At 35.5% G+C, this 63,525-nt stretch overlaps 7 protein-coding genes, 1 long non-coding RNA gene and 2 pseudogenes across 8 annotated transcripts; 5 read left to right on the top strand and 5 right to left on the bottom strand.

Annotated features, from left to right (window-relative positions):
- Window positions 1-3,582: 3,582 nt before the first annotated feature.
- LOC129306430 (60S ribosomal protein L23-like) lies at window positions 3,583-5,436 on the bottom strand. Its single transcript, XM_054947042.1, has 4 exons — window positions 5,297-5,436; window positions 4,925-5,209; window positions 3,901-3,942; window positions 3,583-3,801 (listed from the first exon to the last, which is right to left on the bottom strand). Exons 1-4 carry the CDS (start codon window positions 5,307-5,309, stop codon window positions 3,719-3,721), a joined length of 423 nt encoding a protein of 140 aa, XP_054803017.1. The 5' UTR covers window positions 5,310-5,436; the 3' UTR covers window positions 3,583-3,718.
- A 6,377-nt stretch (window positions 5,437-11,813) lies between these two features.
- Window positions 11,814-19,210, top strand: LOC129306132 (nuclear transport factor 2-like; annotated as a pseudogene).
- Window positions 19,211-20,440: 1,230 nt separating this feature from the next.
- Window positions 20,441-23,122, top strand: LOC129306843 (uncharacterized). The gene is made up of 4 exons (XM_054947604.1): window positions 20,441-20,669; window positions 21,398-21,532; window positions 22,111-22,298; window positions 22,474-23,122. Exons 1-4 carry the CDS (start codon window positions 20,611-20,613, stop codon window positions 22,680-22,682), a joined length of 591 nt encoding a protein of 196 aa, XP_054803579.1. The 5' UTR covers window positions 20,441-20,610; the 3' UTR covers window positions 22,683-23,122.
- Window positions 23,123-25,081: 1,959 nt separating this feature from the next.
- LOC129305302 (auxin-responsive protein IAA11-like) lies at window positions 25,082-27,965 on the top strand. The gene is made up of 4 exons (XM_054945339.1): window positions 25,082-25,687; window positions 26,867-27,177; window positions 27,307-27,438; window positions 27,904-27,965. Exons 1-3 carry the CDS (start codon window positions 25,389-25,391, stop codon window positions 27,351-27,353), a joined length of 657 nt encoding a protein of 218 aa, XP_054801314.1. The 5' UTR covers window positions 25,082-25,388; the 3' UTR covers window positions 27,354-27,438; window positions 27,904-27,965.
- A 149-nt stretch (window positions 27,966-28,114) lies between these two features.
- Window positions 28,115-31,176, top strand: LOC129305305 (uncharacterized). The gene is made up of 3 exons (XR_008591975.1): window positions 28,115-28,618; window positions 30,420-30,518; window positions 30,726-31,176. It is a non-coding gene; the product is annotated as an uncharacterized LOC129305305 (long non-coding RNA).
- A 338-nt stretch (window positions 31,177-31,514) lies between these two features.
- LOC129305304 (photosystem II reaction center PSB28 protein, chloroplastic) lies at window positions 31,515-33,734 on the top strand. The gene is given in 3 exon segments (XM_054945340.1): window positions 31,515-31,674; window positions 33,111-33,245; window positions 33,248-33,734. Coding segments are annotated over 3 exon segments (537 nt in total). The 5' UTR covers window positions 31,515-31,601; the 3' UTR covers window positions 33,577-33,734.
- Window positions 33,735-34,079: 345 nt separating this feature from the next.
- On the bottom strand, window positions 34,080-36,607 carry LOC129305301 (subtilisin-like protease SBT1.2). Its single transcript, XM_054945338.1, has one exon. The coding sequence runs from the start codon at window positions 36,592-36,594 to the stop codon at window positions 34,267-34,269; it is 2,328 nt and encodes a 775-aa protein (XP_054801313.1). The 5' UTR covers window positions 36,595-36,607; the 3' UTR covers window positions 34,080-34,266.
- A 2,677-nt stretch (window positions 36,608-39,284) lies between these two features.
- On the bottom strand, window positions 39,285-42,046 carry LOC129306865 (xyloglucan galactosyltransferase MUR3-like). The gene has a single exon (XM_054947635.1). The coding sequence runs from the start codon at window positions 41,468-41,470 to the stop codon at window positions 39,710-39,712; it is 1,761 nt and encodes a 586-aa protein (XP_054803610.1). The 5' UTR covers window positions 41,471-42,046; the 3' UTR covers window positions 39,285-39,709.
- Window positions 42,047-45,336: 3,290 nt separating this feature from the next.
- LOC129306263 (NADH dehydrogenase [ubiquinone] 1 alpha subcomplex subunit 9, mitochondrial) lies at window positions 45,337-49,816 on the bottom strand. The gene is made up of 12 exons (XM_054946748.1): window positions 49,654-49,816; window positions 49,459-49,555; window positions 49,226-49,290; window positions 48,928-49,013; window positions 48,714-48,798; window positions 48,541-48,611; window positions 47,757-47,888; window positions 46,936-47,051; window positions 46,669-46,792; window positions 46,469-46,537; window positions 45,753-45,873; window positions 45,337-45,647 (listed from the first exon to the last, which is right to left on the bottom strand). Exons 1-12 carry the CDS (start codon window positions 49,745-49,747, stop codon window positions 45,508-45,510), a joined length of 1,200 nt encoding a protein of 399 aa, XP_054802723.1. The 5' UTR covers window positions 49,748-49,816; the 3' UTR covers window positions 45,337-45,507.
- A 2,183-nt stretch (window positions 49,817-51,999) lies between these two features.
- Window positions 52,000-60,233, bottom strand: LOC129306078 (ABC transporter C family member 5-like; annotated as a pseudogene).
- Window positions 60,234-63,525: the final 3,292 nt, after the last annotated feature.

The raw sequence follows: 63,525 nt of genomic DNA, 5'->3' as shown, positions 1-63,525 counted from the left end.
ACTCTGGTTTTTCTCTGAAACTTCAACAGCTGAACTGATCTGTGAAAGCTATAATAAAGCCTCGAGATCTTCATTTTCTTCTCTCCTGCTTCTGCTTGACGACTTCAGAATTCAGATGGATCTTTGAAAGCTCAGCTTTTCAAGTGTTTATGATCTTTCTGATCGGGTGGTAGATGAAAAGCATTGTCATGAATAGTGCAGTGAATGATTTGATTCTCTTGCACAGTGATAATGGTCCCAGCAAGGACGGAGGGATTGAGTGGTGTGTTGTCAAAGGGGATGTTTAAGCCTTTTTTTTGCTGAGAGACAATCTTCATAGAGATTTGTTGGGGAGTGATCATTCTGTGATTTGCTTGTTCTTTACTCTAAGATTTGAGCACCTTTTTTAGGATGTTTCAAATCAGGAATATCAGTGGAATGAGGTCCTCACGACATTAGGAAAGTACGGTTCTGTTCATACAAGATAGATAATGGGTATAACATGAAAGTAATTATATCCAAATTCACGAGATTCTGTTTTCCAAAGTGTGATCACACTCAATAAAGTCCCAACGATTTCAAAATAACATAACAGATAGAATGGTGCTTCTGTAGCTCTAGAGATAGAGGGAGGAAAATAAGTGGACATGGTTTTCCATAAACAAGGGGGAAAAAGAGAGTTTTCTTACAGCATCGCCTTTATGACACGACAACTTATCGAGACTATAGCATAGACTGTATATTAATTTGTCTAGTTAAGCAGTAAGTGACCTTGATTCCTGAAGAGGAAATAGCAAATAAAAAAGAATGTACTGTTAACTTCTAAAACCCATTTAAGAAATGAATGGAAGAGATAAAGTCAACCGCTGCACAGCATAGAACACATATATCCTGGAGGCATGACAGAGCCTATATAACAGAGGTGGATTCTGAAGAATCATAAAAATTAAGGTTAGTTTAGTGGTTGAAGATTATGCTAGTGCGTGGAAGGTCTTCATTCAAACGTGTAGGTAATTATGTCAACGTCGCAACAAAAATAATGAGAAGGTTTCAGAATTAGTTACAGCAGTTATGCGTGTCGCCACCAGAGAAGAAACCTGTGGAAATAAATGAAAGGAAAGCATGAGATTGTTGGCAAAATTAGGGAGCAATGCAATGAGAATGAAATGAGAGCTGAAGGTATGTTGATAGAGAAAGAAGCACCATGTCATAACCTCCCTCTTTCGTGTCTTCACCTTTACGCTTTGCCACCTTCAGAAGCAAGAAAGGGGTCACCAAATCCAGCCTTTCCATGCAATTTCAGAAAATGATTTGCATCTCATACAAGCCAAATCGGCACTACTTACTGACTTAGTACTTAATATAAGGAATAAAATCATCGAAACTTTCCCATTCCATCCAACGGTTTTCATTTTCCGGCAATGGAAGAGAGATGTGTTCAAGAAAAACTCAACCCAAGAAAGAAAACAGTGTTTGTTTATTTAAATACTAATAATATATGCAGACCTGCATGTTCATGCCAGCTCCTGCCCATCAAGTTTCATCAGTAGCATTTTTCACGCATCACGTCTTCACCCAATGCTGCTATTCTATAATATAGCAAGGGTTCCCATTGACAAAAAAAAAAGGTAAAAAGCCAAAAATATTCACAAAATAATCAGTCAAGGGTACTCAGTATCCTAAAATAAAGAAAAGGATAAAAATACTCATAACGTTAGATAGGTGAGTGCAAAAGTGATCAAACCATTAACTTTAATTGAAAGTTGTTAACATTGATTATTAAATGCTGACTGTACATGTCACGTGTCAATCTTTGCTGAAATAGACTAACAAAAGGGCAAAAATATCCACGAAATTATTAGACAATAGCAAAAATACCCATAAAGTCATTAATCAAGAGCAAAAATACTAATAACATTGCCAAAGTTAGTCCAAAAGTGATTAATCCATCAAATTCCTTAAATGTTGACCCTTTAGCTTACATCAAAATAAAAGTTGATCATTTTTTCGTTAATATAGATAAAAAATATTCTCAAATAAAATTCTCTAGAGATTAATCAATCATTATATAAATATCATGAGAGAAAATGTCATTTTCACCAAATATCAAATTAAATCGCTTATTTCTTTGCAACAATGGCAAAAACCATTTAAAAATTTTGAACATATCATGAATAAAATTGCTTGAGGCTATGACAATATTCTTAAGGTATGGCGGCAAAAGAGGTGTGCTTAGTTTCAATCTTCGATTATACATAACCTATCTCACTATGTTAAATCTTAGGTTTTACAGACAAGAAAAGTGAAGAGGAAGGAAAGAAGGGGGCAAGATACGTGACGATAGAAAGAAACTATGTAACATGAATTTTGACAAATTAGTTATTATTGCACCTACTAAAGTAACATTATGGATACTTATATGATGATCGATCAACATCCGTAAAAATTCATTTAGGGATATTTTTTATCTACATTAGCAAAAAACAGTTAAATTTTACTTAAGTGTCAACTAAACGATAACATTTAGGAGATTTTATGAATTAGTCACTTTGGCACAAACTCTAAAAACATTATGGCTATTTTTGCTTCATCTAGAAATATTTTTTATCTTTATTAGCAAAAAAATAGTCAATTTCTACTTAGGTGTCAACTAAATAGTCAACATTTAAAAAATTTGATGAATTGATCACTTTTACACTAACTTTAAAAACATTATGAGTATTTTTGCTACTGGCCAACGATTTCATAAATATTTTTGCTCTTGGCCAATGACTTTATGAGTATTTTTACCCTTTCATTAGGCCACGTCAGCAAAAACTGACACATAACATGCACAATCAACAATTAACGATCAAAATTAATAGTGTTAAATCAAATTTAATAATTTAATTACTTTTATACCTATCCATATAACGTTATAATTATTTTTACTATTTCCCTCACTTTAAAATATTAAATACCTTTAACTAACCACTTTGTGAGTATTTTTATTAAAAAAAACAAGTCTGCCTAAAATTACAGGAACCTGAATCCAATCCACTTTTAACAATGTTGCAGGGAAGGTTATCAGTTCCTTTGACCATGTTAACGCAGGCTCCAAAATCCCTTCCAAACAAACATGCATTTTTCCGGAAGCCACTTTCTCGCCCTTTCATGAGAACGTTGACCCGAGCAAAAATTAGAGCACATACGGCTTTATTCTTTTTTCTTGAAAACGTGTTAACATAACGCTTGAACCCTATATTTCCACTGATAGCTGACTTTACTTTTACCACTAAGTTAGACTAAATCAACTACATTACACTTCTATCACATAATAGTTCTTAAGCCTGATAGCCTCTACAAATCCTTTGTCAGGTTTGCTCTTTTCCAAAGAGTCAATCATAGATCAAAAACTATAACAGTGCGGTCAATGAATCTACCAAGGCCTTGCTACTTCTGATTTGTTTGTGAATACTTGCTGCCAGGTTGAACCATGATCGCAGAATGCTCTCACCAGCAAGCCACAAACTCACTTGCCTAATCGAAACAAAACCCGAATGATTGAGTGACCCTAAGGTATTGCTAACTTCTGATTTCGGCTCATTATATTGAACAAACAAATAAAGAAAAATAATAAAATAACAAATCCTTAAAATCGATTCTCATAAATGTTTGGAAATATAAACTCTAAGGCAGTTGGAGAAATATTCAAGTAAAACAAAAACTGATAACTTCAGGTGCTGCGGACAAATCCCTCTCAAACAATTGCGTTGGCTGCACTTGCAATCCTTGGCCACAAATCTGCGCACTCCTTACCGATAGGACCGGTGATTGCAGAACCTAAATTAACAAAAGTGAAATAAAAATTAATGACGTTAAGGAGCTACATGTAAATAAGGATCTTGTCACAAATTTCTACATCCTAGCAAAAGATATTACCTTTCATTTCTCCTTTGGGATTCACAATGACACCAGCATTATCTGCAGAACGTAAAACATGTCAAAAAGTGTTCACCGGCAAAGAACTTGAGCAAAGATAAAACAAGAACCAAAACACCAGTCAGTACAAAGAGGCAGAAGAGCAAGGTTAAGCACATATTGTCAACAGTTCATACGATTGGTCAAAGCACTCGTGTCATAGGAGCAATTAAGAATCTGAATGCCAAACCTTTCAGTAAATATTATGATATGTTGATTCAGTCATTATTTACTTGATTTTTAATAATGTAATGATGACATAAACAATTTCAGGAAGATCAGGTGAGATCCTTGTCGTCAGGGAAGAACTTTAATAAGAACAATCATACAGTTCATGGAAAATCACCCGGCCATTGTACAAATTATAAAAGTATTTAGACTTGCAATGGGAAAGATCACCATCCTGCGAGCGGATCTTAGCCAAAAGCTAGAGTAAACATTCAATGAGAGGGAGTAAGACCTGTCAATGGTCAACAAAACAAAGGGATTGACTGCATCTAATCAGTGTTCATGATAACAGGACTTGAGTTTTGCTCATACTCATGCATCCAGGGAAGCTAAATGTATGGCCTTACAGTACTTAGAAACTAAATTACATCAAAAATCAAAAACGAATAAAAGCTACCCTGTCCTGATACGATGATTAGCAGATGCAAACCACCGTCAAAAAACATAACGTCAAATCAGGGTTCAGAAATTCCAGAAAACAATTATGTAGAAGTAAAGTCCGCAATATGAAGTAAAATATGTGATAATTCGTAAGCATGGATTAACCGAAAAACGCAGCGAGACTAACCAAAAGTTCTACAAGAACAAACAGCTCAATCGTAATGCAATAAACAAACACGAATAAATTATAAAGAACGGAGAAATCAGGATGTAAAGAACAATAGTCAACCAACCACAACCACATAATATCTGAAGAAAAATATAGAGTCTCAAACAAACAGAATCGCATTTTGACAATCTAGAGAGAGGGAATAACCTTCAAAGTACATGTAAACACCGTCCTTTCTGCGCCATGGCTTACGCTGGCGTACGATCACGGCGGGCAAGACCTTCTTCCGGAGATCAGGCTTCCCTTTCTTCACAGTGGCCATGACCATGTCCCCGACGCAAGCAGACGGCAAACGATTAAGGCGACCCTTGATCCCCTTCACCGAAATAATATACAGATTCTTAGCTCCAGTGTTATCGGCGCAGTTCACTGTCGCCGCCACCGGAAGACCCAGTGACATCCGGAACTTGTTTCCGGCCGAACCACCGCGACCTGATCAAATTAACCTAACTGTTAGATGAAAAAGTAACAAGAAATCCATGTATCTGAGGCAAGCTGGCCCGTCACAGGGTACCGTACCTCTCTTCGACATTGTTGATCACTGACCTCTTCCCTCCCGCTCTCCTTCCGGCGAAGAGAAAATACAAGAAATAGGTCGGCTCTCCGGCCGCTCATATGCTAGGGTTTAACTAATGGGCTTATACACCAACACTGGATCCTTAAACAATTGTAATGGGCTCACATTGGGCTTCTTCTGTTTAGCGGTCTCGTATTAGTTCTCAATAAAACTCAGGCGCAAGTTTTTTATTTTTTATTTTTGGGATAAATTCACTCTGACCCAACTTTTTCCTTTTATCAGTAAGGCCTCGTTTGGTATGATGAAAGAGTTTTTGATAGAATCAGAATCAAAATCAGAATCAAAATTAAAATTAGAATTAGAATAGAATTGGATTACATATGTGTGTTTGGTATGTATATGGAATCCTTATATTATTTAATATTTAATCTGCATATCTACATATTAAAAGACTAAAATATCCTTGAATAAAAAAAAACTCCCCCTGCATCGCTTTTTTTGCCAGATCAGACCCCACCAACTTTGTCTTCCTCGTCCACCGTATACACTGCCAGATTCACACCTAGACGAAGAAGCGGTGCTCAACGACATAGCTCATACAATATCCATTGCTAGATATTCATGCCTAGACCAGGAACACCTACAAACACACACGCACAGAGAAAGAGGGGGGGTCGTGGGAGGTGGGTCGTCGACCTGTGATAGTGGTGTAAGTCTCCTTAAGTCGACGGAGATTTAGAACGAGGGTCATCGCCAGCTATAGAGTCATTGACTTGTGTACAATGGAGAGAGAGAGAGAGGTCATCGGAGGTAGGTCGTCCATGGATGATGGAGTCGTCGATGTGTGATGGTGGTGTGAAGCTCCTTGGGTCGATGGAGAGCAAAGGTGGCTCATCGTTGGTGATGGAGCTGTCAACCTGTGTGCAGTAGAGAGAGAAAGAAAAGGAGCATCAAAACGAACCTACTGCGGTTCATGCTGAGCCTGTTGTAGAGAAGGACGTTGTCGTCCAATGCCGGTGAAAGGTAGTCATCACTGGTGGTCGCCTTATCGTCGCCATTGCTGGAAGTGTCATCCTTTTCCTAGTTATTGATTCTGGCAACCCATGATAGAAAAAATAGAAGGGGAAGAAGACAGTGGAGAGGGAGCTGCAGATCAAGAAAACAAACCTATTACACTCATAAAATGGCATGTCGATGGCATAAAAAAGTTGGAAGCGATGGTGATGGTGAGTGGCAAAGGTGGAGGCGATGGTCGCGGGTCATGATGGTGCTTCCATCATTTACCATTGCCAACAATAAAGAGATGATGTTCAGGCAGATTCGACGGGATGAGTTGAAGGGTAGAAGAGAGAAAAGATTAAATTCCAGGGAGTTTGCTCAATTCCATAGATAGAATGATGGAATCTGATTCTGCCTTTTTTCATTGAATCAGGATTCCCGAGAATCCTGATTCATGTATACCAAACGCTACTCTGTCCGGATTCCTGCCCAAATTCCATTTCCATGCTAAGTATTCTGTATTACCAAACAGGGCCTAAGTTATTTGAAGAAAAGGAAAAATGATTCGACCCGAAAAACATTTGGCATACTATTGTAATAATCTTTTTTTTTTGGCAAGTCTATTGTAATAATCTTGGTCATGTTAAGGTCATATATTATTTTTTAAATGAAAATATTAGTTATTAAATTAAATTTATAAAAAGTTGTACAGTTAGTATGGGCATTAACATCGTCTAAATATTTTCTAAAAAAAAGCATCATCAAAATATTTGTCGTTATTAATTATTAACAGGTTACAATATACTTTTTATATAACGTTTAATTTTATAGAGTATTTTTTTTTCAGTCATTTAATTTTAATATTGTTAGTTTTAAATTATTTTTATCTCAATTATTGTTATTTTAAAAAATTAAACTTAATATATTAACATTTAATTTTTTTTCAATATTGAAACCTTTAGTATATGAATTGTTTTAGCAATTCTACTGAAGTTGTTATAATTAAATAATTAAAAAATACTTTATAAAATTAAGATGACAAAATATTGTATCTCATTTTTGTGTGTTTTAGATTTTATGATATTTTCTGTTCATAAAAAATGATTTATTATTTGATTATTTTAAAATTTTCATAATAATTTTTATCCTCTAATGTATGTACTAGATAATTTTTAAAATCCATTCAAAGTACTTGTGTTGCCAAGGTGATCCGCATTATACATCAATAACTATTAAGAGCACATTGCATTTAGCCTAATGTCATTATGTGAGCTGTCATCCTGGAGAATATTTTATTTGTAGAAAAGAGTGGAGACATAAATACTTGTCCCCAACATACAGTGGTGAGATGTAGTCCCCCGCAATTAGAGGTTAAGTTATTCTCTAAGCGTAACTTTTAGGCTTAATTAATGGGAGAATCACATTAAGGTCCTTTTAATTCAAGTTAGATTTCAAGTGTCAAATTTTAAAAATTTGAAATTTAATTTTTTAATTTTTAACTCCATTATGATGAATTTGCAACTTATATATCAAGTTTTAACGGAGAAACTATTTTTTAATTCTTTAATCATGTTAAAATTTAGAAAATAAGTTATAAATTTATCATAATGTAAGTGCAACATTGAGAAATTGAGTTAAATTTTTTTAAAGTTTGGCACTTGAGACCTAATTTAAATTAATTAATCATTTTGGGATGTCTTTATTATTCTTTCTTAATTAATTGTTGTTGATAAAGAGAAAAATATTGAAGTTTATGATACATAACTTGACTTGCTCAGAAATACTACTAAAAAGCAAGAGACAACTTGGTGAGTTGGGAGAGAGTACGAGAATAAATGCTCGGCTTAGTCCTATTCCTATTCCATACCCATAAGCTGTCTTATCTAGCCCTAATAATTCTTAGATTATTGTTATTGCTTGTATCAATAATGAATAAATTGGCCTCCCCCCATGGTTAAGTAGGAATTTATTTTTATTAGGGTGCCTCTCTCCTATTTTATTTGTGTGTGTGTTCTCATATATCAATTTTGGCTTTTATTTGAGCACTGGATCTAACACCAGTCTTGGCTCTGCACCTTGGATTTGGGCTTTAAAGCTCTTTCATCTTGACTTGCTTTCAAAAAGATTAACAATAACAATGAAGGGATGATTTACTGAACTCTTATTTCAATATAATAATTTTAATGTACGACTATCGATTACGTGGTGTGGAATTAGAAAGGCACGTGTTTGTTATGCTTTAATTACAGCATCTATACTCAAAATATGAAAATCAAAGCACGTACTTAGAAATGAATCTCACAAAAATAAACTTGTTTGTGATGATTAAATGTTCAAACAAAACTCTTGCACTTTATGACAAAATTGTCCCCCCTTCTAAATTTAGTTCTCAAATACAAGTAGTATTCCACTGAAAATGCATTGAACAAGAGGTTTCACTGTGGCTCTCAGGAAGTGATGAAATAGTCAGAACAAGAGGTTTTTAGAGCACAAAAAAGCATCAACTTGAAAGAGAGAGGGGCAGAGTAGAGAAGGCTTGGAGAGTTGAATGTCACTGGGCCATTATTCTTTCCCCGAAAAGCTAGCTCATTAAGATGTGTAGCACACCCGCTTATATAGTTAGGACCTTTCTCAAGTCCTTTCGATATAAGATTTGACAGCTCCCTCGACTAACTCGCGACATCCCTATCACCAACTAGGCAAACTTAAGTTTGGTTCTGATATCACTTTGTTACAGGGCCATTACTCTCTTTCCAAAAAGCTAGCTCATTGGGGTATGCAACATACTTACTTATATAGTCAGGATCCTTCTCAAGTCTCTCCGATGTGGGACTTGACATGAAGCCAAGATTTTATGGAACAGTGTAGGACCCAATCCTCTAAAAACTAAGACTAGTCCAATAAAATTAATGCATCATATTCTTTAAAAAAATTAGTGCATTATGAGTTGTTGATAGATATTGTAGTCAGGTATGGGCTTAATCCATGCCCGCCATTTTCCTCTTAACATGATTGTTTGGAAATAGGATGTTTTAATGTAATCTTATCCGATCAAATCAAAATGATTCACCTATCATAACATCTCTCCGTCTCAGTCTCAAAACACTAGCATAAAATCCTTGCTATTCTTCCTATGGGTTTAGGGAATTTATCTCTAACTTAGTCTTGTTTTTATAATAAAGGAGATTGATTCTTCTCAACACTGATAATAACTAAAAAAACTCTTGACTAGTCCTACACATGCTTGTCATTTTTAATTATTTCATTGAAATTAAGAAGAGAGAATTATATCACTACTAACACTGTCCTTGAAAAAATAATTTTCTTAATTTATTGATTTACTTTATTAAATATAGCATATTTGATAATATCATATCTCTCATGTACAACTTCTTGCTGTGCTCATCAAAAATTATCAAATGATAAAATTGGAAGAAGATAATTAATAGTTATCTTTTCATATAAAATAACTTATAAAAAATCACTTTTTTTTTTTTATAGAAGGCAACTTATATGTAAATAAGAGGGAGTGTAATGAAACATAATTTTTTTAAATATCTCGCATTTAAAAGGGAGGGAATAAGAATTAAAAGAAATCATCATTTAATTAGTTATTTTAACATTAATCTATAACACGATAATTATTACATAAATAGCCATTGGTGTACTTCATAATTACTGCTTTTTTAGGGCAAAATCCATAATTACCACATTGATTCATTTCATGATCGTAGGCAAGACAAGTCAGAGCGCGCGGCGGGCTCTTCTCGCCAATCCGTGATCGTGTTATAATTAATAATTTAGAAATGAAAAAATATAACTTTTAATTTTTACACTTTATATTTATTTTGTTATAAGTTTTATATTTTTTTTTGATATTTTGAATTCTTACACTTTTATTTTCAGTATTTTATGTTCATTTAAGGCCACTACACTTCAATCATTTCAGTTATTTAGGGGCCTAGAATATTAAAAAAATAAAATTATAAATATCCAAAATATTGAAAAAAATTATGTTTTTCCTTTCAAAATTTATGAACGGTAACTGATAACCATTCATTTGATGAATAAAACAAAATTTACAAAAAAAAAGAGGCTCCGATTATCAATAACATGGGATTAAAGTCTCATCACCTATTTGAGGTTGCTTTTATTTTATTATTTTAAAAATTGATATTTTGTAAAACACAAAAAATAAAAAAATGAGTGTTTTTTATTCTCTCTTATTATTTAAAATAATAGGGTATGTTTAACAATATGTTTTGAGAATATATTTTTTTGTTCACCAAAACAAAAACAATCTATTTAATAACATGTTTTTAAAAAATATTTTGAAGAAAAAAACAAAATATTATTTTAAAGAATAGAAAAATAGAAACATCCTTTAAATATTTTGAGATTATTATTCTAAAAAATAAAGGATAATAAGAACAACACTTATTTTAATTTTTTTATTTTCAGAATATGTTTTACAAAACATCAATTCTCGTAACAATAAAATAAAAACAGGTTCAAATAGGTCCATAATCTTAAAACACCTAAAAAATATTGATCTTTTTGAGAATAATATTTTATCTCCTAAAATATGTTTTGAAAACATGTTGTGAAATAATTTTTTTATTATGAAAAATCAAAAATTATTTTCAAAATTGATTACCAAACACGCCGTTATAGTCTATGGGTGACTCATTTTCCCCCGGGGATCCTCCAGCGTTATTCAAAAAGTACATTTTGCAAGACGGTATGGACGCTCTTGGCCGCATGCGGTATGCCCCAGGCTTTGTTTACACACAAGATTTCTATAAAAAAAATTAAATTAAATTAAATTACATTATATTTCATTTTTTATATGAAACGCGAGGTAAGCTGTGCTAGTAATTGTTTGTGAATAACAAAATGTAATTGTATTATAGTTTTTCATATATAAGTAGATTATATATATAAATAGAATTTAGATTTAAATTTTTCTACCACATATTGTGATTAACATATACTTCATCTGTTAAAAAATGTAAAGCATTTTTTTAAAAATTAAATATTTAAAAATATAAAATATTTTTAATTTTTTAAGGTGTAATCATTATATTTTTTTTAAAGTACTCCTATTGATAATGATTTTATATTTATTGTAGAGTGTTTAATAAGGATAAGTATGAAAAGATATATTTTAATTTAAAAGCAGGTAATTTTTTTATTAAGGTGAGATTTAATTAAAAATATTTTATATTTTTAAATAAAAAGAGTATGAAACTTTTATTTTAAATTATATATTTTTCTAACAACATAAAATAATCGACATACTTTTAATATTCATGGATATAATTGTTTTTCCTCCATTTAATCATTACCGTAGATCTAATACGAAAAGTTTCAATTGAACCGGATCCATCTCACCGCTGATTAGAGCTTCACGCGAACGGGCATATTCGGAGCCCCGATAGGTTCACGCAATCCAAGGGCTGAGATCTCCTGCGGTAAGCCCTTGGGCGATACACTATAAAACAGCGGCGAATCGGAAACCCGCCCCACCATAGACCTCCATCTGCAGCAGAATCCTCCCTCACTCCTCCACTTTCACTTTGCCTCCATCTCTTATCCCCGCGCTGATCTATTTGAGATTTGCTCATTTGCTTTCCGTGGTTCCTAGATTCCTCCCTCTCTAGCGCATCTTTAGTTACTTAGAAAAATTTAATTTCAAGCTATTGTTCGAGGAAGAGTTTTTCTTTTGTTGATTCGAAGCCCTAGTCTTCCTTGGACATTTAGGGTTTCAAATACTGAGACTTTTTCTGGATCTGCTACCGGGTTCAGAGGCACAAGAGTTCTATTTACACTTCATGCTAAACTAGAAAGACGCATCAAACTAGATACTCAAAGGGAAGTGAAGATGGCGTACCCGGGTTCTGTTAGTGCTGCCCAGGTATTATAGCTTGCAGCCGTATTAAATATCGTGCATGAATTTCTGATTTGATTTTAACGGGCATTTATATGGGTGTTTTCAGGTTGGGTCGTACTTTGTTGGACAGTATTATCAAGTTCTCAGGCAACAGCCCAACCTTGTTCATCAGTTCTATTCTGAAACTAGCTCTATGATTCGGGTTGATGGAGATTCCAGTGAAACAGCCTCCGATTTGCTGGTAGATATTTCGGGAGCATAAATTTTTTTAATTTATGTTTAATTTTCAGTTTTGGTTAATGACTCTCTATTTCAATTCAGTTGAATTTGCTTTGCTTAGATTTTCTTCTATTGTATGACCCGAAGTAAATTAGTCCTAAAACTATAACTGGGGAAAAACCCACAAGAACTCGAACGGATTAAGTCACTATCCGTTAACTGATATCTCATATACTATATCATTAAAGTCAGTTGCAACATTTTTTTTTTCCACGCGTGAAATCTCGGAAATCTAAATTATGATATTATTCTCCATATCGAATTTAGCTGGTCAGTTTTAATTTCATTTGGGCTACCCTTTTTCTTCATCAGAAGTGCAAGGGAACAAATTGAAACCTTGTATTATAGAGGCACATTCAATAGGAGGTATTTATTTAATGGGGCACGATTTCAGAACTTTTCACATTATTTATTTTAATTATTGTGAATTGGATCTTCTTCCCGTTTGAATATCAGCCATCTATTGAAGAGGAATGATGAGGGATATTGAAAATCATTTTTGTTGAACGTGGTGGGCTGATGTGGATGGCACCAGTTTTGGTTATTTGTTGCCTAAAGTGTGACAATGTAGCCCATACACTTCGGAATGATGCTGCAAAGGGAGGGAATGAGGTGTTCACAGACGTGTGGTGGGGTAATGTGGATAATGCCTGTTCTGGATGATATGTTGCCTAAAGTGCAAAATGTTGCTTATACACCTGGGATGATGATGAAAAAGAAAGGGGTGGGGTGTTTACTGGTATGTTTCTTTGACAAGGGAGGTAAAGCTGCTATCAGACATTGTTGTATCTTGTATTTGTTTGGCTCACGTGGATGTCACCAGTTTTGGGTTATATGTTGCCTAAAATTCAGCATCATAGCTTATACACTTGGGATGATGATGAAAAAAGAGGGAATGGGCCTGTTTATAGGCATATTTCTGTGATGGTTGATAAGCTGTAATCAAATTGGGGAGTCAATTTTTTTTTTAAATTAAACTAATTGAGATTTGGGAGGCCAGAAACCCCACATATCTACATTCATTTACTATCCCTGCTCTGTGTTGCAGTCATACCGTTTTTTTTTTTTTTTTTTGCTGAAGGGACTTTCATCCAAACATATGTAGAGGAATTTGTGGAAAGGTGTGTATTTGAGAAAAGCAGGGTCTTCGTGTATTAATGAAAATAAAGGACATGTTGCTTCAAGAACAAAGAGCTGGTTGTGTCCTCAAGCTCCAAAGTTCCCTAGGTCTTGGAGTGCCAATTTCATTTGATCTGAGGCCTCCTTTTTCTATCTTCTATTGACATGGCTGATGTTAGGTTCACAACCTCTGGCATGGGAATATTGCAGCGCTTTTTTCTAGTAGGTGGTGGCAACAATGCTGTTTTAAGTACAAATTTCTAGTTAGCCAAATACACTGATAAGTAGACGTTATTAATTCAATGTCATGTCATTTGTGAATGTATTATGGCCACTTTATTCTTTTGCTCTTAATTGGCATTCAAATTATGCTGTTTTATATTTTACTGTTAAGTTCACCAATAAATGACCGGCTTCTTCTCTTCTGCGTAGGAAATTCATGCGCTTCTCATGTCATTGAATTTTAGTTCAATTGAGATCAAGACAATCAATTCTCTCGATTCATGGGATGGAGGGTTGCTTGTAATGGTCTCAGGTTTCATCAAGATCAAGGATATTAGCGGGAGGAGGAAGTTTGTTCAATCCTTCTTTCTTGCTCCTCAAGAGAAGGGTTACTTTGTACTGAATGATATTTTTCATTTTATTGATGATGGAATGGCGTACCCAAATCTGGTATCAGCAGTATCAGAAAAGAGAGACAAGCAACTGAATGTATCAAATTCTCTCGTAGAACCATCAGGTAGTTGAATGCTGAAAGTGTTGCACAAATAATTTCTTTTCTGAAGTAGTTTTGCTTTAAAATGTGCTCATTCAGGTTCATAATTCACGGATCATTTGGAACTTGTATTTATTTGAATGGTTTTCTCAACTACTGAGCATAGCATAACAGTTTTGCTAGTTTAGTGGTTAATCTTATCCATACTACAATTTTTAGATTATCGATCTTGTCCAACAAATTTTTTTAACATGCAAAGCATCCATTTTTTATATATGGAAGTTTTTTTTTTTATATCTTTTATTTTAACAGCTTCAGACTATGATTTGGAAGAGGAAGCTCAGGAATATGTTGACTCAGTTCATATTGAAGATGATCCTGTGGACAAGTATAGTATTCCAGAGCAACAGCAACAGCAGCTTCAAGAAGATCTAGAAACTGAAATTGTGGTGGATGAAACTCCTATAGAGGAGGCATCTCCATCAATACAAAATGTGGGGCAAGCCATCCGTGAACCTCCTGCCGCTCATGTGGAGGAACCCTTGGAGGAGCCTCCAAGAGAACTTATGCATCTATAGTATGTACTTTTTTTAGTATTTGGCTGCTAGTATGATCGTTTTTTGCTTAGTTTGCTGCTGTTTTTGATCTATTCTCCCCCCACTTCTTGTATAACTTCTTTTAACATATTTGTATGGTAATTAAGGAAATGGCTGTAGCAATCATTTGAGGGTCTGGTTTTAGTTGGATGAAAATGTTTGTTTGAATTAGAAATCATGTCTGGGCAAGCACTGTGCCTTTGTTGGCTTTTTGTAATGGAATCTTGGATCACATTCGTTGTTCAAAATTTCAGTTTAGTTCATTGCTTTTAAGTTGTCTGGGCAAGCACTTGTCTATTGTTGGCATCTTTCTGTGTCTTCACTTTATTACCTTTTAAGTTTCTTGGATGTGCTTTATTTTATATTTCTTGCTAACAATTTCTGTGTCTTAATTTTTTTAGTTTTTTTGGTGCTTTGTTTTAATTTCAATATGTTCTGATGGGATTGCAGTTACAAACTAAAGGACAAGCTGTGTCATCAGCCACTCTGCAACAATCCTTTAAAACAGCCCCGAGTGTCTCAGAGTCAAATCATGTAGCACAGCCTGCCGTTCAGCAGTCTAGCTCTGCATCCCTTAATGTTCCTGAGTCAGGGGTTGAGGCAGCAGAGGAAGGCTATGGACTAGAGGAAGAAGGTTTAATTATTGATTTCTGCTTCCTTAATTCTTCTCTTGCTTACCTTTTCTTGGCAGATGATTGATATATTAGTTCACTGATATGCATTTCCCCTTGGAAATTGTTGAATCTGTGCATGAGTATATTACTGAAGATGTTCTGTATAAATGATGATGATGATGCATTCTCCCCCCCCTCCCCATATATTCTTAGGTGAGGTCCTTATGGTTGAAGATTTTACTATTGGAGTCAGTTTGTTAGTGTTCTAATATAAATGATATACTTTTATAGTGATTTTTTAGGTTTGGATTCTCTAGTCTTAAACATGATAGGTTATTTGGCACAAATATCTTGATCTTAAAGAGTGTCAGGTTCTACATTCTAGTATCTTTCATTGTAAATGGAACTTTTATGCTTCATTTCCCTAAAGACTCATTTGGTTGGAAGATTGGAAAGGAAAGGAGAAATCATAGCGCATAAAACAGGATCACTTTGTTATATGCGATGTTAATGTTAATATGCTCTCGATATCATTGCTCAACTGTTTTTGTCTTTATTTATTACTTTTTTTAGTAGGGAAGTGAGGCCATTTCCAGTCACTTCATTCCTTTTCCATGCCATATGTAACAATTCTGTAACAGTTACATCAGTGAGATTTGACATTTGTGATGTTTAAGTGTTCATTAATCTTGAAATGTGAAATTGATTCGTGATCTATGACCCCTCTAGGTGAAGTAAAATCTGTCTATGTGAGAAACCTGCCTGCTACTGTTACTGAAGCTGAGGTCGAACAGGAGTTTAAGAATTTTGGCAGAATTAAGCCAGATGGAATATTCATTAGAGTTCGAAAGGTGAGTTTCATTTACTCATGAAGCTGATTGCCTTTATGCCTAACCATGAAAAGAAGCTGAAATGAAAATTGTGTTCGCAGGAAATTGGAGTTTGCTATGCGTTTGTGGAGTTTGAAGACATTTTTGGTGTTCAAACTGCACTCCAGGTTTGAACTTATATTTCCCCATTACACTTTCTGTTTTTATTTGATAGCCTAATTTAACCAAAAAGGCTCCAGAAAATTAGATGTTATATCTGTTGGTGATTTGCTTGAATCTGTCATCTCTGTGACAACTACACTGCAACATATATCATACTTTCTATTCCATCCCTTTCTTCTAATCATCTTTCTGGTAACCGAATTGGCCCTAAAGCATGTTCTTAAATTAAATAATGATGAAGCTACTGCTTGTCTTCTGCTAAATGGGAAATTCACGCACCTCATTGGATTGTGTTTTGGAGGGAAATTCCAGATTTCTTATCCTTTTTCTTTGCATCATTTTTTTTTTCCCTTTTCCAATTTTAAGGGTACCTGCATGATTTAGCATCTCTAACATTCCAGCTTGTGTTGCAATATTGGCGTTTCTATAGTAACTCAGTTTGGACTTTTTGTGGGCTATATATTTGTATTAATGTAAGTACCTTGTCACTGTAGGCTTCTCCCATACTGTTAGCTGGAAGACAAGTATACATTGAGGAGCGGAGGCCAAACAGTGGCACTACTGCTCGCGGAGGAAGTAATGTCCTACTTTCATTCAGTAGCTTCTTTTCTAGCTCATTCTAAAGCCTCGTTAATCTTGTAGTTTTTGGAGTTGTGGGTTTTAGCTAATAAATAATAATTTGTTTGAAAGCATTGGATGCTAAGTACATTGATGTGCCTAGAATTGATTCTTAATTTCTTGATTATGGTGCTTTGTTTGAATTTACAAGCTCTACGACAATCTTCTTGTTTGATTTGTCTTGGCATGTTTAGCTAACAATCAACACTGGATTTGTGAGGGTTTTGTCTGCAGTATCTAGCACTGTGCTATCTGAATTTTGGGTTATGAGTGCAATGCATCAAGTTTTTTAGTTTAGTCTTGGGTTCTTTATCATTAATGCATACTCTTTGATGAAACTTGAAAGCTTATCGGCAAACTTTCTTTATGATGAACTCGTATTTGATTGGTGAATCTGGTATTCAATACAGTGGACCTCATTGAGCCATGTGAAGATCAAAACATTGCAAGTTGCTACCTATTTTAATTACCTCTAAAATGGATATAGCAGTAATTTTTTTTTTTTAATGTTGGGCGAGTGGGTTTTGAGGATGGCCATGTTTTGGTGCAGCCAGTGGAAGTTATGGAAAAGATACCTGTCTAAATGTACTAAATGACTCCTATATGTTGTGATTATACTGATGGCAATAGGAAGAAAGGGGAATGGGGAGAGTGAGTTGGCAATCGATATGTTGTGTGTTTTCTGTAAGTCTAAAATTTGGCATGCTTTCTGACCTTTGACAGAACCCCTTTTTTTTAAAAAAATTAAAATAATAAATAAAAATTTCCTATCCTTATACCTTATGTAATGTTTAGTGGGTAGAAAAATGCTTCTATTAAGGAAATGAGAAATGCACATATCTCATTTTCTTTCTAGAAACTGCTTTTCCTTATAGTAAATGTTGCTTATATTCTTACCATTTTGGTGTCAGCTCTGGTAGAGCCTCTATTTTCAGCACCTTTGTTAATGATTACAATTTGACACAACTTTACTAAGTAAGGCGGATAATGTGCTGCTGTAGCATTCTTGGACATGTTAGTGTTTTCAGAGACTTACAAGTTGTGCCTGCTTGTTTGGCAGTGCCTTTGCATATCCCAGAAATATTGTATTTTTGCTCATTGTCGGATGCAAGGATGCCCAAAATGGTGTTGATTATAATCTAGATAATTTATGGTTGCTGTAACTGGAATTTCATCTTATATAGGTATGTGTTGGTATTTGAGGGTGTGTAAACCTGATGTGGATTATTGATGTGGGATTGGGTTTGTTTTCTTCTGTCCTCATGGTCCCTTTGAGAGGGAGCTTTGCTGTCAAATATGGAAAGAGATTGCAGAGCGATTGTATCATGATCTTGTTTGTTATACGGTGAACTGTCTATCGTTTTGGTAGAAACGTCAGATAGGGCTGGACTGTCTACCATGAGTCGTATGAGTGCATACGACTAGTGGTTATTGGGAAATAGGGAAAAGCTCGAATAGTGGTTATATTGATAAGAAGCTTCTTTATTGAGCAGGAAGGGGAAGAGGCAGAGGCAATTATCAAACAGATGCTCCAAGGGGGCGTTTTGGTGGCCGGAACCCGAGCAGAGGAGGTTTTCTGGATGCTGGTGACTATAGCAGACCTAGAGGCGATGGTTATCTGCAACGTGGTTCACGATAAGGAAACTGCTGTGAAGAGAAACAACCATCCATGAAGAACCTATTCAAAGGATCCTTACAGTTGCTGAAATCTGAGCTTGAGTCGCCATATTTAAAGCTCAGTTTTTTCTTTGGGGGTTTTATGAAAAAGAATTTGACATTTGGGCATGTCATTTTGAAGTCAGAGAGCATTTGAGACTTGATATTAGCTTGTTTTGCGAGTTAGTTCAGTTAAGTCCCCTTGAATGCTTTTTTATAATGCCATTCGGGTGGGAAATTTTGTGCTTTTGTAGCCCAATGTGAGGGATCATGAAGCTTTTCCGACGGCAGAGAAAGGTATTTATCACCAAAAACTTCGTTTGGACATATATCCCCCCTTTTTTTAAAACCAAAGGTGTGATGATAAGTCGAGTGTCATAACTTAATGTATCGTTTCTTTTTAGCAAATTTGAAGATGACTTGCAATTTGTTTTATTGGTTGCTAGGGAATATTATAATTAAATAGTTTTTCTAAGATGCCGTTTGGACATATAAATTTGAATTTGGATTTGAATTCTACATTTAAAATTTTTATATTTTAAATTGTCTGGGTAGTGTAAAAATTCACACTAAATAAAGTGTGTTCTTCCATGTTTGAAATAATTAGTATAGAGTATTTGATGTTTTTAAAGAAAATTACTTGATTTCGGATCAAGTTTTTTTATTCAAATGATGAATTTGATCAAATCTAAATTCATAACAGTCGAAAATTAATATGATATTCTTTTGCTGTGATGAATGCGGCCCAACGTTATTTCATAGATTATATTTCTAATTTTGTAAAATATATAGAATATTTCTTTTAAAGAGCATGGCAATAAACTTTTTTTAAATTATAAAAATGAAATTTAATCTTTTAAAATATTCTAATTTTATTAAAATTTTAAAAGATTTTTTATTAATAAATTTTAAATTAAAAATATTATTTTTACTAGCATTTACAAGTTATAACTTTTTATTTAATTTTTATAATTTTTTAAATAAAAATTATGATTAAATTTTATTATTTTAAAAATTTATATTTCAATAATTTAAATTAAACTTAATAAATTGTAATTTTTTATTTAATTTTTATAATTTATAGAATAAAAGTTATTATTTATTAAATAAAAATTATAATTAGAGTTTGTTTTTTAATATTAAAAATTATATTTGTTAAATAATTTTTTATTCAACTATTACAATAAAAAAATTATTGTTGTTTAAGTAAAAATTATAATGAAATTTATTAAAAATAAAATTTAATAAATTTTATTAAAAATTACATTTGGAAATCAAATTTTGATCTATATAATTTAAACAAATTTTATTATCATTTTTATTTTATTTTTAGTTTGTGACGATATTTTTGTTGTATAAAAAACTACTTATTGTATTAAAAAATGTGAATGCACTTTTTAATTTTTAATATCGTTATCATTTACACTTTTATAGATTTACACTTTTATAGATATATTGTGATATGGTGATCCAATTCAATTAATCTGAAACACAAAAAAATTTGTTAAAATAAAAAGTAGAATTATAATTATAATTAGAATTTAAATAAAAATTAATTATTTTATAAATTAATTTTTAATATTTATATGTTAAATTTCGATATTTACCAGTAATCACTATAATTTTTATTTATTGAAGCTCACATCTAATTTTCTTTAAAAAAGGAAAGGGGTTCGTAGAACATGGGAAGTACTGCGAAAAGCCCTAAAAAATTGATCTGAGAGACGGAGAAAATCGATTTTGTCCAGTGCCTGTCGTGTCGCTCTTATAATCCGCAAACAGCAAGAAAATCTCTAGTGTAAGAGACAGATTTCAACGAAGACCGAAGCTGTGAAATGTTGGCTACGAAGTTGAGTTCTTTCCTCAGAAGCTTTTCAAAACCTCAGATTTCCAGGTTATTTCCCTGTTGATTTGATTCTTGCAGCATTTCAATGTGCAAGTGCCTCCGGTTTTTATTCGTAAATATTGATTTTTTGTGACTGGTTCTAGCTCTCTCTTCTTTTGTATTGTAATTTGTGACGTTGAGACGTGCAAATTGATGATTTGGAGTGTCATAGGATAGGCAGATACCTCAAATTATCTTAAACATAACCTCTACCGCTCTACGCTTGAATCCTGGGTATCAGAGCTCTATAAAATTATCGAACTCTCGAACTTTGTGCCAAACAACGAGTTAGGGTATTGTATCATCTGGTTTTTAGGGCAGTGGAGCGAGTTCCGACGGCCCCTGATGTCAGCAAGACAAGAGCCATGCCCATGGGGCTGCGAGCTCAAGAAAATTTGGACTCGCTAATTTTTTGCCCAAAACGTATGGTTTTATTGCTTGTAGACAACAAATAGGTAAATTTAGGTAGTTATACTGCATACGCAAACACCCCATAGCAGTTGTTTTGGGCAAGGTGAAATCCAAAATTGTGAAAGCTGTTTAATTAAATTCACAAGGAAAGTAACATATCAGTTATCTTTTACTGTAAAATCTCCCTCGGATGAAATCAACTAAACAAACAAATTGAAATTTTTTGTGAGAGAAGACTTGTCAACAATCCCTTATTGTTACTTTTTCAAAATTTGGTGATCAATATATGAACGGAATGGTCCTTGATTGTGACAATGACTTTGCAGGTCCATAAAAAATGTAGAAGAAGAGGAGGGTAAATCCTACGTCCGTAAGGCAGTTTCATTTGTTTTGATTACCATTACTGGTGGAGTTGCTCTTAGTGCGCTGGATGACCTTGCTATCTATCAAGCCTGCAGTAGGTATTTGTTGTTGTTATTATTATTATTTTTGTCCAAATGCAGCTATTTGTTATTTTTCAAATGAATGTAATTTTCTGTGTTCAAGAGTTCAATAAAAGCTACTTTAATCTTATCCATAAGCATCTGGCTGACATGATATGGGTAATAAGAACCGTGTTTCTATTTTGTGTAGTTTACAGTTCACATCTAAGTACAAAATTGGCCTAATAATTCAGCGCACATAATGATGGCTATCCTACCTCTATTACATTTGGAGAAGGTTGGTTGCTGTAGATTTTAACTGGAAACTGAAGCTAGGCCAGTTTACTTTTGCCTCCTGTAAACAATACTAGTAATATTAATGGTGATGACTTTTGTAAAGGCAGCATGTAAATTCACAACCATCTCTTGTTAAAACTAAAAACTAAGTGAAGGAATTCTACTGGGTAAAAATTTCTGTCTTATATAATTTTTCTCTAGTTTTTTTCCGTCTTTAGATATTGGATGCTTAACCTACGTCAATACTGTTCTGTGTGTCTGTGTCCCTGAAATTCTGTGTGCCTTATCAACTTCTAAAGTTTTGAGGGGAAACTTTGCAGCAACGCTATGGAGAAAGTGAGCAAGAACCAGGCGATGATAGAGGCTCTTGGGGAGCCAATTGTTAAAGGACCATGGTACAATGCATCTCTTGCAGTAGCTCATAAGAGGCATTCTGTGTCATGCTCATTTCCTGTTTCGGGCCCACAAGGTACAGGGATGTTGCAGCTGAAGGCAGTTCGTAATGGAGGTTAGCAAATTAAACGCTTGTTTTTATTACTTGTTAGGGTAAGATGGTTTCACGGAGAGATAAAAGACTTGATAATCAAACAAAGTGAATAAGTTAAATGTGTGCTATTGCTTTGGTTGCCAGTGGCAAGCATGAGAAGTTCTGTTTTGACCATTTAATGGTTTTGTTTGAGCAGATGATACCTGGTCTTCCTTTTTCCTTCCTCGTGATTGGGAGATTTTAATCATGGATGCTCTTCTGTATGTACCCGGAAACGAGGAGAAGCATCAAACTTTGCGGATCGATCTCTCTGACAAGCTTCCAACTTCACGCACTGCATATACCGAGTGCAAAACTCATACCACGCGCAACGCGGAGACAAATATGAGCATTAAACGACAATAATAGTGACCGAATGTGGTAATCAACTAAGTCGGTTAATATACAATTGTCTGAACCCAGGGGATATCAATATTTGTTTTTTTTTATAGGAATAAGTTTCCAAATTTTCGTATCGGTGCGAAACGTTTTGTTTTGATGTCGTTTCGCAATCAAGATTCAAGTAGAAGTGCAATGCGCGTCGCCGGTATGGCTGATTTGAATGGTTTGGAGTTATAGGCTATGTTTGGATAACATCTTAACAGAGGTTTGGGCTACCCAAACCTCTGTGACGATGTTAAAAGCTCTTCGGAAAGAAAAAAATCATGTTTGGATAGAAAATTCTAATGGACTTAAGGACTAAACGTGGCGTTGGCTGTGAAGCTACTTTTTTGGGCTACTACTGTTGGGTTTTTGTGATCAGTGGAGGTATTGAATATTTAAATAACAATTATTTTTTGTTATCCTTTTTCTCTCCTCCATTTGGTGCTTGCACAAACTAGACTTAGACACGTGCATAAGGTTCAATGATTTATATGGTCTCTTAGGTTCTCAACTCCCAGGATTAAAAAAAAAAAATAAGAAGAAAAATACATATGAAAAACTTTCTAATTTACGGCTGGAGAAAAATGCGTTGACGAATATTAATATTAAATTATATTATTTTTAATTTAAATTTAAAGTTTGCGAAAAACACATATAATAAAAATTCAATTGCATTATTTTTAATTTAATAATATTCAAATTTTACTAATTTTATATTCAATGCATTTTATATTTGTAATTACTTTTTTTAAAATTGTTATTTAAGTTCAATATTTTTTTTTAAATATTAAATTTGTCACAAAAATATATGCAAGAAAGTTCATACTCCCTCCGTTCAAAAAAAATTAGTATTTTTTAGGGAGTTGGATGTAAAAAAATGTAAAATATTTTTAATCTTTCGAGGTGTAATAATTGTATTTTTTTTTAAGTGTCTTTATTGATGATGATTTTATATTTACTATACGGTATTTAATAGGGATAAATATAAAAGATAGGGTTAGTTTGAAAGTAGATAATTACTTTATTAGGAGTGAGATTCGGTTAAAAATACTTTATATTTTTAAACAGAAGGAGTATTCATTTTTGTCATTATATATTTTAACTGACTTTAAAATTAAATTATTCAAACAAATTTTAATTTATTCAACTAATTTTTTTTTAGAATATTTAAATATAAATCAAGTTAAAGTTATAAAATTTTCTTTTAATTTCAGTTTATTAACTTCAATTAATTTTAATTTTAATTATAAATTTTTTAATTCAAACACGTTTGTTCCAACTTCCAATGGTTACTGAAAAGTTGGGTTGATTCAAAATACGATTTGAAATTGATGTGGGGGGAAAGGAATGGCCTATTGGGTGTATTTTGATTCTGTAATCTTTTGCTATGAATGAAACGCTTCAATGCGGGGGGCGGAGAATTGGAGGACGCAACGTGTGGTAGAAAGTGTCCGCTGGGTAGTGGACAAAGTGGGAGGGGAGTATCATCGTGAATTAGTAAGCTGAGCTGTTTACCTGGCAACGCAACCATCATGACTCATTACTCATAGGTTCTCCGCTTTCGGAGCCGTGTGATGTCTGGTCCCACGCTTGTCGGCTTGTCGTCGGGTCTCGCCACATCTGTTTCCCTACTAGTAGCTTCCCTTTCCCCTACTCCTTGTATTTATCCATATCTTTCCTTTAAACTGTTTCGGACTAGCATATGACTTTCGCCCCCCTCCAACTTTTCTTCCTCGACAAAGGAAACAAATATTAATTCATTTAGTCAATATAAATAATATATCATACAATACAAATTATTAAGTTATTGTGCGTAAAGTATTATAAAAAATGAACTTGGTGCATATCTTTTTTATCATGCCACGTGTATGTGATGCAACTATTTTAAATTGTTTTAATGAGATTTGGAACGTCCATATTTTTTTTAGATTGAATTGAATTATAATAAATAATATTTATTATACGTAGTATTTTAATATAAAAAATATAAGATAAAATGATGCAGTGTTCGGTGAAGGAGAAGAATCTCTTCTATCCCTATCATTTAAATTATTTTTTAAATAATAAAATTAATGAATAATAAAGATGAAAAAATGTAAAGAAAAATAAAAGGTGAAGAACTCCTCTCCTGAAGAAATGGAGGAAAACGGTGGAGGAGGTGATGGAGGAGGGGGTTGCTCTTCTTTTTTTTTTCTTATTTTTTTTTTTTTTTTCACCTTTCATCAAATTTATAATTAAAATAAATTTATTTAATAAAATAAAATAAATGTTGGGGATTGGGAAATGAAGGAAAAAAAAAAGAAAAAAAAAAGGAGGAACCCTCTCCCAGCTGGGCGAGGAGGAAAAATGAGAAATATCAGTGGACTGGAAAGAAGGCAAAAGGTCTAGAAGGAGGAGAAAAGTACAAGGTTTTGGGAGACATTGATGGAGGCGCACATAGCAGACATGTGGGTCACCCCGCAATCACTCCCCCTTCTTTACCACGGCTCCTATCCATCACCTTCCACTTGCTTTACCCCTCACCGCCACGACAACGCACCTAACCGAACCGTTTTATCCTTTCTTTTCATTCACTGCTTTTCCAGCTCCTCCAAACGCACTAACCCCATGCCTCCCTCTGTGCTCTTCAATTATTTCTCATAACCCCTTCGTCTTCTGCTTCTATTCTGGGCTTCCAAACTTGCTGCGATGCAGGGTGGTTCGTCTCCGGGGTCCATGCTCACGGAGTCTAGAGAGGATCACTTGGTCCTTTCTTCTGAGGATTCTTCCTGCCCGGATGAGTCCGAGCTTGAATTGGGTCTTGGGTTGAGCCTTTCTCATCCTCGAGTCAAGTCTCAGCCACTCCCAACGACTCAATATGCCCGAATTTTGACGGCTATGGATTTTTCTTCGTCGCCCTCCTCCTCCTCCGCCTCCTCTTCCTCTCCTAACGTGACAGCTGGCACTAAGAGAGCTGCTGATTCTCTTGCCGCTGCAAACAGTCCTAGGTAAATAAATGGCCTTCTGATTATTTTCCCTTATCATATGTCACTTCTAATATATTGATGATTAGGTTTTGGTAACATGCCAGACTCGAATTTTCTGCAATTTTTTCCCCTCGAATATTAGTGAGTTTCTTTCTGCTACTGTTTCCTATGAGTCAAACACTCGGTAATAAACCTCTAATATTGCATCGTAATGAATCTTTACGTGATTTGGAATTATACTCATTATACTGGGGACTTTAACATTATTTTGCTGATACGAATCTAACAAAGTATTACTGTATCAATCTATCCTAAGAAAAAATGGGTTTGAAGGAGCCTGTCGCTTCAAAGCTTGTATCTATATATTGACAAAAGCTTCCTCTCTTTTTCCTCCTATCTAAATGCCGCAAATTTAATTTTATGCTCTAGAATTAAGCTACAATTTCTTTCAATTTTGCCTCATGAGATTTGTCTTGTGTCCGTATTGCCACAATTCTTAAGAGGGTTTAGCAAATAGTAAGTTACCTTTAAGAAGCCTAAGTAGTGAAGGTAAGAACCTGTAGACATTACAATTCCAAGCCATTTGGTTGAATAAATGGGAGAAAGAGATGTTATAGCTTCTCAGAATTAACTGAAGCTAAATGGTATTGGAATCTTGAATAATTGGCATGCCATCGAATGGCTATATAGACAATTAAAACTTTGATCTGATGTCTACTCAGGGCTTGCGAGTTTTTAGCTTCCTTAGATTTCAATTCAGCCGTTGGAGTTGAGCAAACAAAAGATGAGTTCAAATTATGCTTATCTTTCATTTGCTTAGAGCGTCATATAAATTTCAATGGCACCATATCTTCCTTAGATTTCAATTCAGCCGTTGGAGTTGAGCAAACAAAAGATGAGTTCAAACTACGCTTGTGTTTCATTTGCTTAGAGCGTCATATAAATTTCAATGGCACCATAACTTTTCAATTTAATCAATGAAAGTAATGTAAAAAGTAGCAAATCAACCTTTGCAGTAAAAATTACCCTCAACTTTGCACAGTAGATTGAGTGCATAACTCTGCTAAATTATTGAATCATTTCCTGCTTTTTAACTTCTCCTAGTGATCTGTTTTGGATTGTGCCATAGCTTTTTCTACTCTGAAATGAAGTGAATAAAATAAACTGTGATTGTTATTTTCCTTTTTTTGTCTTCAATAGTCAGGTTGTTGGATGGCCTCCTCTCCGAGCATATAGAATGAACAGCTTTAATAATAATCGCTCAAAATCTCCAGCCACTGAAGCTAACAATAATCAAACAGCTGCTAGGAAGAGTGCTGACAATGGAAGTACTAAGAACAACAGCAATGCCAAAGAAAAAGCTCACGTCAGGAGATCCCTATTTGTCAAGGTAAATATGGATGGGACACCAATTGGAAGGAAGGTTGATTTGAGTGCTCATAGTTCCTATGAAACCTTGGCGCAAACTTTGGAGGATATGTTTAATGAACCAACTCCAGTTGTCCCGAAAGGTGAGTTTTATTGGCCTTCAATGTCAGACGATCAACCATAAAATCATGTGGTAGCATTATAGATTTTAGAGTCTTTCTCGTTTCTTTTCTCTTTTTCATTGACAATGGCATCTTTGTCTGTGGGATTAGATGGGGAGAATCACGTATTGCCATTGGAGCAAAAAAGAGACACATAAACCTGATGGATGGATCTTCCAATTTTGTGCTAACTTATGAAGACAAGGAAGGAGACTGGATGCTTGTTGGAGATGTTCCTTGGGAGTAAGCATCGTATTCACAATAATGCTCTTACACTATTGAATCGTAATATCCTAGTGATTTAGTTACAATTTGTTTATCAATGGGACTACTGTAATATGAGCTCAACTGGCGGAGGTTCATAAGAAAGCTATTGGGGTTCTGTATCTGAGTACTTACTGGGTGCAAGTCATGAGACACAGTCTCTTGTAGAACTAAACTGCAACTGCGGACAGTGAGTAGCCATTGTCCTAGCTCTTTGAGCGGTGTAGGTTATGGTTTTGTTTTTGCCTCGGTAAGGGGAATCATGAAGTAAATGTGTCTATCCAAGAGACCTCAACTTCATGTCCCTGTGGGTTTTCGTTAAAATAAGCTACATCTGGCTTTACCTAGTAATTGTTAGGTGTCTTAATGGTAATCATGAAAATTAGGACCTCTTTGCTGAATCTGATTTGATATTGACGTCTTATCCCCTCTCTTTGCGACCAGTATGTTTCTTGGTTCGGTGAGGAGGCTTAGAATTATGAGGACGTCCGAGGCAAATGGACTTGGTAAGAAGATGTACTATTTGCCACACTTTTGACTTATCCTTATGAGTCCCCCCCCCCTCTCTCTCTAATAGAGATTTTTATACATGCAGCGCCAAGATTGGAGGAAAAGAAGAGCAGACTGAGAAGCGAGTGCATGTAGATATAGATATGCATGCTTTGCATAGCTTAGGACACACGCAACTTTTGGCCTGTAAAGTGATACACGGTATAGGGGGAAAATAGAAGAAGAAGAAGAACGAAGATGGATTCTGAGATATAAAAAATTGAAAAACACTGTTGATTTTTGTTAAATGTTGTGACCGTGGGATGCATGTCAGCTTTCTTGTCCATTAAATCTTGGTTGCATTTTATATCCGTCATAGTGTAAGAAAAATTTTTAATTTAGCCGAGTGAAATGGAAAAGATCAGTTTTCTGGAGTTGTATACAATGCAGTTTTATGTGCTCTCATAGAAATTGGATCGTTTGTTACTTGTAATCCAGCGAACGGACAATTACTTTGGACACCATGTGTGGTGAGTTCCGGGATTGAGTGTGAGATCAATAACTGCTTGTGCGATGCTCATGGTCATGGAGACGATGTTTGTTCAGAAATCATCAAGCCGATCAACAAACGACCTCCTTAGCGTGCTTGCTGTTTGATGCATCTCTTAAGGTTGTTGCCCTGTATTCATACTGTTTATATCACCTCGTTATTGTCGTTATGAAGTATCCTAGTTGTCTAACAATGTTCTTATCCAAGCCTTCCCAAGGGATTCACGTTGCATCCTGCTTCAGTATCAGATCCTCAGTAATAGTACTTCTGGAAATGATAATTTGTTAGACTCGTTTCATTTCGATCATATTTGATCCCTAAAATTTCGTTGGCTGCGAGACTTTGATTGATTATGGTAGCCTGCCATTCCTAATGCTTTTGAGTTATGCCTTTAAGTGATACGCCTTTGAGTCCTTGCTTAAAGGTGAAAATAGGTGAAGTTTTTAATTGGGGTTGACTTTAGGTCTGATTTAGCTTATTTATTAAATAGGTTTAAGTTAAATTTAGGTTTTAATTAAATTTTATTTTTTTAAGGTTTCATGTACGAGTTCAGCAGGCTGACACACACACACACACACACATATATATATTATGTATTATATTACAAACATATGAATTTCATCATTTAATTTTTAATCAATTTATTCTTTACTACTTTTAGTTATATTTTCAATTATATTTGACTTATATATTAATTTTAATATTATCATTTTATTGTTATATTGTAGTTAATAAGTCCTTTCAATCCTTATATATTATAATTAATAAATTAGTTATATATTATATATTATAATAGCCTTAAAGTATATTTAAGACATTTAAAACTAAAATGTGAACTTATTTAAAAAGTTTTATTTTTAAGTAGGCTTCTAACTAGATTTACAAGTTAGGTTAGGCTTTAAGTAAGGTTAGGCTTGAATCATAAAAAAAGCCTTAACAAGCTTCAGGTCAGACTCAAGCTTTTGATTTATTATATAGGCTTAAGCCTAGCTTAGCCTAATTTATTTCCATCCCTACCCTTGATGAAAGCCGGAAGCACTGAAAATCCGATCGATCTTTCAAGGGTTAATGAGTAAAGGGAGAATAAAAGGAAAAAATTTATATATTTAATTTTATATATTTAAAGTGCTTATTTTTAATTAAATCAAGATGTGTATATTTTTTTTATAAATTATTTATTCTATGAAATTTTTTTGTTATTAATATTATTAATATATTATAATTCACATGTCTTAATTTGATTGGATAAAAGTATATTAAGTATGTAAGACAAAGTACATAAGTCTTGCCCTAATTAAAATTATATTTGAATCATGATTAAATTAATTGTAAACAAAGCATTTGATTGAACCGGTCAATGTATTAGTTCAATGTCAACTAATTGAATTCTATGCAGTTTTCAATATTATTATCATGAAAAAAAACATAGATGCAAGTTCTTACAATTTATTTTAGTTTTGAATTGGGTCCCTATCATTTTTTTTTTGGTTAAATTGAATATTTTACACATTAAGCCCATCAGCCCCTCCTATTATAAAGCCTGCTTAAGTCATCTAGCATTGTTAAGCGACTGCTTATGTCATTGCCAACAAGGTTAAATTATGACATGTTAGAAGATGAGGTGGATTGAAGTTACTCCTAAGTCATTAAGTAGAATTTCATTTTGCCTCCTGCAGTCAAAAAGCGACGTGGCAGAGTGATAGGAGTGATTAGGTCATGCGTCAAATTTGTGTGATTGCATTAACAAGTGAGTTTTAAGAATCGCATGATTAAGGTGTTCAAATCAATTTATCGTGTCCGTGTCAAATCTAGGTGTTTGAATCCCTCCTTTGAATTTGATCTGAGTGTTCAAATCTTTCCTTTGAATTTTGTGAAAACTTCCTTCAAATCCTTGGAATGCCGTCTAATTGATTTGCTGCAGCCTGCAAGTTCTCTTCATTCATGTGGGATGTGGTTCATTCAAAATCACTTCAAGCATGTCAACTATGGAAGGAGGTTTCTTCGCTATCCATGCTACAAAGTAAGATTTTGATACGCTCCTATGAATGAATATTAGATATAATACAATATTTGGATTCTGATATACTTCCATGACTGTGCTTGATTTTTTAAATGAGCTATCAAATTCAAACTATGCAAATTAAGTGACGTTATCCCGTGTTATAAATTTAAAACTGAATGTGTCTCACTTGAATGCTTCTTTTTCATTCCGTCTTAACAAGAACAGAGCACAGGCAAACACGAACCACTACCAGATCTCTTCAATTCAGCGTTATAATATTCAGCAAGAACAAAGCACAATCAAGCACAACCAAAAACTGGGAAACACTTTTGAGCCAACAACCAATTTACTGAAGCCCTCCTCTTCCTCCCTCAATGAAACAAATAGCATTGCACTAGACTTGGAGAGCGCAAAGTGTAGGTCGGCCAAATGTTTGAAGCATCCGGACCCAAATCCACATAGATGACGACTGAGGATCCAATTCTATCTCTGTTAACCAGCTCAATTGTTTCTGACTGTGTTAATGGTCTAGTGGTTAACGGGCTAAACATGTAAAAATGTAAGGACCCAATTTTGACAAATAAAAATTATAAGGACTTGATTCAAAACGGAAGCAAAGTATAATGTTTAGATGATATGTTTTCCCTTATTACTATTATGTGAAAACTATGAGCTATCAAACTCCAAGGCCATTTGTAATGGGTTATCCTCTTGGGTCAATTTGTGGTGTTCGGGGCACTCACCAGCTCTCATAGTCTCCCACAACCCTGATCACGTGGCCATACCAAAAAAATCAAAAAAAAAAAAACCTGGATCACGTGGTCAATTTTTTAACCTTTTGGTAGACGCAGACAATGGCAATAATAATAATAAATTAATAATAGTAAAATCCAGATGAATGCAACCTGTATCAATATGAGGTCGCCAGGTCAGCATGGCGAAGGTGGTGAGTCGCCATTGAGACGATAATTCCTTCAAGTGAATGGCTGTCTTTGTTACACACCACACTTCTTTCGAGCCACAATTCTACTCTTTTCTCAATTTCTGATTCCATAAAAAGCTTACCTTCACACTGTCTCACTTCTCTCTCTCCTCCACGGAATGGCAACTCTGCACTCTCTTGCATTGTCGTCTCCGCTCCCTAACTCTCTCCAGAAGCCCCGTTCTTGCTTAGGTACGATCATCCTCTTCTCATAACCCCCTCAATTCTACTATTCTCTGCGTTTTTTCCATTTTCCTTTTTCTATTTTGCCTCTTTTTGTCCTTTCTGTCAACCATGGAGTGTGCAAAGAACCCTGACCCTCAACACGTTGGGTCGATGAAACTGAGCTGGACATTTTTATATAATCTGAGTCAATTTGCTGTGTTTGGTCGGCAGAAGAAAGAAAACACTGATATTTCCATATTTCTTAGGAGATTTCGACTTGTTAAGATGGATGTGTTGGCTAATTGTTGATGATGTGTTCATCTAAAGTTCTAAACTGAAGTGATATAGGGTTGTTCCAGCTTCCATGTTGGTAACGATTTGACGGTTTAAAATTTGGAATTTCTCTGTGCACTGGTTCTGTGAGTTGGTGATTGACAAGACGGCTCTCTTCTGATTTTAAATTGCGACATTATAGCGTTCTTTACTGACACATTTTACATATTACTAATTACTACCTCAGTCTTACCAATACCTTCATCTACATTAATAAAATTGGTTAAAGTTAGTTAAACTCATTGGGTTTGCAGCGAAGCATAATTCCCCCCCCCCCAAAAAAAAAACCATCCATATTTACCTTTAATGGTTGACATTTCTCTTCATTAATTCCAAATTTCTCTCACTGTAAGATGAGGCCCATATGTATATATGTATATATATATATATATAAACATTTAATAACTCAAAAAGCGACTTTGTATTTTGGACCAGTATAACACTCCGAGTGCCTTGTATTTGAGACTGGAGGTAGTATTCTGTTTCATAGTAGTTACATCTTCGGTGCAAGGAGGAAGTTGTTTGACTTAGGTAATTCAAGGTTCTGGCGTGTCCTCTTAGTTTGCTAACAATTGTGTGTGTGGGTATGTGGCCGGGCGTGTATAACATCTCTCTCTCTTTGTCTCTTCTTTTTTTATTATTCCAAAAGAGTAATGCATTGCACCGATCTTTAACTCACAAAACTACGAGAGAGAATTTTAATATTAGCTTATTTGACAGTCTGCCTTATGGATTGTAGAAGTCTTATAGCTTCAGAGATGACAGTAATATTGGTTTCCTTGCACAGTTTTTATTGTGGCCTTATATTAAAAAGAGAGAGAGAGAGAGAGAGAGAGTAATGCATTGAAGGTATGCTTGGCACTTTAGTAGCATCATCATTTATCAGGGGCAGCTTTTGTGCTTCCCCAACCTCTCTCTGATATTGTATACTTGAGAATTTTTGTCTAATTGGAAATAGATATGCCTATATCTGATTAATTTCTTGTATCGAATTCCCCTGACCCTGGCCCTGAAGCATGTGGATAAGATTCTTCTATGAAAATTGAAAATATCTGGCCGTAGTAGCAGAGTAATAAATTTCCTATCATCTGATGTTTTCGGTGTACATGATGATCTCTTAATTTCTGCAGTCTCATCTTTGGCTGTTCATCGAAGTGCACATTCCTCATTCAATGGCCAATCTCTATCCCTGCCACTTCTGAGGCTGCCTTCGCTGGCACAAAGTCCTCCAGCACGCGGACCCATTATAATGATGGTCAAGCCAAAATACAGTTCATCCAAGGAACAGACGAGCTAACAGTACCTGATGTAAGGCTGACTAAATCAAGAGATGGAACAAATGGCATGGCTATCTTCAAGTTCGACCAGCCTTCGGTTTTTGATTCTTCTGGTGAAGTTGGTGACATCACAGGTTTTTACATGATTGATGAGGAAGGTGTCCTTCAGTCGGTTGATGTGAATGCCAAATTTGTCAATGGAAAGCCTTCAGGAATTGAAGCCAAGTATATAATGCGGACTCCACGGGAGTGGGATAGATTCATGAGATTCATGGAACGCTACTCTAATGCTAATGGTTTGCAATTCATTAAAAAGTGAGTCATTGTGCCAACTTTTTCTCTTATTTTCATCTTCCTTTTCCATTTGTCATGGAGTTGAGCTTTTGTATTATAGTAAAATACTGGATTCATGTGCATGTACACATATCCTTCTGAGTTCATCTGAATTACGAAACAAAATTTTTGCTCGTTTTGCTATTCAGATCTTGCCGAACTCTTTCTTAGAACTGAGTTCATATAGCTCTAGGGTACAAGACTTCCTATTGTTTGTTTATCTTGCTATGAAATCTGACGAGCAATACCTTTAAGGCTTAAGCATCACATCATTGCCGGCATGCGTCAACCTGGGTTATCATTGATCTTGCTTTTTGACAGCTTATTCTTGGATGTCTCAGTTTATATACCTTCTTTAATCGGGTACTGGGTTGAGTACTTCACAATGCTAAAATTTCTGCGTCTCGAGGCTTTGGTGCGGGAAATTTCATAGCTATTAAATGACACATACCCAGTTTCGAAAAGCAAGTACGTAATAGAATTTATTAATGTCGTAATACAACACGGTCTGACCAATTATTTAGTACTGCATTGATGGTCCAACTTTCAAGAAACCACATTGAGTTTCTCTCCTAAAATTTTAAAATTGAAAAAAACTTCGCCAACAACTTTGCGAGACATAAAGTGTCTGAAGCAATTATACTGGGAAAGTAAGGTATGCGACAACCTTAATTATCTATATCCTACCGCTTTCTTGTCCCCTTCGCTGCTTAACCTTCCAAGTGACTGCGATGGGGCTTCTGACTTTGTAGGAACCATATTGAGAATGAATCCATGTTAAGTGCCCTTCTGAAGTCACCAAATCAGCTCCTTCTACCCTTCTTGATATAAACCATACCCTGTAATTCAGCTTTTGATATATTTTCTCAAATACCAGCCGCCTGGGTTTTACTATCACTTTCACTCCTTGAGGTGCCATAATCTCCAATGAGTAGGTGGAGTTAGGACTTCCCACATTGGTTAGTCGCCTGCTGAACTTCTTCATCCTCATTCCGTCCCTAAAGATCACAGAAAATGATGGATAGTTAAGGCTGAAGTCTCTGTTCACCCACAAGATCTCATGGCAACTTACTTTTCTGTGAGTTATGCTGAAAATTTCGGATGTTGTATATCCAAGAGTGCACAAATGAGTGACATAGTCATCTGGTCTAATATCATAAACCAGCCCTGGGTTTAGGGCTCTCTCTGGGTTCACATGGCCAGCTCCCATGGCAAGAACACTTGCTGGTTTATCTCCATCAAGTATTGGTCTTCCTGAATGATCATTTACTTCAGCTGTTGTCATAATTGCAGATTTGATAGCTGCAGGGCTCCATGTTGGATGTGCTGAGCGGATAAGAGCAGTGATTCCACTTACATGAGGACAGGACATTGAGGTACCTGACATGACAGAGAAGTTCACTCTTCTAGAATCTTCTGGAAGGGTTGTGGGACCCAGGTTTTGAGGCCAAGCAGCAATGATATTGACACCAGGAGCAATTACGTCTGGTTTGAGGATTGAAGGGTTGGTAAAACTTGGTCCTCTGGCTGAAAATCTAGCCACCGCTGGAGCCCTAGACTTCCCTATAACAGTTCCTCCAAATTCAAGCCAAGCAAGAGGCCTCTCTGTGGAGTTCATATAAGCTTTTAAGCGAATAGATTCATCAAAGCCTACCAATGTTGCAGGCAGGACATGAACATCAACTGAATCCTCTTCCAAGTTTATCGCTGTGTTCGCCAAAATCATGGCAGCACCACCTGCTTCCTTCACAACTTGACCCTTCTCTGCTCTTCCATTAATGCCTCTATCACATACCACCATTTTACCCTTAACTTTGTCCCTTGGAAGAGACCCTGCGAGGCAAAATTGACTCATCCTATCCCCATCAGTCAGATAAACTAGCTCGAGTTCTTTGCCTATGCTCATAAGTCGGTTTGCTGGATACATGGATTCTCCGTAGAGAATTTGTCCATTTCCCATGTGAACTTCAGCTGGAAATGTCCTATCCAGTGTGCTCGCACCAACAGTAGCAATCCAAGGAGCTTCATTGGCAACAGACATTGCCATCGGGCCATTGTTTCCTGCTGCACATATGACCGAAATGCCGTGTTCCATCGCTCTGAAGCTTCCAATGGCGATATTATCACTGTATAGAGGTACCGGGAAGCCACCCAGAGACAAGGAGAGAACGTCCACGCCATCTCTAATGGCTGCATCCATAGCAGCTAGGATATCAGAGTTATAGCAGCCGTTGAACCAGCACACTTTGTATACTGCAATGTGAGCCTGAGGAGCCATTCCTCTAGCCACACCATCAGCATAACCAAGAACACTAGCAACAGCCACTGATGCTCCGGCAGCAGTAGATGAAGTGTGAGTGCCATGCCCACTAGAGTCTCTGGGCGAGAGATATTCTGCAATTCTTGAAGGTGAAACTGCGAGATGACCTTTGGTGAAGTACCTTGCTCCAATGAGTTTTCGGTTACAATGGGAAGAGTTAAAGGCCTGCCCTTTCTGGCATACACCCTTCCATTTCTTGGGAATTGGAGGCATTCCATGATCATTGAAGCTTGGACTCTCCGGCCACACTCCTGTATCAAGCACCCCAATTATGGTTCCACGGCCAAAACTAGACCGATACCAAGCATCTTCTCCCCTGGGGTTGAGACCTAAGAACTTGTAAGAGTAGGTGGTTTGAATCTGGATCTTGTAGTCTGGTCTAATGGAGATAACATCTGGGAGGCTTTGCAAGTGCTCAAGTTCAGACTGTGTCAGCTGAACTGCAAAACCGTCCATGGCGGAGCGGTACGAGTAAAGGAGGCGAGAAGAAGGGTTGTTGTCATCAGACAAAACGGTCTGCTGTAAAAAGGAAAGGTGCCATTGAAGCTTGGAGGCGAAGAGAGAGCTGGTTGTGCCATGTGGATCTAGCTGAACTATGTAAGTGGCTAGAGTATCTGCATGGATGGTGAGAATGTCGTTGAGGAAAAGAGTGAGAAGGATAAAGCGAAACTTGTTGGATTCCATAACTGGTGGTACGATAATTGTATGTGGAGTGCATGATTTGGTGGCAAGCTCGGACGGGGTATTTGAAGGCGTGAGGGAGAATTGAAAACAGAGAGCGCGAGGAACATGAAGCTCGTGAGGTAGAAGAGCTCTTCATCACGAGGATCCTTTGTGAAGGGAGCGAGAGAAACAGAAACAAACGAGAAGAGAGAATGATTTCGGAATTGAGGAGCTTGCTGTGAACATCACGAGATGTTTAGGTTAGCTTTAATAGAAGCTTAAGTAGCCGTTAGTTTCAAATTCTCTCGGTTCACTCTGCCATGTTCATCCTGAGATTTGCTATTCCATAAGAATTTCCGTTTAATGCGTCCTCTGTTCCATTTGGGATCAATGGCTCCTTCTTCCGCATGGGTTTTGTGTTTTAACATGTGAACCAACGTTATTTATGTCTTTATTATTATTTTTTTAGTCAGAATTCAACGATTAAGATATGATGAAAGACGCATAAATTTACTCCTTTTTTATTTAATATTCACAAAACTTCGAATTAACTGGGATATAGAACAATTTATGCAGTTGCACAACCCAAATCACTTCACAAATAGTGAAATTAGGATATCTTTTAAGTAAATAGCATTATCTGTGAACGCTATTTATTCATACATTCCATAGTCACTCTGTAATGTATTCACTTACCTGAAAATCCGATAGATTTTTCAGGGTTATTCTACTAAACCAAAAATCTGACAATCATTATTTCAATAGCAAAGTAGTTCCTATTTTAGTATCGAGGAATTTTCATCAATAAAAAAGAAGATATCGATGCTGCAGAGTTCAGCAATAAATCATTAAAAAATACTCAAGAGAAAGAATCTACTTTTAAGTACAAAGAACACGGTCAGCCATCTTGCCAATTTTGTTAAAACAAATATTTTAAGTGATATAATGTCATGTTTCATATGCTTTATTTTGCACACTTGAAATATTTTCAAACTTCAAAATATTTTAAAATCCGCCCAATTAGAGCATGTGTGTGTGTGTATTTTTTGGGAATTGAGATCATGCATGATTTAGATTATTGTTCTAAAGGGCATGAGATATTTTTACTCCAAATTCTCTAGGTTTTCTTGTCTTAGATCTATTCATTTTGTTAGGCATGTCTTATTTTACTTTATGACTTATCCTAGGAAGTATTTCAATTACATGAATAAAAATGAATTTATTTGTGAGATTTAATTTTTACTTCTTTATGTATCTCTTTATAATTAATGCAATTTCGTATATAACATTAGACGTCATTTGTCAATTTAACAATGTGCACTAAGCAATCCAATGGCATGCAGGTGAAGTGTCTTTTATACCATTATACAAGTTAGACTCTTTCTTTAACTAATATAATTGGCTTGCTGATATTTTTCAGAGGTGGACCTAAAAAAGTGAAACAGGAATAATTTCTTTTATTTTTTACTGGAAAATATTTTTTACCTATCAAATATAGTATTATTGATGATGGGACATCTCATACCTCAATCTGATTGATGAGGTGTGTGTCAACCCTACATGGCACCGGCAAGGAGAACCACAGTATATAAAGAATATTGCCCCACTTGGTAAAAGTTTTTTATGGGAGTAAAAATGAAAGTGAAAGTGAAAATGAGATAATAAACATGTTTGGTACCATGATAAAAGTAAATTTTATTCAAATGTTCTCATAAAACTGAGTTCTATAATTTTTGATGGAATTGAATTCTCCACATAATTGAATTTCGGTGCGCCAAATAAGTAAATCTCAAAGTCTCACTTCCACTCCTCAGAGGCACCCCAAAAATGAACAGACATTTGCATGCATTGTTAACACTGCAAGCAAAATACATGAACGTGCCGGATTACTGGAAACTCAACTGGTCGTCATATCCATAAAGACAAACAGATAGCGGCAGAGGAAACGGCAAGGGCACCAGAAACAGTAAGAATAGTAACACTGCCAGTTACCCAGAAGTACAGCACCATGACACCATCTAAACAGTGCCATTAAAGACCAAAGTCGCATTGTAATTCCATGTACTGGTTACTTCCCCAACGCCACCCGCAGCTGATTAAATGCATGAAATAAAGCATTCAAAGTGCTTGGCCTTGGTGTGTCGACGAAGATGCCCTCCGAGTACGGGGAGGTCGCGAATTCAGTTTCGCTCGGCTGATTTGGCCTCCTTTCTAAATAAAGATACAGCCTTCAAGAATTAAGCTCGGTTAGCCAATAGTAAAATTGAACGCACCCGTTTCTTTGTCCAAAGAGAGATGCCACAAAGGGTATCGGAAAAAAAGACAAACATAACAACACTACCCAGAAACAACTGCGGGATCAATGAAACAGATAATCGTTTCCGCTAGTTTACGTCATTCACAAATTCCCATAGGCAGGCCAGCAGGCCAAAATGATGTGACCCGATATATCGAAATGCGTGCATAACGTTTCGGTTTAGCTATAGACAAATGGATCAAGCCTGCCAAACAACTGGAAACGTAAACAAGAAAAAGGCATTCTTCCCCTCGACATTTATCACGAGAGGATCTCAGCATAAATTGGCAACGGCAAAGGAAAGCTCAAGATATGAAAAGCGATTATTTTTCAGTCTATCTTCGGAATGTCAGCCCCGCCTCAATCTAAAGGTAGCGTCCTCGCAGCACTCATGTACCAGCGAAATGATACATCATTCAAGCAAAAAACTTGCTGAAATTCCCATGCCTTCACTGCAGTCAGTGAAAAGAAAAAGATGGTGGAATTGGCTCAAGTTTACAAATAATCACGAACTCAATCTTCGTTTTTATTTCCTACGTGACTCAACTTAACAAAAGAATGACATCAATTCAAAGAAATCATTAAACTGGCAAAATTCTTTCGTGGGAACCCGCCGAAGGAGAATGCAGATGCAGAAATTGGGAAAGAACTACATAACAAAAATGTATAAAGTGGAAAATTTCTCTTCAGGGCTTACAGGCAGGCCTGTCATCTGTAGCAAGCATACCAAGATATCAACCGCAATTTGTACCTATAATTCTTTCCTAATGCAGGGAAAGCATTTCTGAGTTTCTATTAAACAATATCTCAGGGCCCTGCACATGCATTTCACCTCTCTTTTCATGATTGACCTCTTTGCTCACTTTTGTAAGAATTTTTTGCAGCTTCTGCAGAGGAATCATTGGAATCTCCACTACCATCCTTTGGTTTCGAGAAGAAAGGATCCCATTCATGAGGTCCTACCTCGCGCTGTCCCTCTTCCAACAGTGCATACTTCCAGCTATTCTCCTCTATGAAGTTTTCATCTGTACGACCTTCAATGATATCTTCTCTCAAATTTGAAACCTTGTCAATAATTGCTTGCACAGAAACATCAAAGGCATCTTTAAGAGTTTCCAGTTTAGAGCGAGGATCAGCGTATACTAGTCTTGGTATTAGACTAATGACTTCCTCTCTCATGATTTTTACTTTCTCCGGAGATATCTCATTAAGCCTATTCTCTATACTGACATTCCTCTTACGAATATCGTCCTCTGGAATGAAGACGGAATACTTGGTATAATTCTTAGGAAGATGCCAAGTGTATTGCGTATATGCGGAACCTGGATGGAAGAAGACAGGTATACAACCAGCCAACATTGAGTCAAAGGCAGATCTTCGAGTGTATGAATCACCCTGGGGTTGCAAGCAGAAAAAGGAGCTCTGAAACATCTTCATTATACTGCTGGGAGAATGACACTTGCTTTCACCAAAATCGCATTCCAGCAGCTTACAAACCTGCGACTGCCTGCATTGATCGATTATCTGCCCCCTTATCGACTTGGGGTTGCCAGGACGTGGAGCTCCAGCAAATGAGAAAAGCCATTTCCTCTCCAAACGCCTCATTCTATCCTGCCAAATGAACACATCAGCATCTTTTGCAGGGTGAAAGTATGTTGGATATGGAATACCGAAATCGTTCGCATTCCAGGGACTGGATTCAACCACAAGCATGGACATATTCTTAGCTGCTGGCAAGAACAGAAGTTTACTGCCCCAGTCTGACTCTTCATCAGTCAGTCTCCGGAAATCCCAAGTTATTCGTCCCGCAACAAGGAAATGATCTCTGCCATTCATTATGCCCCACTCTGGCCTCTTCATAAGCCAATCAACCAGATCAAGCGAAGCTGCATCCCTCATTGAAATATTGTAGCCCCATAGGTACCGTGCAATATCAAACCCAGCATAGAAGGGAACAAAAATTGCTGCAGCAATTGAGGAGTCTTTTGTCAAACATTCATACTGCTTCATCCGATTGTTGAATATTACATCCACAGCAAACTGATTTGTAGCATACCACCCAGTATCTGAGAACACACCTTCAACATTCTCGAGTGGTGGACCAAGGCCAGCATTAGTGGTGAACTTGCACATATTAGTCCATAAACTCAAACTCCTGCACTCTTTCAACATATCCTCGTTAAACCTGGAGGGAAGGTCGTGGACATAAATATACCTCCCTCCACAGGGGTCACTCTTGTTATCAGCAGTCTTCATTGCTCTCATAAAGGGGTAATTCTTTTCAGGGCTTTGAACCTCAGGAGCGACATTGTTAGTTGGTGGACTAGGAACATCTTGGATTCCAATCTTTCTCGGTGGACTTTGCACAAGACGGGCATCGCTTACATGGAACGGGGTAGATTCATGGTTAATAGGACCGGGTTGTAATTTAGTGGACTGATCAACATCACCACCTCGAAGCACAACAAAATGAAAGTACAGCAACAGAAACCACAAGAAACCAGACAAGGATGCCAAACAGCAAAGCCGAGAATTATGGTTCTTAGCCGTTCCTTTCTCCATTGGCTCAGGGAGAACGCTCGCCGGAGGGCGGCGTCTCATTTCATTCCAATTCCAATCAAAATCCCAAAACCCAAGTCACCCTCCCACAACTACTTCAATGGAACATCGAGACAAAAACACTGTTTTGCGAAACTAGGAGCGCAAAAACCGCAGGAATTACAATGGCCGAGTCTGTTGTGTCTAACTCTAATGAATGGATCTCATTTTGGAGCAATATAAAAGGACGTGACAATCAAACCAGAAAATCAGTAGAAATGGCCAAAGATAACACGGAAAAGAGAGGAGCAGTTGCTTACAAAGAGAGATTTAGCAGCGAAGAAAGATCGGGAGTCTCAAAGGAAAGGATTTCGCAGAGAGGGAGCAAGCGAGAGCCGAGAGATCGGGATTCTAGAGAGCATAAGTTGAATAGGTAAATAAATGAGCGCGCGCGCGCGTGAGAGAGAAGAGAGGGGTACGCGTTAGCAACGTGCGGCGGGGGGCAGGTTCGTGTCGGTGCGGAGGCTGAGGCGTGAATACACGCGCCGAGGTGGCGTAACGTGTCGGGCAGACGAAAGTGAGGCAGTTTCCTGGATGTATGATCGGGCAATTCCGATGAATAAAAATGGGGCAAATTACTGATTGGATCTTCCGATAATCATATTGGACTCAGATCTGAAGAATTGTAGGTTGTATTATATTTTCTTTCATGACACTATGATGGAGTTAGAGCTGGTGATTCAAATGAATTGAAGTTATTTAAATTGAGTTTAAAATATTTTATTTTCTTAAAAAAATTTATACAATTTAATTTAGTCATAATTTTTTTAATCAGGTTTGAATTGGCTCATTAAACTTGATTAAAATTACTATACATATATATATACATGTAGAGTTGAAAGTTTCAGTACTCGAGCTTGTTTGAGCTGCATTTATTTGAATTAAGCTTGAAATATTCTATCCTTTTAAAAAAATTCATATAACCAAGTCCAGCCTTAATCTTGTTTAGACGAGTTCTAGCTGGCCCATCAGACTTGGCTTAAATTATCGACTCTAAATAAAGTATTAATTATATTTAACATATTTTTCTAATTTTAAATTATGAAATATTTTGACAAGACCATGATAAATTTCATTAAATATATTTTACAATTTTATATTTAAAAAAATAAAAATATAAATTTTTAAAAATACTCTTCATTTAATACTCCAAATATAATAAGAAGGAGAATATTGAAAAAATATTATTAATAAAATCTTATTTTTATTAAAGTATTTTAAATTTTGGGACATTGAATTTCCTCCAAATATATCTTATAATTTAGGATGAAGGGAGTATAAGGCATGTTTTTTAGCTAAGATGTTAAGAAATATAAGAAATTTTTAGTTTTAAGGTGTAATTAATGAGATTTTTTGTATAATTAATAAATTTTTCTAGTTAACTTAAATAGGGCTAAATATGAGAAAAGAGTGAAATTTTGAAGACAATTAATCAAATAGGTATAATTGAGTTAAAAGTGACTTATAATATTGATAGAGAGTACTCTAAAGCAGACAAAAAGATCATTTGTTTTGCTCCTATCTATATAACATCTTAATAATTATTATTTTCATCTTTCTTCTTTTGTTTATATTAAATGTTGAGAAAGTTATTAAATATTAAATTAAAGTATTTTTTAATTATATATTAATTAATATATATATATATATATATAAATAGGTTGTTTAAATTTGTAACAGAAATGACAAAAATGCCCTCATTTAGATGAACAACATAAATGACTTATTCGTTCTCATATTGTATGTTGTTTATTTACTTATAGAATATTGTTTGTTTTCCTACTTCACTTATTTATAATCATACTTTTCACTTAATTTCATTCTCAGGGCCATAAATAAGTGAAGTAGGAAAATGAACAGCATTCTGTAAGTAAATAAATAATATAAAATATGAAAATAAATAAGTTGTCATATCATAAAATCAACATTTAGAATGAAATCAAGTGAAACTAAAGTTATAAACAAATGATGTAAGAAAATAAATAGTATTTTGTAAGTAAATGAACAATATAAAGTAAGGGAATGAATAAGTTGTTTGTATTATTTATTTAAATGAGGACAATTTTATTATTTTTATCACAAATTTAAAAGAAATTTTGTATGAGTCCTTCAATAAAATTTTAAAAATTTTGATGTTATCTTTTTCATTATCTTATATTAAGGGTCTCCATCTGAAATTTTCCCATGAAAATTTTGCTTGGTTCTTGTAAAAGTATTTGGAGTAACTTATAAATAGAAAAAAAAAAAAAACTTGGTCCATTTATGCACTAGTCAATACTATCTTTTTTTTTTTTTCATTTTGCATCTATTAGATAAAATGGAATATATATAGTCCTAACAATTATTTTTTTAAAAATAATGAATTTAACACGAGTAAATTCAAAATGAATTTAAGTTCTAAGATACAACTAATGTAATTTTAGACTATCTTTGTTAATGTGAAAATGTTGTAACTTGTAGATGACTTTTAAGTGGGAATGATATGATGAATCAATCAATCTTGATAAAAAAAAGAAAAAAAAAGAAAGAATCCATTAGATTAATTCTAAAAGTTGTCTTTGTAAATTGTAATTGTAAATTGATGTAAAAAGAGAAGGAAGCATGATTAATTAGACGAGTAGAGTGAAGTTGTAAACTGAGGATAGTGGGCCTAGAAGGGGGCACATAGGCAAACCAACCTCTCCCTTTCTCTTACTCGCTTTCCCCTCCGCCCCGGGGGCCTTTTTTAATTTTATTACACTTGATTCAAAATTTTCAATAGTTATGGTTAAGTAATTAGCAATTTAAATAAACAAATTGAATAAAAAAATCACTTTAAATCATAATAGTTGGGAATTTTAATCAAACAGATCTAGGAGCCCTCCCTCGAAATTCACACTTGACTGGCTTTAACCCAACGAAAGTGGCAGCACGTCACTCCCGGAACCTTCATCTCCGCCATTCATTCCCTCGATTTGCGCCTTAACCTCCACTTGTCCAAATTCAAACACTTCCTAAACAAACTTCCAATTGAATACGAATACCCCAGGGACAGCTTGTTATATGTAAAACGCACCCATACATTCCGATTTAAAGGATTTTATGGTTTTTTTTTATTAAAGTAAAAAAAAATTAAATTTTTAAATAGAGTTAATGAGTTTTAATTTTATTAGTTCCAGTTAAAAAATGTTGAAAGAGGCCTATGAATGGGAGTAGGAGTGTATACTGTGTAATAAATTATCCTCCGACTCTAAAATTTGAAAACTACAGAGTTGTCGCCTATTGAAATCGGCATCAGAGAGGGAACACTGACAGTGTCTTGCAACTGGGGCATTACTGAGTAACATTTGCGAGAATGAGGGCGACCCTTCGATTTGGACCATAGCATGTGATTGCAAAGTCGTTCAACTAATCTACATTCAATGCGAATTGTCTTTCGGCTTATAAAATAACAACGCATCACCTTAAAGCCTCAATCAGGTTTTCTTAGAAGCATGTCAATCACCAAGTCAAGATTCCACAAGTTCACTAAAGAATTTAAACAAACACGGGATCAAAGTCAAACGAATTACAAGGTGAATGTCCAGCAGCACTACCATATTATCGAAGTCTCCCAACACCATAGCAACTTAGTCGTCAGGCTAGATAAATGTATTCTAATTGAGAATAGCTGCAGCAAAAGGAACAGTGAAGCTAACAGTGATATACAAACACTGCCTTTCACCATTCTAACACTATAGCACAACCCTAGTAATTAGTGGGATTACTTCAACCTATCCTCCATCAAGTCCTCATAACACGCGAATTCCCGGGTCTCTCATCGTTTACTCGTGACCATGGAATTGCGCTATAATGTTAAAAAAGAAAAATATGACCTATTGAATGCCACGTTCTGGGGTCAACAAGTATCGGATTTATTTTCCTTCTCAAACATGGTCAATCATCGTACATTACGAATGAAATTTACAGAAGTTGGGCCTCTCGGTGCCATTTGGACTCAAATGAAAAAGCGAATAATACAAACTGAAAAATGATTCAGGACCGAACACCCAAGAGTTGTCTCATGGATACGAATCCGGTGATACTCTTTCACTGACTGTAGTACCAAATTGCGGGCCTCCTTCACGGTATGAGAAAAGATACTCAATCGGGTATCCTTTCAGCTTATGAGGGGCAATTCCAAGATCATAGAAAGTCAGAGCTGCAAATTTCATTTCATTGCAGACAATAGAAAGATGTGAGGAAAAAAATACCGTACTAAGTCAAGGAATCGAGGAAAAAAACCACATGAAAAATGACAGATTACCATTTTCTGAAACAACATTATCGGTAGTCGAAGCTAGGATCTGATCCAGATTAAATATGTTAGGATTGGGTAGTGGAAAGGGCACCTTCTTTAGGAACATTTCTCGTGGTGTTGCCAATGCCTGAAATCAATCATATCCCACATGATTTAAATTTCATGTCACTAAAATGAAACCATCCACAGTTATTGTTATTAGCAAACCAACTCCAGCACTATCTCCCATCAGCATTTGTAGTTACTTTCATATCCAAAGTTCAAAATACAAAGTCCAGTGATACTGATAACTAAGAGGCAAATGACAACTATTAGCTACATAGATAGAACCATAAATTTGTGGCAAATTAACACACATCTTATGAAGACTCGACTTCTTGAACTTGTAAGTCTAGGAAATTAAGCAATTTTTGCTCGCCAGCCAATTCATAGTAAAAGTTATTTGGAAACTACAGCATTATTTTGGCAAGAAATTACATCCCACTCACACAATCAAACACTGCATGAAAGCAAAATTGAAACAGAACAATCAGTACCCACTGAAGTTAACAGATTTGAAATAATTAGAATTACAGTCTATTCTGTTTCCAAACATTTTAGTCAAAGAAATTAAAATATGCATGTAATTGGAACTGAAACCACACAAAATTATGAATATTCAACACTGGCATCCCAATGATATATGCACACAAGACTAAGTAACCAAAAGATTATCAACACACCTTTGCAATAGGAAAAGGAATTTTCACATATCGAGGCCGTTCCCGGATTGTATCATACATAAGCTCTGCCTGTATTCACATAAGTAGTCTACATCAATTTACCAACTTTTTTTCTTCTTTCTTTTCCCTAACTAGTAGTACTATATCTTCTTTTAAAATGATATCATGTCAGCAAATTAGGTGATGAAGGCAAGGATTACCAATTCATGGACTGTAAAGATCTCTGGACCACCCAGTTCATAAATCTTTCCCATGCTTGTGCCATCATCCTTCAAGGCGGCAATAAGTGCAGCGGCAACATCAACAACATATGCAGGCTGTATTCTGCAATAATAGTGTGTCACAATTCAGAAAGATATCAAGGAACAAGTGTTTCACTTCCAAATGGCAGAGTAACACAATCACAGTTCTATTCCATAAATACGTGTTGAAGTTTGCAGCAGTGGCTTGACAGATAAACTACATACTTAGTGGTCCCATCCCCTATCAATGGAAGAAAGTTATACTTCTTTGCAAACTGGGCCCATCGATTCAAAATCCGATCCTCTGTACCAATAATACCTGCTGGTTTCATGATAGTGGCCTGTAAATGTACGTGAATTCCAATGTCAATGCACTTACAACCTACCAAGCACAAAATTATGGATCACCCCAAGGTGTGACAGGTTGAGTGCAAAATCACCACAAATGCTTTAGACATTGCGAGTGAAAATGAATTTTACTTCATTCAAAAGACTTTTTTTTCTTTTTTCTTTCTTACACATCCACACGTGTCAATAATGTGTTGCAGCAATCCTCATATTGGATCCACTAACACAAATGGAAATATGCGTGCCTGAGCTTTATAATTAACTAGCAATCAGATATTCTATTCATCAGATTTAAATAGGAGAATTTGTATTGTCTGAAGAAATGCTGACAAGTAGCAGCTTTAATAATATAAAACTATCTATAACCCAAAAAAATAGTCAGGAGATTACAAATGCTTCAAATGTTAAGAAAATCATGTTGGTCAAGTCCAAATCCAAAATAAACTAACTCGTAAAAAATGGACAACTCACTTTTTATCATTCATTCACTGAACAATGCAGAGGTAATAATGCACTTAACAGTTAAAAACCAATGTATTGGCTGATCTTTCACTTTCATCTCAAGTGTTCAGAGAAATTCTTTGTAGATGAAAACAACCAGGTTTCAATCTGTTCCGCCTTCAAATTTTGAAATGCAAAATAGAAATAAAGGCACTAGAATCGCTGCCTTCTAACTCAAAGTGATGAATAAAGTGTACCTCAGGTAATTCCTTTAAAATAGCTTCTTCTGCAGCAGCTTTGGCTCTCAGCATCTTGGATGGAGAGGAAGGGGACGCCCCTAAGCAAGAAACATGAATAAATCTCATGATACCACCATGTTCTTTGGAAATCTGCATCATTCACATTATTTATCATTATGACATAATAATTTCAGATACTAAAAATGAGTCATGTTAAGCAACTAAAACATTACAGTCAGCAGATATTCAGTCCAAACCAAGCAATACAAGGCTCTAAACTAGCCTAATACATGCTTAAAACCTTGCAATGGTAAAACCTCTTGATCGTTGTAAGCCTCAAAATCAGAGCTTGAGCCCACTTTAAACTAGCTACTACAAGTTGCAAGAGACTCATGCAGCCACATAAATAGGATTAAACTTCTACATCCTAATGTTTAATGTTCAAGGCTTCAGACATGTTCCAGTTTTTTCAAGCTCAGATCACAAGTTGGCAAGATCCTAAAATAAAAACTTAACTTTCCAGGGAAAAATCATGGTAACTTGCACATTTTGGCTTTGTTTTCCCCTTCTCACGAGGTCAATATTCAATAACATCCCAGAAATTTACAGCAGACATGTTTATTGAAGCCAAGAGCGTTCACTAGTATCCCATATCTTATTAAGCATTATGAAGAGCACTCATTAATGCAAATGGACGTCATAGATTTGCACACGTATGTCATGAGAGCAAGTAAAAGCCTAAAAGGAAATGAGAAAAAGTGTGTCAATGATAATCTCTGAGGCTGAAAGTAAATAAAAGTACCATTGCAAGTTGCTCAGCCATGTAATGGTTCACTTCCTCAAAGCTGAAGTTTCTCGTCTCATACTCCCTTCCTGCCAGCAGCCATAATCAGCCAGGATGGGTGTGTGGCGAAAAGTCAATTTCCAATGCTATGAAACATTCATTCAAGGTGCAGAAGTATATGAGATACATACCAATAAGATTGATGACGACATTGGCCTTTGCCATCACAGCTTTTATTGAATTTTCATCTCTTGGGTTGTATTTCATTGGCACAATCTGTGCACATCAATCACATTGGAATTAGCACAAACAACTAATGTAAATTATGCATAAAATATTTGGTATTCACAGTCCCATTCAAATAAAAAATTGGAGACAGGTATTAAAAATACCATCTCAACCTACCTGTCCTAAATCACCCATCAGTTTCAGATGACGGTGAGAATCTTCAGAACCCCGAAATGGAACTAGCACTTGAGATCCCATTTTAGCTAGAAGAGGAGAACGGTATTGCAAAAAATAAATAAAGGAATACAATGCAGTTAGGAAAATAAAACTTCATCAATATAATAGAATTAATATTAAAGTACATTCTTGAATAAAAGTAGACAAAATTAACAAAAAAAGAATTTTGTCAACAGATATTTTATGCAATCTTCTGGTAATTTTTTTCTGAAACATTGTATACATTATAGAAGCTTACCCAGTTGTTGGACAACATAACGACCTAAGAAACCAGTTGCCCCAAATACTGTCGCTATAATGCCACTGCAAAACAGAATTTCTTTCAAGCATCACTTTCACTATTCAAATATCAGCTGTATAAGCTAATAATGCTCATTCAACAATGCCTTCTGACCCCTATACATCAAATGAGAAAGGACAACCAGTCAAAAAAATAACGCCTTATCAGAGAAATGTATGAATCAGCGTCACCTGACAGATGATCTTCCACCCGTACCCTTGCGAACAAGATGACCGACACCCTTTGTTGCAAGGGTAGATGCGTAACGCTCGCGATCCGCTACATAATCTGCAACATCAATTACCAGAAGAGAAAGAGAAAGCTAAGCACATTATTCCTCAAAATTCCCACAAATTAAGACGGAAATGGCGAAAATAGAGCATCACATTGATCGGAAATTGGATAGGTGCACTTCAGCGACAATATCGAAGTTGAGGGCTTTAGCGATTGGTGCCCTAAGCGCCTGGTAATGGCCTGCATCGTACCCTGCTCTGGTCACAGACAGAGGGAGAGGAAGAGACGACGACGCGTTGGAGCCAAGATTGGTGAGAGTGCACGCGACAGTTTTTGGAACTGGATCTGGATTCTTCGTTTATTGGGCCATGTCGGTGAACAATTTCCACTGTACCAGGGAGCTAAAAATAGTTGGGCCTATTACCCATCTAAAGCACTCTTTACGTTCTATTTGGGGCATTTGGGCTCCTAGTCAATGAGCTTTAGTTTGTGAAACAAACAGGTAATCACATATAAAGGTGCGTTGGAGTTCTTCTTCTTTTTTTTTTTTTCCCTATGGTTTCAATAGAGAGCATAAAACAAAAACAAGTTATAAAAACATGTTCCACGTGAAAGAAAAAATCAACAAGTGTGTTCTTATCTGTTGTTTTTAATATTTCTATTTTATTTTCAAATTTTGAATATACTTGTTTCAATCTTATTGGAAAGAATTACATGTATTAAATATATAAGAAAAGTAAAAAACCTCTTATGATGCTTTACATCTAAATCAAAATTCTCCCTTACTGGCATTGATTAACAAAATTTCAATGTTTTAATTATATGACTTTACACTACTTATGAGTTTTTCATGTGCCTCGCTTCTCTTTGTAATTTTTTTTTGTTTTTTGTTTTTTGAGGTATCCCCACTTCTCTCTATAATTTAAGCATTTGTGGGTTTGTTTATCAATATACATCTTCTTTTATTCTTATTTATTTTAAATCTTTTATTTGAATTTTACTGAAGTTACATTATTGTTTTATAAAAAGTTCTACAAACTATCATGTAACCGCATTTAAAAAAAAATTATAGTTAATAAAAAAAAGGTTAATGAATTGGGAAGAAAATAGGACTCCTAGCTAAAATTAAATACTATGTAATTTAAAATTTTAAAAATCCTTTAACAATAAAACTGATGGATATATGTATGTATTAATAATGTTTTTTTTTTTGCCAACTATGTATTAATAATTGAATCTATATTTAAGTTACTCGTTTTCAACTTCATATGCTTGTTCATATCAATATCCATTTAAGGTATGACTAAAAAAAATCATGAACCTATAATGTATGAATAATCATTAAAAATATATATATATGGTCATTTGACCATGTAAGAATACAAATTCACGCGATATGACACCAAATTCATGCACACACATATATATTCATTTAAATGAGGGTTCTAGAAGATTCATCAATCACTTGTTTATTTTCAAATTTCAATGAACAAGTAATTAAATATATCTTTATGCATACAGATAATTATATATGTGTTTTCAACTTTGCATGATGTCATATTCAAATATTATGAAGTATTATTCAAAATTATCTGGTGCAAGGGTAGATGCGTAACGCTCGCGATCCGCTCCATAATCTGCAACATCAATTACCAGAAGAGAAAGAGAAAGCTAAGCACATATTCCTCAAAATTCCCACAAATTAAGATGGAAATGGCGAAAAATAGCGCATAACAGTGATCGGAAATTGGATAGGTGCACTTCAGCGACAATATCGAAGTTAATGGCTTCAACGATTGGCGCCCTAAGCGCCTGGCAATGGCCTGCATCGTACCGTGCTCTGGTGACAGACAGAGGGAGAGGAAGACGCGGCGACGCGGGGTAGCCAAGATTGGTGAGAGTGCACGCGACAGTTTTTGGATCTGGATGCTGGACTCTACGGCTCAAATTTATTGGGCCAATGTCAGTAAACAAGTTTCTATTGTACCAGGGAGCTAAAAATAGTTGGGCCTATTACCCATCTAAAGCACTTTTTGGGCATTTGGGCTCCTAGTAAATGAGCTTCAGTTTATAAACAACAATTTTTGCTATATTCCAGTGTGAATTTGATGAGATGATGTTCGCACCGGTGGTTAAAGAGACGCAATTTTTATTCTTTTTTGCACAGAAAAAAGGCGTATTTTTTTTCTAGTTTTCAATCATTTGGCATATCTTGTATTAATATATGAAATTAGATCAAAAATACCCTTTTGCATAAAGCAAATGGATAAAAAAAGATTACAAGAGAGATCTTCACTTAAAGGAATAAAGTTAGCCGTGTTCAGACTCCATACATTTAAATGCAATGCTCTATTATTAAAAAACAATATATATATATATATATATAACCCCAACCCTTAATAGAATAGTAATAGAAGCATATAATTCATTATACATGCATATTTTTAGGTGTATATGATCACATAATCATGATGTGATAAAAACATAAAGAGAGAAGATAACAAAATATCATTTATATTTTATTTTAGGGTTCAATAAATTGAGCAATACGTTACAGTTCGTTTCTACCACCCTGCACCCTCTACACCAGCCTAACTTAAATGGGACAGCTGATCCTGAAAGCTAGTTCATGCAACATCATTCAAACCCTATTTGATGCTCATACTTGGCTACAAGGCATGCTGCTATACATCAATTTCTTCCAGCGTATTAAAGCTTCAGCAATCGCCTCTATTTTTGCCATATTTCCACTTCCAGTCTCTGAATGCATCAGAAGTGGCAATGCAGACAACACTTATGGATCCAACTCTCGAACTGTCTCTGAGTTCATGTCAGCGCCACCACTAAATTGGAACGCCCTTAGAGATCCCCTTTGACCCCTAACTCAAAAATCCGGAATGCCACTTAAGCGCGATGAATACTCAGCCGCCAACTTTAGAAACATGAACGATTTATCCTCTAATAGTCGTGACGGAGTATCAAACTCTGCGATTTTACCTGCAACAATATCAACAAGTTATTTCAAGAGCAGAGACTAGCAAGACAAACAGGGAATCATACCCAATCATCAAAAACAAAGAAATATATATATATATATATATATTTGTGAGTTAATTCTACAAGAACCAGAAATGAACATAGAAAGAAGGTGACAAACAGACATACACTTCCAAATTAACAAAATTTGATGTTGCACTAACTAAAATATAACTAAGAAGACTCTGCAAGATGATGAACGCTAAGGCTTTTATGATTGAAAGAATTTAGTGAGATCATTCATAAATTCTCAATGAAAAAAGACAATCATATTTTTTTTCACTATAACCCCCATAAAATCTTAATTTTATTTTAGCTTGAATGAATCATAGACAAGAAACAAAATATATCCCGAAAACCATGAAATGATAAGGATTGAATGTAGATCCCACAGGTGTATAACTAAAATAAAAATAAAAATAAAGCAGAGGATTAAAGAAAAAGATGCAACTTCACATACCATCAGTAAGTACCCGAACTAGACGACTGTCAATAACAGTAGGGATACGATGTGCAATAGTGCAGACAGTATAATCTTCCGGATAAGATTACAAGTGGCAATATCAACTGATGCCGTTGCTTCATCAAGAACAAGTACATTTGACTGCTCTAGTAAAGCTCGGCCCAGGGAAACTAGTTGCCTCTGTCCTAAACTCCAATTATCTCCATTTTCTAGCACTGCAAATTACACAATAAATCTTAAAGTCACTGTTTCTCTGGAGTGGGGTTAGGGGCAAAACTCTGTACTTTTTACTCCAAACATAGTCCTTTCCCTTTCATATTCCCTATTTCTTGGGTTGCGGCTTATCAAGCTTCTGCTCCTTTTCACTGATAATTTCTCCAAGCTGAGACTTATCTAGCGCGTAAGAAAATATTTACTATCAATAATCAATCAGTATGCATGCATACACATGCATGTGTATTTTTTCCCATATTCACACACAATCTTTTCTATAGATTACACTAATCGTGGGTTAATTGGATAATGGATGTATGCAGGTAAGACTAACCTCCCAAATCTCTTTATCTGAGTGCTCTACAAGAGGATCAAGATTGCCTTGGAGGTACCTTCAAATAGAGTTGGATCTTGTGGCATGATACTAAGATGACTACGAAGGTCATGAAGACCAATATCTGAAATATTAATGTTGCCTATGAAGATACTCCTACTTGCAGGTTCAATCAATCGAAATAATGCCTCAATCAAAGTAGATTTGCCACTGCTAGTACATCCAAATATTCCAATTTTCTTTCCACCAGGAAATGTGCAAGATACTCCTTGAAGCAGCAAAGGCATATTCTCCTTGTAACGAACCTTCAATTGGGACAAAGCAATCAACAAGACAAAAAATGAAATGAACAAATTTCCAATTCAAAGGAACAAGAACAAGCATGAGCATCTTAGTGATGTGAAACTAATCAGACTAATACTTTTAAATCAACAATTTTAATTGTCCCATCCTCAGGCCATGTAGATGGAGGACTAAATTTTTCAGTAGTTGTTGGTGCTTCGGTACTAATTTGGCTATATTGGTAGATTATTTTTATTTTCAAGTTTGCAAAAGCTAAGTATCCACCACGATAAGCGTGCATTTAAATTTAGGCCATATGTCACAGCAAGTCCAGCCATGCATATATAGAAAAGAAATAATGAGTGACAATGTTTTACGTAGAGTATAGTTTTCACATTTCATCCCCCATATTCATTGCAAACAAAATTCACCACCACGTGAGCACTTTCCTCTCTGAAGGAGTTTAAAATGCAAGATCAACCATAAATAAAATCATGCAGAGCTCTTTGTTGCCCGCTACCTGGGGGAGATGCCACACCAATAGCAATGAAAAACAATGGAAGATAGATAGAAAGTAGACCCACTTAGTTGAGTAAAGCTTAAAGCTATTTAAGCTATCCCTACAAGAGTAGAAAATTATCCTGAAAAAAAATAAAATAAAAAACAATTCAACTTAATGAGATCAAATACTCACTAGGGTCAATAATTCCATGTGGAAAGCTCACTACTAGCATCATGCAGACAGCAAATATAAAGGTTGATAGTAATTCCAAGCGCAAGCAGAGCCACTCAATAGCTGCAAGACTGCAAAAGAAAGGACGTGCAAAACAATCTAGAAGATAGAGGTTTCTCTTCATGAACCTTTTTTCTTGTCCAAAACCTCTGATGGTGGTCCCTCCAGCAATTGATTCACCAAAAAAAAAAATGTATTATTGGAGACTTTTGAATGCTTACAATACGAACCAGTTCCCTTGAGGAAGCCATATAGTATTTCTGCACTAGAACAAGTTGAAGGCAGGAATGATTCATTAATTCACGAAATGAAACGGTAGGCAAAGAAAAAGGAAAAGAAAAAACGAATGTAAATGGTATATTTCTTATTACCTGCATCCATAAACAAAAGACAGCCATAGCCCATAGGGACAATTAAAAGCAAAATTTGCCAGGTAACTTCTGTAATCACACCAACAATATCAATAAACTGGATTGTCGTTGAAGTAAATCCGCCCAATCTAAAAGGAATGTCAAGGTCCACGATACTTCGATCAATTGATACCTGGAGGGGTAAAGATGACAGGTAGGTATTATATAACGCTCAACATACATGGAGAGAAAAACCAAAAACAAAAAAACAAAAAACCTTACATGATTCAAAATCCTTCCTGTGGGAGTATTGTCGAAGAAAGACATTAGTGAACAGAAAATACTTCTAAGCATATTCAAAAAAAGCCTTTGTGAAGCTACTAGAACAACCCTAATAAAAATAAACCAGGAGCTTCCAAGAGCAAGGGCCATGTAAACAAGGAGAAGCATCAAAGGAGTTGCTTTGGGTTGCTCACCTGCGGTCTGAGGATTTCCCCAAGCCATCCACCAAGTGCTGGCAATTTGAAGGAACTGAAATAGTGCTTGAGCAATGATTATGAGTGGAATTAGTAAGCCTTTGTATGCTGCAGCCATGTACGACAAGAACACCTTCCTGCTAACTCTTCCTCTTACCCTCTACTGTTCCTGAACAAGTTGTTTATCTTTCGAGCATTTTGCTTTCTTCTTCACCTTAATTGCTTTCTAATCAGAAGCTAATGAACCCTCTTACACTTTCTTTGCCCAATGGTCAACCTCTGAAGGAACCAATTTTTTATTACTCATAATAGATGCATCCAAGGACAAATTTTCATCTGAATCTTTTGAGAAGTGATTAGGAATACCCATAGCCTCTATTGCTTCACGGTGAGCTGACACTAGAGTTTCAAAATCTGTTCCTGCTTGCAAAAGATCGTCATATTTTCCTGCTTGTATGATGCAGCCTTCTTTTAGAACCTTCAAAGATGGAACATAAATGTTAGAGGAATCATACTTTCAAATTCTTTTAAATCCTTGAACTTTCATTATATGAAAAGCAGTCCAAAACCGCTCCCGATCTCATGAAACAACTGAAAGAGGACTCTTCCCAATATTTAGAAAAACTAAATATTTACATAGACAAGGACAAATTACAAAACATTTCAAAGATCACAGAGCCTTTTTTGGCTCATATCATATTCGTGTAAACCTACACTTCTTCATCCTGATAAGTTTAACAATTGTCAAACATTTCATGTACATATCCTATGTAGAAGCGTTAGTACAACACAGTCAAATAGCAAGTCATCAAATTGACAACTACATGTCCTTTTAAGAATAAGAATACTTCTGCATATCAGAAACACCCCCCCCCCAAAAAAAAAAGAAGAAGAAGAAGAATAAGCTTCTGCATCGCCTCTATTGTATGGTAAAGAGCCTAAACTTAATTTCCATGTGAAAGGAAAACTAAGAAACCAAACAATATATGAATAAGAGCAAGAACTGAAACCCTTGTATGCAGTGAACATACGACTCTCAAGGATCAAAAGGTTGAAAACTTTTAAATATAATTTTAAATTTAACTTCTATAAAATTTGAAACCAGAATATAAGACAAAATTTCAAGACAAACGCAAACAGGCATACCAGGATCATATTAGCAGCAGGAAGAAACTCAACTTGGTGGGTCACAAAAACAACTGTCTTATCTGCTAATGCTGTCAATATGCATTCCTACATTTCCATTTCATTGATTAAGCCATATCCAATATGCTTAGTTCTAAACAGTAAAACTGAATGTATGCAAAGTAAGAACTGACCCTAAACAATTCTGACCCAGTGTGGGCATCAACTGCTCTAAAGGGATCATCAAGGAGATATATGTCAGCATCTTGGTAGAGTGCTCGTGCAAGCTGCACCACTGCTTCTGGCCACCATTTAGGTTTATACCTCTATCACCAATAATGGTTTGGTCTCCATGCGAGAAGAGTTCCAGATCCTTTTTCAGTGAACAAGCTTGAAGAACATTCTTGTACTTTTCTTTGTCCATTGGGCTACTGAAGAGGATATTTTCTTCTATATTTCCTGATCGTATCCATGCCAATTGGGATACATATGCAAAAGAGCCGAACACTCTTACTTGCAAAAGGAGCCTCTTTGCTATTATAAATGAGGATAATGTTTTCAAGCATCAACAGGCATAAGAAAGATAGAACTAAAAAACCTAAGTAAACCAACATACATCACCAGAAAGCTTAGGTATCTCCCCAAGAATACAAGAAAGAAAAATTGAGCTCCCAGAACCAACCACACCACAAACAGCCACTCGCATCCCTCTCTTCACTTTAATATGTATCCCTAAAGGGGTAGGTCTAGATGAAGAAGGATCCCAGCAAAAGACTCCATCATTAATCTCCATGGCAATGTTAGAAAGGCCTTGTGGCAAGATAACAGTAGTACCTTCCTGCAATTATTCCTCTTGCAGGAAACCAATAACACGATCAAGAGAAATTTTAGTCGGAGCCATTGTTGATACTAAATCAGGAAAATTTCTTAGATGTTCCTGGAGGATCCTGAAAGTAGCCAAAGCAGAAAGAACACTGCCTGCAGTCAGCTTACCACCCATCAATATGGAAGTGCCAAAAGTCACATTAGAAATAAATATGGGGGAGCTCCAGAAGAAGAAAGCAATGAAAGCCTGGGCAGAGAGGGCACTTCAAAACCACTTGAACTCTACTCCACGCATCTCTTCTAATTTTGCTCGATACATGTTCTCCCAAGCTTGGAGCCTGAGAATTCTCATATTCTTGAGCCACTAAGATGTTTTCCGCATTCTCTCATCCTTAGTTGCCATCAATTTTTCTTCACAAGCTTCTTGTATCCTGGCCACTGGAATAGTGACAATAATGGAAATGATGGTGGCAATCAATGCAGCAAAAGTAGCAATACCAACATTCTTATACAAAATTGCCAGGGCAAGTATCATTTGTAAAGCAAGAGTAGCCCCCTCCCCTCTGAACATCTATAGCCATGTAGTTAACAATCTCCCCCCTCGTGTGACTTTGCTTGGCCAAGCTTGAGAGCCTGAGTCCCTTTTGATATACCGTTGCTGTTAGAGCTGACCTAACATGCATACCCAAAATGTCCACTCCAAGATACCATTGCCGAGTTGTCAAGGTCTCTAAAAGACAAAAGTTTTGCTACAAATAATGTCCCAACTAGGATATACACCTTGCGAGGAAAACTGTGTTTACCACTTAAGTAATCAACAAAGTAACTTATCATGTATGGACCTACATATGAGACTAGGGTATTCACACCAGTTAAGTACAAGCTGCCTCCTTCCAGAATGACTTGATGAGAGCCCAAGCCATTCCTTCCAGAATTCAAGACCTTATAGTCGGTCTTGGCTCTATCCTTCGGTGCAAGAAGGGGAATGTCCTTAAGCTCAAATTGGTCTTTTTGCTCCCACAGAGGGAAGTGAATTTACCCAAGAAAGAGTGGCCAAGCTGAAAGGCCCTGCATCACTATAAGGTGTAACCTTGAAGCACTCTGGTTCTTCCTCAGGAAGCAATGGCTTGTCAAGCTCACTGTAGGTACATACTTGTATACCAGTACCACCCCTCATAGCAACAATACACAAGAAGGCAAGAGCTGGAGTGACAGCAAAATTTGCCGCAACGTGACAGCAGAGGTGCTTTGAACCTTCCATCCAAAATCCTCTTCCATCAACATATAAAGTGCACAAACAAATTATATAGGACAAAAACCACCAAACCCTTAACAAAAATGGAAACTTCACCGACACCTTGAATTTACAATGCAAAGCCGGCAAGCCTAACACAAACCAAGCTAGGCAATGCGAAACTGACAGAGAAAGAAGAGACGTGTCCACAGTTTTCCCACGGGCCGTTCCTCTAATCAAAGCAGCGCCATCAAATCCTAACACCAAAACGTGCCCAAAGAGAAGATAGAAACAGCATAGCATTGACAAGTTGAACCCCCTATTGATTCGAATGTCATGTATTACCCCATAAGTACGACGAAGAATCGGGCTTGCATTGCCGGTCGTATTGTTCTTACCAATTCGATTTTGACTGGCATACACAAATATCTATCCAGCGGAGACAATGAACAGAGATACAAGAAAGAGAGTCAAATTTAGGCATATCGCCGCAAGCTTCAACACGGGCAATCCTTGTATCAAAAGGGTGATTTGCAATACTGGAGCTGATGTAGAAGCCGAAATATTATTGATCACTTGTGTGATAGACATTGTTGAATATGATACATTGATGAAGAAACTGAGTAAGAAGAGTGAGTCGGTATGAAGCTAAATAAGAGAGATCTAAGCGGAAAAAGAAGGGCATTGCACCACCTCGGAGATGAAGAGAAGACAATGTGTCGCTGGAGACAGATTCTGCGTAAACAATGCACATGAAAACAAAATAAAACAAGTAGAAAAAGATTGATAATGGCCAGAACATCCCTCTCACAGTGTGTGCTAAATTGTAGCACAAGATAATAAAGTGACAGAAGCAGCACTGCATATTAAAATATGCGCAGGAAAGAAAGAAAACTAACGAAAGAAAATGCGAAAAACCGACCTGGCTTACGTATCTGAAATCGTGTTTCTGGAGTCAGTGCAGATAGCCCAGGCTGGCCTATATGAAGATGCAGTAGCTCAATAGGCTTTATCTCCACTTACACAACCATAGTTGAGAAAGAAAGAGAAGGAAAAGAGCAATGCGACTAGGTAATGATCAATGAATCATCCCACACAAAGAACTACAAGGTTAATGACGAGTAAACTAGCCTCTAGTCGATGTATCAACGTAGAGAATAGAGATATAGTGGTGGCCTAATCAGCATAATCTCTTTCTTCCCCCGTATTTAATTATCTGAGTGCTGTTGTTAGCAATCGACACTTCCGTGTGAGAACAAGAAACTTGACAGTCCCGAAGGCGAAAGAATAGACGCAACTAAAATTAGGTACAGATTATGTGCTTTGTTATTTATCATTCGATAAAAAAATTCTGAAGCTGTGGCGCATTATTATGCATTTATGCTTGATTTTCCATTCTTTAATAGTTGCCGGGTGAACTGGAAATAGGAAATTAAAATCAGAACAAAAGAAAATTTCAATTTCTCATCTATCAAATGAATGTGAATGAATTGAATATAGTGGCCAGTGGGATTCAAATAAAAGAGTGATGAATTGAATAATGACGACGACCACGACGATTTGCGACGCGCCAAGTGCCGACTTGTTCGTCAGAAGAGCGGCGCTGAAAACCACGTCTTGAATTGAATTCTTCCTTCAAACGCCTAATTGCAACAAACAGGTTTTTCAGTTATCGTCACAAAGTGGAGAGGAAAAGGGCACAAAACAAAACCCGAAAAGAAACAAGAGGCTGACATATTTTTAACCCAGTCACGTGAATTAATAAAAATTAATTATTTAATTCGAAGTACAACAAAAAAATTTAATTTTATTTTTAATTATTATAAATAAAAAATAAATTATTTTTAAAATAAATTAATAAGAATACTTATCTTTTTCTCTTTTCAATATAATAAGAGTATAATGATCTATTCATTAAAAAAATTAATAACCTCTTATATTAAAAAAAAAGTTTTAAAATCTCTTATATATAAGGACGGAGGAAGTATTAAAGCGTAATGTGTCCCATTGAGAAAGCCATCTTCATATAGAGCATTTCACGTGGATGTAACAACCAATCAACTCATCATCAATGTTGATATTTGATTTTTGAAAAAAATTAATTAATTGATCCTTATAATTTTACTGAATTTTTAACTCAATTCTTATGCATTTTTTAAATGCAGGGCCATGATAAACCATGCATAAGATTGAGATCTAATAATGTCTAATGTTAATAGGCTTATACAGTCTTGTGAGAGTTCATCAAATGTCATAATATTGAAGTTGTTACGTATTGTTTGATGGGCTAGAAGATCTGCATATCTGTTTTCTTCTCTATAAATATGATTAAAGGTGATATCTCAATCTCTCATAGTGATACCTCTGATTTTCCTGATAATGTTAGATAAGGGATGGCTTCAAGAATAGTTATGACTAATGAGTGACAATGCTTCCATTGAATCAAAGTAGATGTTAATTAACTTTAAATAATTTCTCTTTCCAACAAAGGTTAAGTCTTTTAAAGATTCCCATAAATTTTGTTGTTGTACTATGATGATAGCCAAAAAATTTGAAAAATCCTTTAATCAAATTTCTCTTATTATCTTTAATTATGCCTCTATAAGAATCTAATCCATCCAAGCTCAAGTGGGCTTCATTTAACATCATATCCAGTATCTCTTTTGTTCAAGTGGTTGAATTTTGCTAGAAGCTTCAAATCATTGTTAATTTGTTAAGTGTTAAAGAAGGCAATATCATTATTCAAGATCTCATCTTTAAAGTGGAGTTTTTTGCATTTAGCTTTCCAAATATTCGAGCAAGCTTAGGCGAAAAGTCTCTGCCATGGTATTCTTCTTGTGTTCAAGCTGCTTGCTTCACTCTTTGCATTTTAAATTATCCAGTTTTGTAAACCAAGAGAAAAAAATGTGTAAAGTTTTGTAAGATTCACCAATTTTTTTTTCAAATCTATGTTGCTTCCTTACAATCTCTTAAAATATGAATTGCAGAGTCAGAGGAATTACAACCAAAAGGGCAGCTGCTTTGTTGGGGAGAGTGATCAATGGTATGATGCACATAGTTGTTATGTAAGCGATTTCAAGCATCCTTCTAAAGGAAATATATGATTTTTTTTTGTACATGGGTCACTTTTAAATCTTAGTCTAGATATATGAGTGATTTTGGTTCTTGTATGTCTCCACAGCTTTGTAAGCAAATTTAATAGAAAAGCTGCCATCGAAGAAAGGCCTCCAAAAAAGAACATCTTCTTCACTCTATTGATTGGGAGTTTGCAAGATCAAGATCTGTTTGATTATATCTACATGAAGGTAGTGACTCAAGAGGTCAATATTCCATTGTCTTGCATTATTGCAAAAATTAAAAACCCTAGCATGAAGAATATAGTCAGTATTAGGGAAAGCATATTTAACAAGAGACTCTGGAGCAGAGACCATTTATTATACCAAAAAGATATTTAATCTCTTCTACCAACTTTCCAACCAACATGCAGCATGAACTTATCCCAAACTTTTCATATGCTATTATAAGTATAAGAGCAGGTGTTGGGTTTGACCAACATTGGAATTTTAGATTTATTACACTTGTATTTATCTTGAAAAATCTGCACTCAGAGGCAATTAGGTTTAGTGATAAGGCCTTAATAAAGCTTTATAATGAAGGCAAAATTTTGATTTTTATGCTTCTCAAGGCCAAGTCCTCCATCTTTTTTGTCCTTAGTAATGCAATTCCAACAAAAAAAAGATGAGTTTTTTTGTTACCATCAAATAAATCCCAAAGGAAACTTCTAAAAAGTTTTTTCCAATTCAAATAAAATATTGTCAAGTAAAATCATGATTTGCATAATGTAGCTAGGAAGGGCCGAAAGAATAGATTAGATAAGTACATATTTCCCAACCATGTTCAAACAAGTTTGTTGAATTGTAAATTCGTCTTATCAAGAAGAGAGGCAAAGGTAAGTTTAGAAGCCTTTTCATTTCCAAGGTATTTGCTAAGATTTCTTGTGAGAGGAATCCTTAACTTGACATTAATTTTCATAGCTTTGTTAATGTTGACATTCTTTAAATAGAAGAATTTAGATTTATTAGTGTTTATTTTCTGTCTAAAGGCATTGCAAAAATCAGAAAGGCATTACTACATGACCATAGCTTGAGATAAAAGAACACTTTGCAAAAGGTAAAGGTCGTCAGCAAAAACAAGTAAGAGATAGGAAGGCTATTAATTGTTTGTCTAATTGGCATCCATTCATTGTTATCAACACTACTATTAATGTAATGGCTTAAACATTTAATGCATAGCACAAAAAGATAAGGAAAAAGAGGATCCCATTAACAGATGCCATGTGAAAGTATGACTTCATTAGATAGTTCTCTAGTCTAAAGGACTCGCAGGTGTGTAGTAGAGATGGCTACTTGGATCAAATTCTTGAATTGACTATTAATTCCAATGGATTTGAAAGTATCATCAATGAAGTTCTAAGATAATTTGTTAAAAGCCTTCTCAATATCCACCTTGAAAGTCATGAAACTCATTTCACCCATTTTGTTTCTCATGAAATGAATGACTTCTTGGGCAATTATAATATTGTTATTACTCTATCACCCTTATATAAAACTGCATTGATTATCACTGATTAAGTGGTTCATACAGGTACGAAGATGATTGGATAGTATTTTGGTGATAATTTTATAGCTAACATTACAGAGCAATATATGATGAAAATCTTTCATGCAAATGGGATGATCGTTTCTAGGGATCAAAGTAATGAAGGTTTCATTGATCAACCCAATAGTTTCTGGCTCTTTGGAAACCTTTTTAACAAAATTGATAATGCTATGATTCAAGTCTTTCTAGTATGTGTGAATGAAATTCGCATGTATACCATCAAGACCAGGAGCTTTAAAGGCCCTTATGCCAAAAGTGGCATTTTTGATTTTGTTGTTAGTCACTTCTCCGTGT

Source organism: Prosopis cineraria, unplaced genomic scaffold (assembly GCF_029017545.1).
Source record: "Prosopis cineraria cultivar Desert tree isolate PC_DT_omini unplaced genomic scaffold, ASM2901754v1 PC3, whole genome shotgun sequence".
Classification (NCBI taxonomy): Eukaryota; Viridiplantae; Streptophyta; class Magnoliopsida; order Fabales; family Fabaceae; genus Prosopis; species Prosopis cineraria.
Note: the sequence above shows the minus strand (reverse complement) of the source record. Positions and strands in the feature narration are given on the sequence as shown.

Coding starts and splice junctions, on each gene's coding strand:
- LOC129306430 (XM_054947042.1), bottom strand. Junction 3,943..4,924: donor TGTTTACATGTACTTTGAAG/GTTATTCCCTCT, acceptor TACGTTCTGCAG/ATAATGCTGGTGTCATTGTG. Junction 3,802..3,900: donor TCCCAAAGGAGAAATGAAAG/GTAATATCTTTT, acceptor TTGTTAATTTAG/GTTCTGCAATCACCGGTCCT.
- LOC129306843 (XM_054947604.1), top strand. CDS start 20,611: ATGTTGGCTACGAAGTTGAGTTCTTTCCTCAGAAGCTTTTCAAAACCT. Junction 21,533..22,110: donor ATCTATCAAGCCTGCAGTAG/GTATTTGTTGTT, acceptor GAAACTTTGCAG/CAACGCTATGGAGAAAGTGA. Junction 22,299..22,473: donor GAAGGCAGTTCGTAATGGAG/GTTAGCAAATTA, acceptor TTGTTTGAGCAG/ATGATACCTGGTCTTCCTTT.
- LOC129305302 (XM_054945339.1), top strand. CDS start 25,389: ATGCAGGGTGGTTCGTCTCCGGGGTCCATGCTCACGGAGTCTAGAGAG. Junction 25,688..26,866: donor GCCGCTGCAAACAGTCCTAG/GTAAATAAATGG, acceptor TGTCTTCAATAG/TCAGGTTGTTGGATGGCCTC. Junction 27,178..27,306: donor AACTCCAGTTGTCCCGAAAG/GTGAGTTTTATT, acceptor CTGTGGGATTAG/ATGGGGAGAATCACGTATTG.
- LOC129305301 (XM_054945338.1), bottom strand. CDS start 36,594: ATGGAATCCAACAAGTTTCGCTTTATCCTTCTCACTCTTTTCCTCAAC.
- LOC129306865 (XM_054947635.1), bottom strand. CDS start 41,470: ATGAGACGCCGCCCTCCGGCGAGCGTTCTCCCTGAGCCAATGGAGAAA.
- LOC129306263 (XM_054946748.1), bottom strand. CDS start 49,747: ATGCAGGCCATTACCAGGCGCTTAGGGCACCAATCGCTAAAGCCCTCA. Junction 48,799..48,927: donor TGATGGGTGATTTAGGACAG/GTAGGTTGAGAT, acceptor TGATGTGCACAG/ATTGTGCCAATGAAATACAA. Junction 45,874..46,468: donor TTCCTTTTCCTATTGCAAAG/GTGTGTTGATAA, acceptor GATTGATTTCAG/GCATTGGCAACACCACGAGA.